Source organism: Stegodyphus dumicola, chromosome 12, assembly GCF_044657685.1.
Source record: "Stegodyphus dumicola isolate Sdum_Otavi_A_Nest chromosome 12, ASM4465768v1".
Classification (NCBI taxonomy): domain Eukaryota; kingdom Metazoa; phylum Arthropoda; class Arachnida; order Araneae; family Eresidae; genus Stegodyphus; species Stegodyphus dumicola.
This window is the reverse complement of record NC_140779.1, coordinates 102,910,966-102,971,913: the sequence shown is the minus strand read 5'-3', so window position 1 is coordinate 102,971,913 and position 60,948 is coordinate 102,910,966. Positions and strand designations below refer to the sequence as shown.

Below are 60,948 nucleotides of genomic sequence, written 5' to 3'. Positions count from 1 at the left end.
AACATAAGATTCTACAAAATAAGAACAAGAATAAAATAAAATGCACTTACCATGAATTAATGCTTTTTTGAACAGCAGAAATACCAATTTCATACCGCCAATTAATCATTATCGTATTTATAAGAGAGCCAGACACACTATCCAGAAAATTCATACTACGGTTCACAAATAAATAAAATCACAAATCCCTACTTCTATCATGCACTAAAAGTAATCTCCCAGACTCACTGCCCCTCAACAGTATGGCCACGATGATATTTCCTTTTGCGGAACTTCAATTTAACAATTTCCACCATTTTATCTTTCACCCCCCCCTATCTTCTCAGACACAGAGCATGGCGCAAACCAGCGAGCTCCAACGAAAGATTTTTCAACGTCAACAGGGTTGCCAAACAACAGGCAATCGCGCCAAAAACCAGCTCAGAACACATATCGCCACATTTGGTGAAATTAGGGCGTATATCAGAGTTGTATCATAATTGTTTACGGTGTTGAGAGTTATATAATCTTAAAGTCAAAGATAATTTTTTTCTACTATTTTAATCAGACTGTAGATACATTTGGATTTTGGAAGCAAGAGACATGAAAAATGAACAATGCCCTCGCCGGGACTTGAACCTTACCTCTCGAATATGCGCCGAGTGTGCTACCGTAACACCACGAAGGCATGCAGAAAGGAGATGAAAAATACCTTATACACTCCCCCTTTAAAAGAGCGAATGGGGGTTAGGAAACCCAATCGCCAAATCCTGGTAGTGAAGAATCATCATTGACCACCTTTTAGTTCGGTCGCCACTGTAGAATCCTTAGGATTTTTTTATGCTGGAGAAGTGGAAAATGAGCAAGCAGTGCCCTCACTGAACTCGAACCTGGACCTCTCGAATACGCGTTCAGTATGCTACCGTTACACCACGAAGGCATGCAAAAAGGAGGGAGAAAATACTTTATAAGATAATTTTAAAGTTTCAAAGTTATATGTTAAACAGTTAAGAATTACGATATTTTTATCGTTGCAAAACAATGAACAGAATACACTTTATGAAAAAAATTGAAGCAAATAAAATTATTTGTTTATTATGTTCAGACTCATAAGCTTTATCAGCTGCAAGCAATAATAGTACTGAGAATACGTTATAAGTTATAATTTGTCATGTTATAAATTGCAGTTGCTTTGCATCTTCTTTGCAATTTATTGTAAAGAAACTAATCTCTGCGGTGGAGAAAATTTTATCCGCAGCTATCTTTATTCATGCTTTCATATTAAAATTGTTCACGGACCCACGATCATTTTCGTGACTTTTCCCATGTGTAACGTGTATACGAGCCAGTTCCCTGTGAAAATCATCCACGAAGACACTTATCCGCTTAGATAGCCCCCGAATGCTTTGCCACATCAAATAAACAAAATCTAAATTATTCACATCAAGATATAAAACTTTATGACTAAACAGTTAACTAAACAGACTTTTAACACATTCGTAAAAACTTAAAGGAAATTTCTGTTATAAGTTATCTTACATTTTGTGCCCTTGAATTGGTGAAACAAGTAAAGTTTTTTTCCCTGCAAAATATCCTTTCCTTATAAAGTTTTTCCTGATATTTGCGGTACGTTATCTAAAGGAAATTTCCTCAAATTTATATCACTGATCTGCATACAATAGTTTACCTTACGTTTGAAGCTTACTGAAACCACATTTGTATATTTCATGGGCATAAGAATAGGATTAAACTAGTTTACGATATTGTCATTCTGCGCAATGAAAATTAAAATAAAAATACTAAAACAGTTATTTCCATTATCAACATTTACGATGTATCGTGCTTTCTCGAAAAAATATCGAAGTCATTAGACTTATCAATTTGAAAGAAAATAATCTCTTTGACGTATTAAATAATTTTTAATGCAGGAATATGCTTTCTAAGGTCGCTATACAAATGTACTTATTCTCATTGTTTGAAAAGCGAAAATGCAGCACAAGCTGCTTAATACGATCACATTTGTCAAGGGCTATTTTGATAACATTAAGAGATGAAAAAATGTATTCTTCATAACAGGAATGGAATTCAAGTAATTTAATATAAATTAAACAAGAAACTTAATAAACTTAATAATAAACAAATCTGAAAACTTTCAGATTTTACATTACACCCAAACAAGAACAACAACAATAATTGGCATTCCCTGCTCCGCGAAATTAATCGCACTACAGGTTCCCCCACTCCTTAGAACCAGACTCGGAGGTTCAACCTCCTTTCTGGCCCCTCAGAGAGGGAGGCGCACCGCTTAGGCAGTCACCCGGTACGGCACTGGTCGTTATTTGCTACCCACCAGTCGCTCGGGCTGCCCGTCGCAGCGGGTCATTACCCAGCGTACCCAAGGGAAAACCCCCGAGCTACTAGTTCCACGCCGCGCTAAGTCCTGCCAGACCCCGAGGCCGGCCAATAAGTGACCTTCCCGGAGGCTTCAGAACCACCAAGTTCATAAATTTGATACCCCTGTGGCCGAAACTGCCTAGGTACAGATCCTAGCCAGTAGCTTCGCAGAGTTCTCTACGTCGACATTACGCCGAAAGGGATTTTTTTTAAAGCTTTGTGGGTTACCTTTATTTATTCAATATCATGTTCTTCGCACTTAAACAATAAAATTCAGCTCAACAGTAATATCGCAAAATAATTTTTAAATGAGCATATCTTTAGAATTTCCGATACACAGTCTCGCGCGCTGGAGATAAAAAGGATTTTTTTCTGTACATTGTTGCCATTGCTCGCTTTGAAATCGTTGAGTTTGTTAAACAAAAATTCGTTAAAGTTTTACCAAATATGAAACGGATAATAAAACAAATTCCAAATTTGGGCTTCCAGGTGCCCATGTTCGAGTGGAGGATTACGTTATTCAAAATTTAGTGGCTCCAGGTACTGTTGCTTTTTCACAATGCGAGAAACATACATACATTTATGCAGATTCTTCATTATTTAATTTCTTTAAATATCATACAGGGTGACAATATTTGATGGCGAGAATTTGAAAAGTGAAACGGACATTCAGAGTGATTCGACGCAGGAACGCAAAGCGAAAAGTGAAACAACAAAGTGAAAAATTTGAAAAGTGAAATAACCCGCCTTGTAGTAAATCAACGCAAAATGCAAAAACGAAATTAATAGTCCTTCTGGGCAAGGCTGCTATCACACGGCGGTTTGTTTCGGAAGAACAACTGTTTGGAACAATTTTTCTGCTTTGTCACAACAGCCAATCACAATAGATCGCTTTGGGGTTAACACAGGAAAAACTGGTTCGCCATTACAAACAAGCTGATAGCATTCGAAGCTGATAGCTGATTGGTTGAAAAGAAACAACTTGCAATTTTTTTGGAAAGGAAGGAAAAGGTCGCACGTCTTTCTTTCAGTAGTAAACCAGTGAAAAATATTGTCCGAAACAGTTGTTTGAGTGAAACAAACGCCGTGTGATATGGGCCTTACACTTACTCCTACTATACTTTTTTTTTTTTTAGTCCAAAGGTCTATTAATTTTATTTTGGCATTTTGCGTTGAATCACTATAAACGAATTATCACTTTTCAAATTGTTGCCACCAAATGTTAGAGTCCTACATTATATTTAAAGAAATTAAATAATGAAGAATCTGTATGAATGTATGTAAGTTTCTCGCATGGTGATAAAACAATCGAATTTTAATAAAAAATTCGTTAAAGTTTTACAAAGTATCAAATAGAAAAAATAGAAAACAAATTCGAAATTCAGATTGCCAGGTGGCCATATTCGGGTGGAGAAGTATGACGACACAATCGAAAAATGTGTTGCCAACGCAGGGCAACGAAAGAGTGCGAAGTAATTCGAGAGGAGTGAAAGTAAATAGTTACGCTACGAGGTAACTCGTGGTTAGCAGCGACCGTGTTAATAATAAGTAGATATTAATTATATTATAATAATATTATATATAAAATTCGGTTTAAAAAAAAAACATTTCCACCGAGATTTGAACTCAGATCGCTGGATTTGTTTGTGAATGTCTTTGTTTCGTTCCATACAATCATTTGTTATCCTAAAGCCCAATGAAAACTTTGGATTTCTTTATGCACTCTTAACTTTATTTATTTATTTTTTTTTAATATTCTAAAAGTGTGTTCACATGTATACTGCTTTGATATTAATTATTCAGTTATTAATTTTAAAAGTTCACAAATATTTTTATGCACCCTAGCATTCAAGAGAGTCTAAATTTTAATAAGTAGATTAAATTCGTCCGGTAAAGTAAAAAGTAGGTTCCACCGAGACTTGAACTCGGATCGCTGGATTCAAAGTCCAGAGTGCTAACCATTACACCATGGAACCCACTTCCCATGCCGGGAATCGAACCCGGGCCGCCTGGGTGAAAGCCAGGAATCCTAACCACTAGACCACATGGGAACTCACTAACCTTTTTCATTAAATTCATCTTATCTGTGTCACTGCTGAATAAACATCAAGGTAGTGTGGGTTTTGATTGCGGAATAGGATAAAATTTCCAGCTGTCTTTGAGTACATAATTTTTGGTATTTTTATGTTTGTATATGCGAGATTAGTTACACATAAAAAAAAAAAGTAGAGAGGAAGATAGTCTGGAAGGTTTTAGATTTTAACGACTGCCCAAAAGATCACTTAAGGTTTTTTTATGCTTTCGTCTCGCAGTGTGATGTTACACTCCCTGCTACTAAAGTTTTTTTTTTTTCTTTTGTCTTTTTAGCTTTATTATTAAGCATTTTTTTTTTTTCTTCGCACTTGCGCCATATACTATTCAGTGAAATTATAAAAATTTTAAAAGGAACAGTTTACATTTAGAATTCACGATGCAACGTTAAGTTTTGTTAGCATCCATTTTTCTGTTTTTTTAGTCTTTTCCTAGTTCATGTTATTAGGTTTAGAAAACTTTCTTTTTTATCTTTTTATTATCAACGCTTTGTGTGTTTACTTTCTTTATTAAATATCACGTTCTTGGAGTCTCTCGCGCTGGAGATGAAAATGTTGCCACTGCTGGCTTTAAAATCGTTGAATTGTTAATCATGTACCGGAAATATGCATAATGGCTTCAGACATAAATGACCCATTTATTACTTTCGTATATAGTGCTAGAAAAACGTGATGTTCATTTTGCAAATTTTTGAGGGAAACTATTTTAATTTCGACGAATTTTTAAAAGATTTTACATATTTCAAGCATGATGTTTGTAGCTGTGGTCAAAAGTTTGACATCTATTTTTTAAACTACTTTCTAATAAGGTTGTGCCTAATTTCGCTGCTCCACTAGCATCAGAGTGGAAAAGTCGTTAGATACTGATAGTGTGATCCGGAGGTCGAATCCCGCTGAATGGGCTGACTGCATGGGCGATTTCGTGGTTCTCACCATCTATAATATTAGACAGTTTCCTTTAGAAAGCCCTCCACGAAGGCATCCCTTACCTTAGGCAGATAACCCTCGACTGCTAATTATGCACATGCACTTGTTTGTCGATGAAAATGCGGTATGCTAAAGTGATTTTCTTAATTCGATTTAGATTTTTTTTTAAATTTAATATTTAAACGATTTTTTACACATGTCTTCGTTTAATGAACAAACTAAGCATATCAAAATTTTACTATCTGTACCATCGCGTAGAGTGGGGAAATAGCACATTTTAAGTGACAGCTGCATGAAAATTGTAACTTAATTTCTGAATTTTTAGGGGAATTTTTTAATGTCGTTCGAGTTTTAAGATTATTTGATGTTTATGATTTTAAAATTTCAACGTCTAAAAATGTATCGAATATAAGGCACCTGTTCTTTTATTTATTAATTTTTTGACATATACAGAAAAATATACATAATTATGTGTAAATAACTGAAACTTTGAAGGTAGCTTTGAAAGTGATAAACGAATTATCACTTTTCAAATTGTCGCCACCAAATGTTAGAGTCCTGCATTATATTTAAAGAAATTAAATAATGAAGAATCTGTATGAATGTATGTAGGTTTCTCGCATTTTTATGAAACAATCGAATGTTAATCAAAAATTCGTTAAAGTTTTACTATTCTATTTTCTATTTTAAGTATCAAATAGAAAATAGAATAAAACAATGACATTTCCACTTTCATAAAATTTGTAAGTTTGGTGAAAAATTACTAAATTTAATAGAAACTAACTCCATCCTGAATTATAGATTCTCAATGGTAAATCTCATTCTTTTTTTTTAAGCTTTTTTATTTTTAATGTGTTCAAACAAAGCAATTATTATTGCAAAAATTTGTAACTGAGGCAATTTATCTTTTAACAAGAATAAAAAAGCGCAAGGAAATAATTATAAGCAAATTTTTAAAATAAGATTTATATAATAATGGGAATTAACTAGCTCCATTTACAAATTTTCTGGGGGGCATAACTCCCATTCAATAAAAAATTGGGAGGCCCACCAGGCAGATAGCCCTCGAGGCTTTGCCATAATCACACACAATAAAAAATTGGACTCAAAATCATTAAAAATCTTAAACTTTTATTAAATTATTGCTGTAATAATTAATGTCATAGCAATCCTAATTAATTTATAGAAAACATATTTGCGGGTCACGTATAATTGCTTCAGGGTTGCCAATTTAAGAGAACTGTTTTGAGCAGTTTCAAAGTTAGAAGCCTGAGGGTAATTACGGTTCAATTTATATACATATATATAACCCCCAAAGGTGTGTGTGTGTTTTCATTTACACATACATACATACACGTTTCGAAAGCTTTTTGATTAACAACCCTTTTGGACTAAAAATATTTAAAAACAGCATATCTTTAGAATTTGCGATAGACAGTCTCACGCGCTGGAGATAAAAACATGTTATTCTGTGCAGTGTGTTGCCACTGCTCTCTTAGAAATTGTTGAGTTTCTTAATGAAAAATTCATTAAAGTTTAAAAAATATGAAATAGGTAATAAAATAAATTCGAAAATCAAGATTCGGGCTTTCAGTCACCCATATTCGGAGGGAGAAGTACGTTATTCAAAATTTTATGGCTCTAGATATCATTTTTTCACAACTAATAGCCCTTCGGGGCTAACGTCTTTTTGGACTAATAAATTAGAAATTTTTATTGGGAAGAAATGTTTGTCATGTGCCATGTATTAAGAACCACGAACTCGCAGCGTAATGTTGGCGAAAAGTTAATCCGTTTGGCCACTTTCTAATTTCTACAACCCTATCCTCAGATGGCCTTGATATATACTCCTCTGAGTCAAAATAATGGCGCAACTCGTTTGACCTGTAAAAGAACTGCCAGAAAGGTAAAGCAAAACACCTCGCGCTTTCTGTATTTTTTATTTTTACGCGATGAGGGAAGGTTGAAGGACATCTTTGTTCATTCACAGCTAGTAATTATAGAGCGGATTGCAGCTTCGTTTTGAAGCGGTGTTGTTCCACTTGAAGTTGTGAAAGACTCTTAGATCTTTCATTTACTCGTATATTCCATATTCACAGGGAGAATAATGAGGATTTATAATCACAACACACGTAAACAAATACGTTTCAAAGTTGCAAAACTAAAACTGTCTTTGGTATACGGAAGTGGAGTAGTATTTTGGAAGGACAATTTCAACCTGTGTAAGCTGTGCGAGTTGTTTATTATTGATCGACATATTGAGAACATTGTTCCTTTTTTTTATTCCATTAAAAAAACTCCGGGTGTTCTGTTCCCGTAAATTAACCTTGGAAAGAGTGTTTTCACAACCACACTTATTTCCGTATTGATTTAATTCGTAACTCATATTTACCATTTGTGTTGCTATTTAATCTCTTGATCGGAATTAAAACAGTCCACGAAATTCATCGTGTTCAAGAAGACAGACTTGCACCTGTCATTGGCCAAGCTTTACCAGTGCAGGATTTACGTATAAGCTACACAAGCTATAGCTTAGGGCTCCCGCTTTCTTGCCCCACAAAAAACCCCCCCTCTAAATATCAAAAATGATATTTGGCTCTGACATATAACATCTGTACTTCTAAAGGGCCCCATATCTCAAATACCTTAGGGCCTTATCAACTCTAAATACGGCCCTGAGCTTGGCCATCTTATACTAGAGACAGTTTGATTCCTCCCCTCTTCCTGCACAGTTTTGATCACCCTAAGGCAGTAGTCTCTAACTAGCGGCTCTCGAAGCACTTTTACGCTATCCGAAAATAGATTTGAATTAAATACTTGTTGCAAAGATTTCAAGATGTCATTCAGACGGTATAGTGGTTAGGGAAGCCGACGCGATACCAAAAGAGCCCGGGTTCGAATCCCGGAGAAGGCGTGGTTGTAATAGTCCGGAGGCAAAGGTGGCCCACTTATTAGGTGTCTACATAATAAGGTGACCACCACCTTTGGCCTTAGTTGTGGCAAGCTGAAGTCGGCTAAGTGCTCGCCATTGGGAAAAAAAGAATTTCAAGTTTTTTTAGTCATTTTAAGTCCGAATTTCCATTATTTTCACCGTCGTTAAAAACGAGCGTGAATAACTTGTAGATAAAGCTAATTAATTTACAGTGTGATATAAATCTTATTAAAAGTTTGAAAATACGGATTTGATTAACTTTTATTCGTTCTTGTCAAAAAATAAATACGCTCAGTTACGAATTTTTGCACAAAGATTAATCGTTTTATTCGGACGTACATTTCTAATATATGTGAACAGTATTTTTGTTATAGTTGAATACTAATAAGAATGTAACCCGATTGACCAGTGAGCATCTACGTTCCGTGATTAGGTGCCTTATTTAAGATGATATCTAGTAAATTTTTTCCAAGACTACAAACTTTATAAGAATCGAATTTTTGAATCTAATACACAATCAAATGTTAACTTGTGGTAAGAAATAAAGAATTTTATAATTATTTACACACAAATATATGCATTTTTACCTACGTGGCGAAAGGAATTTAATAAATAAGAGAAAAAGACTAGATTCTCGTTATTACATTTTTTAAGTTTCGTCCCGCATTGAAAGTTTTCATAATTTATTTATTTTTAGTTTCATTTAAAGAAAGTTATTTAATGATCAATTAAATATATTAGAATTAATTGAAATAAATTTAAGTCTGAAATTTTATATTTAGCTGAATAATGCCTGAATTACAAAGTGTAATCAATATAAAAGTCTTGCAGGTACCAAGCGTCAGACTTCAGGAAGAAAATAAATATAAATCTGAATATTTTTCTCCTCTGTGCTATTATTATTGTTGTTTATGAATGTTTTGATAAATATTACTAAGTAAAAAAAAATTAAATGTAGTTAAAATATTCTTTGTTTTGTTATAAAAAAACTTTATTTTGTTAAAAAAATAAAAATCCGGCTCTTCAGCGGCTATTTTTAGATTGTGCATTGTTTTTCCTCTGCCCGGGTTCAAAGCGTTATTATTGGTTTTTAATCTCCAAATTACTAATTATTAGCTAAATATATCGATTTATGTAACATAAATCGATAATCATATCGATTACGTTTTGGGTAGTAATATAATTGAAAAATAGGAACTGATTGCATGCAGACGCTCCAGGCCTAAGAACTAAATAGTCTGTCAAGGGATATACGTTCGGTCTGCATATAATTTGAGTTTGAGATTACATGCATAAAAATCATCCAAAGGTGTTATACTTCCTGTCCCCTCAGAACAGTATCTTGAAAGGACTTTCGATTGGACATATTTTAAATGACCTTCATGCCGCAAAGACAAAGAAGTTCTGTTATAATTTCCTCGGCAAAGACATTATACATGTCATCTCTAAGTCCAAAAGTCGATGTCTTTTCTAAGATTCGAATCCAGGCACAGCTATATGGCAGCCGACTTTATTATCCACCATATCGAATACAGCAGCACCAGTGAGGTATTGAAAGAGGAAAGTGAATAGCAGTGCTATTTGTCACCCTTAAAAGGAAGACGTAAGGGAAGTTTTCTGGAAAGAATATTATTTTAATCCCTATTTGAGTCAGTTCGCTTCATTAAGCATTTGAAAAACTCATTAGTGTATTCGTCTCAAAGCATTATTATTGTTTTTTTATCTCCAAATTACTAATTATTAGCTAAATATATCGATTTATATATACATAAATATTATCAATTTATGTATATATAAATCGATAATCATACTGATGCAATTATGGGTGGTAAGATGATCGAAAAATAGAAACTGACTACATAGTCATTTACGAGTCACGACAGTGCGACAGACCGGTACGTTTCCCTTAACTGGCCGATGCCACCCTGCTTGTCCAACAAATACACAGGTTGAAGAACTATCGATAATATAAGAATCAATGTATACGGATCCAAAAAGGTACTTAACGTATTAACTAAACACCTTGGCTCAATAGGGCGATTTTTTATTACAGGTGAAAAAGTAAAAGTTACTTATCGGGAGAGAGTTGGTGGTTTTAGAAGCTTTTTATAAAAATAAAGCACTTACATTCTTCTCCTAATCTTTCTGCACCTTTTTTGGGCTGTTTTCTTCCGAAGTACACAGGATCTGTTTCTGCTTAAAAACACATAAATGAACTGCACAGACACGGCATCGTGAAAATCCTGGTAACATCGACTAAGCTCCACCTTTGGTGATTTGCATCAAAATTGTGTCTTCCTGCTGAAATTTTGCGAAGTTTCTTCTATTGTTGGCAAATTCTACAATCGCATATTTTAAAATTAAGTTTTAAGGGAAAAAATATAAAGGTTTGTTCATAAAAGCCGTTGGAATATAACAAAAAGAATGCATACCAAAATGACTGTGTTACTTGATGGAAAAAAATTATTTCAGAGTTGTTTTCATTGTCCATCAATAGAAGGCACTAGTAGGCATTGACTTCCGTCCTGCTATTGTTATCTCCCAAGCACAGGCTTTCCTTTCGTTATTTGAACTTCTGAAATAGCAGTTAAAGAAGAAGGTTCTATGTTTAAATCTTCGAAACTACCCCTGCAAATTTCGGGATATTAAGCTGATTATTGTGGCCTTAACACTACCAATAATTTCCCCTGAAAAAACAAAGAAATTTAATGAATCCTTATAAACTATATTAAAAAATTGTATAACATCAGTGAAAAGTCGAAATCCAACAAATTACTCATTTAAAACGTTACATAATTTATACCAGTGAAACTTATTGAACAAAATATTTAAATTTTGTTAAAAATCTGGATTAACTATTTATAAACCATTATATTGAGCCCATTTTTGAAAACGATCATTATTTTCATAAACATCTGTTTCATGGTTATTTCAATTATGAGCTAGTTCAAAGAGAGTTTGTTGAAATATTTTAGATATGAATTCAAAAATTTCAAAAACTCTTATAGTAATATAAAATTCTTTGACTAAAATAAACTCTGAACAATAAACAGACAGAAAAAAAGAAGCAAAAAATGTTTACGTACAAAATTTTCTCTTTTAATGGTGCGCATTGCTTGCTTTAATATTTTGTTGCCACTAAAGATTTTCATATTTATTCGTAATCGCAGCCGTTTATAAACTTGAAGCAAAATCTTTTACCGTACTTCCCCCCCCCTTTTTTTTAACAAATTTTATCCTCCGAGACGCGATTAAAGTAAGAATATTACAAGTGAGAAGTTAGGGATAAACTATTGGTAACTATCACAACATTATTTATTTATAATGTATCTACATTTCAATAAGAATATACAGCAATATTAACTTAACAATATCTGATGGATACAGAGGTGGTATCTACCGATAACTGAGCCCAACATGTCACGCTGCGGAAGATATATCTGGCTCATTACCTTGTAAAGCCCCAGGGGCACCTCACATGAATGAGTCTTGACCGCAATTCCTAAAATGAAAATAGGAGGAATAAAAAAGGAGAAGGTCGGAAAAAAAAGACTTGGTTTTTCAAAAGATCGAACTTGTCAAGAGTAGATAAGGTTACAGTGAGCTGGAATGTAAACAATAGAAGTAAGGGAAAATCACACGTTTAGAAAGTTTCTTAAGCATGAGAACACCTATCACGTCCGGGTAGCTTAAACACAAAATATGTTTCAAATGATAAATGAAAGGGAAAATAAAATGGAAGAAATGCTAATGTAAAAATGCAAATACAAATTGAAAACCCTGAATAAAATTAAAAGTAATCAAGGGAATACAGTTTACCAATTAACTACCCCACAGAGATGAAAATCATGTATAATAGAAGAAGGTGAAATTTATGCGCATATTTTTAAAAATTTCAGAAAGTAGCGCTAAAAATGTTTGGAAAGGGGAAATACGGTTTGCAAACAAAATATACAGAAACAAATATCTACAATATTTGCAAAGATAAGTTATTTAATTAAAATTATTTCTGAAGTTCAGTTAATAAAAAATGCTATTTATTATGCTGTACGAAATTTCTCTTTAAATTAACAACTTTACTTCTTAGCCAAATCAGAAGTATGATTTAATGACAGAAATAAAATTCTGTAACGTCCTTCAGATTATAATCATATGCATATTTCGTTTCTTTTCCTTACGTATTTAATTCTTTAGCTTCTTAAACTTTATGCACAAAGTAAAGAGTTGTATTTACAAAATGGCAATAGTGGATGCTACATTTATTTGCAAAGGGAAATGATACATTTATATGATATTCTCTGAGTTTGCTTTTAAACTATGTTTGGTAAATGGAATTCGATAGGGTTAATATTACTGTTTAATTTACACATTTTTATGCAAGCATAAGGGAATATTTCTCATTATTCAAAAGAATTTCTCATTATTAAATAGAATTCGATTTTTATTTTATTAGTTTACTTATATAAATTTGTAAAAGCAAAAGTTTATTCTGGAATTCTTTAGTTTTATTTTTGTAAAAGTAAATTTTATGAGACATGAAATGAAGAAATAAAACAACATATTATTTAAAGAAGAAATTTTTAGTCTTTTCGGAACATAATACTCGAGGTTTACGAAATTACAGATAAAAAATTCGTAACGTAAATTGTACGTGTTATCATCATTCATTTTATCGCAACAAGGTAAATCAATACACCTCAACCCTTTCCTTCCTTATGTAGATGAGTATTAAGAAATATTCCCTCCGTAAAAATGCATTATGAGAATTAAGAAATATTCCATGGCTCACGTGCTCGAACAAATCATGAGACTCAGCGACAGCTGAGAGTTTTGTGGAAACGTTATTTCTTACCCAACCCGGCAACACCTGAAGATATTGACTTCAGTAGTTGATGATAATGACCTCTTTCGTAATGATTTAAAGACCTATCTACATGAAATAGGGTTCGAGAGAAAAAAATTGCGTTAGATGTTCGAACGGAGAAAGTGTCTCCAGAACTTACTGCCTTGTCAGAATTTTGCAATACCTTGTTAAATTCCATTTTGCGCAAGTCAGTACCGTGATGTATCACATGGAATTCTGTGGAAAGCAGTGGTGTCAAATCCATGGTGCGCAGCTCGCATGTGGTCTGACAGCCCGTCGGTGTTGCCAAAACCAAGGTTCAAAGCTGGAGGTTTGTAAATTTTGTTCAAGTAGATGCTTTATCCAAGAGCTTACATAATTTTAAATCGTTCAAAATAAAAACAGGCCTTTGTTTAAAAAATTATCCACAAAATGAGGCTTGAAATCTTCAAGCTACAGTCTACCACTTTAAGAATTAAAGTTTCAAAAATTTAAAAACAATTTAAAAAATAAAAGAAAAGAAAATACACAAAGTAAAATTAATATAAAATCTGAATGCTTTCAGATTTTACATTACGGCCAAAAAGGCGTTTTTATCATGTTAATATCATGTTCTTCACCCTTAAGCCATAAAATTCAGTTCATCAGCATCGCGAAATAATTAAAAAAAAAGAATTTATCTTTAGAGTTTCCGATACACAGTCTAACGCACTGGAGATAAGAATGTTTTTTTTCTGTACAACGTTGCCATGGCTCGCTTTTAAATCCTTGAGTTTGTTAATAAAAAATTCGTTAAAGTTTTACAAACTATGAAATGCATAATAAAACAAATTCCAGATTCCAAATTTGGGCTTATGCCCATATTCGGGTGGAAACGTACGTTATACAAAATTCGATGTCTCTAGGTACCATTGTTTTATCACAGTGCGAGAAACATACAAGATCCATCATTATTTAATTTCTTTAAATATAATGCAGGGCTCTAATATTTGGTGGCAACAATTTGAAAAGTGAATCGACATTTATCGTGAACGAACGCAAAATGCCAAAACGAAATTAATAGTCTTTCTGGGCAAATTGCCCCTTTGGACTAAAATTCGTAAGGTCAAAAAGAAATCGCAATAAGATGTTTGTAGTTTCCAGTTTATCTCCGCCCACCAGCGGCCGAGCGGTTAAGTCGCTGAACACTGGTAGTTCGGTCCGAGGTTCGAATCCCGCGAACGGGCTGGCTGCACGGGTGTTTTCGTGGTTTTCCCCATGTGTAACGTGTACACGAGGCAGTTTCCCTTAGAAAGTCCTCCACGAAGGCATCCCTCCCCTTAGGCAGATAGCCCTAGTGTGCTTTGCCATAATTAAATACACCACACCAGTTTATCTCCTGAAATAATTTTAAGAAAAGCAATTGAAATATGTCTAATCTTTCAAGAATAGTCTCCAAAATTTCATAATGTAGTTCAAAAAATCATATTAAAAATGAGCAAATGGTAGGAGGAAAATACACGAAGTTCTTTTGCCGTAATTTAATAAGATTTAGAGATATGTTCGCTTGAATACTGATAATTTTTCTTCAAATTATACTTCTGGAGAATTCGTTCTTTTCATTGTACCTTATATGTATGAAAACTGTTTGATATTTTACTATAATTGATGATTTATTAACCGCTAAGTGACATTAATTTTTTTTTTTTTTTCATTTAGTTCCTTACGAAACGAAATAACTTTTTTTAGACTTTTTGCTGTTTCAACATTTCACATAATGGAAATCGATTACCCTTAGACTATGCATTGCAGTTGTTTGGAAAGGTCGAAATAGCATAGGAAGGAAAATAAAAGCTGAAAGAAAAGATAATGTATGATAGATAAAGATTGAATGAAACACCTTGAGGCCACGGAATTTCATCACGGAACTTTTTAACTAATACCTTATTCCATGATAGCATACTCAGTTATTGAAATAATAACTAACTTCAGAGTAAATTCTAAAAGAATTGTTTCGAAATGCATTACGAGCACTATTTAAAATGATCATAAAAACTTTAGTTGATGAATTTTTCAGAAATTTTATTCGTTTTTAAAATGACAAATTGTTTTCTTAAAAAACTCACAACTACAAATTATCATTGCTTTTAGAAAAATTAATCGTAGTATCAACAGTTGCGACATATTTTTATTATTCACTCTTCCAGACAATGAGAATTCTGATCAGGTGATACTTTTGTAACAGTTCCTATCGAAACACTGTACTCCCCCCCCCGAAAAACTAGTACCCGAGACATCTGAAAACGGAAATTTTGAGGGCCTTCTACAAATGTAGATAAAGTTGCGAAGATACATTTTACATCCTTGTACGAAGTAAAGGAAGTAATTGTAATTCCAAAAAATTTCGGACATTATACTTCAAAGAAAATATCCATTTTGACCGCTCTCGAATCCATTTGAACGATGTTTTTGCGTGACATCTGTCCGTACGGACAGAATAAAGGAATGTTTTTTTTCAAAACGGTTTGTAAAATAGATTTAAAAGGGATTCGGAAGAGAATTGTTTCGTGACGTACGTATGTATCTCTCATAACTAAAAAACAAGTAGCGGACGTTGAAATTTTGTGTATGGGATTGCTATAACATGTAGCTGTTATTATCATTAATACATTAATCTAATAAAAGTAATTGTAATAATAAAATACCAAAACGAAATTAATTAACGACTTCTGGACTAACGTCCTTTGGGCTAAAAATTTCTAATCAAAGGAATTATTTTATTTAATTATTTTTTATTACGACACTAAATTAGCAAAACAGCATGTAAACGTTATTAACGTAATTTTAGCATTTAAAATTAATAAATTATTTTTAAAAATGCTTTTAGCAAATTAAAAATGGACACACTTCAAGTTCTTACACACTTGAAAATCACCTAAGATTAACATTCAATGATATTTAATTGGGGGGGGGGAAGATTCCACCTCGAATTATCCTAATTCACTTTTTAACTGACTCCTTACTCCGACTTTTTGAACTCTTGTTGCTGTAAATCTCTAAAAATTTCAAATTTTAAGATGAAATATCACGAACAATATTTGTCATAGTTGTCAAATATTTTGTGTTTGATTTTTTAAATTGAACATAAATTTTTATAAAGTGCAATTACAGGTACCGGGGAAACGTACTTGCAATTAAAATTTTGTAATTTTTATAAAACTGATTTTTTTATTTAAAATGAATGGAATGTAAATATATATTTGAATCATTTAAAACAATTTTTCAATTGGAAGTGTACATCTACGACCAACTATTGCAAGAGTAAAGACAACATAAGGACTTTTATGGAAACGGTGTATATTAAGAGATTATGAGCAAATCATGTCTAAGAACAAAAGCAACTGTTGCAATATTTAGATATATTTTATGTTATCGGAACTTTTAAAATGAAGAAACTGAACAATAGAAAAGAAATATTTTATGTCTACTTAGCCTGCTAACTTTGACTCAAACGTGATCTGCTTTAGTTGAAGGTTAATAATGTCATCCATTGCGTTGTTCATTTGTTTCCTTTTCCTTTAAAACTCCAGCAAGGGGGAAAAAACTGCAATTTGCCGCGTTTATTCAGTTATTCAACTAAGATGGCCTATAGCTGATGTTGTATTTTGTTGATATGGAACTCCTTCCCTAAAAATGTGTTAAACACATTTTTAGGGAAGGAGTTGGTCTGAGCTCAGTGTCTTGCATTCTTAATCAGATTGGCTTTATTACACCCGTTATATTCTATAAGGTGTCTTATGTTAATTAAACAATTATTATAATTCAATACTTTTAATATAATTTCTCCTTTGCCTAGTCCTCACCAGAATGCTAATTATTTTGTTGCGTATTTAAGTCGAAGTTTTGGAATGCTTTAAGGTAGAGCTTTTGACCTTCACCTGTAGATTTTGGTTTATCGTCCAACTCGGTCAGCGATTATTCATGTTTTAGCCATTTTCGCTAGCCGACTTTAACAGGTGCCGTTAAAATTTATTTGAGCCAGTTTAAGTAGACCACTTTGTGAAGTCTCCTACTACGTTACTTGCAATCTGAATTTCAACTTTTTATTTTAAATACCCGCAAGTGGTGCAAGCTATTTATAAACACAATTGGTGCCTTCTGTTTTATTATTTTAAAGGTTTTATAAAAAGGTTATAAAAAAAACTTTTATAAGACTTTTATAAAACTTTTATAAGACTTGCACGAAAGCCAAACTGCTCAGGGGGTGGAGAAGGCTAAGATAGGGTTTTAATCTATTCAGAAGGATTCGTTCATACACGTTTCCTAAACCAGGTAGCAAACCATCAGGTTGAGTATGATTTTTTCCAGGTTTAGGTATGAGGATGATCTTGGCCGTTTTCCAATTAGTCGGGAAATAATAATTAGATAAGCAGGCGTTGATATTGCTGGTGAATTTACAAATGATATTTTTTGGTAATGTACAAATGGCTCGGTTTGAAATACCGTCAATACCTCGTGCTTTTTTCTTTAGTTTTTTGATGATATTCATAACTTCAGTGGAAGTAGTTAAAGGGATGAGATTTCTGGCTGATGGAGCATTTAACCAGTCTCTCCTTTTCATTAAAGTAGTCAATTCGAATTCAGGGTCCGCTGGCCAGTCGTTTGGTTGGAACTGCTTGAAGAAGTAGGTAGCAAACATATTAGCTTTGTCGCTATTGGCTACCGCGATTTGATTGCGATACTGAAGTGGGCGGTTACTAGTGAAATCGGACTTAAAATTCTTTATGAGTTTCCAAAATGAGCCATCAGTAATATTCAAATTTAGTATTTTCTTATGCCACAATTCCTCTCTGAACTCTTTGATAAGACGTTTAATGTCTTTATTAAGCGATTTATAGGTTTTTTAAGTGCAGGATCCCATGATCGTTTGTATGGGATCGTTTGCGGAGATGTAATATGGATGAATCGTTTGCGGAGATGGTTTCTTTGCTTCATGAGCTGCCGGATATTAGTAGGCAGTCGAGAGATTTTTATCGCTACTATCAATAATTTCACTAGCATCCGTGACTGAATTTTGGATGAAATTCGTAAGCTCTTGCACAGCAGCATCAATACCGATAGCAGTTCTGAGATTGTTAACGTTCAGACTACTAATTTTTGAAACGTTTTCAAACATAATCCAGTCCGTATTTAATTTCTGGGGTGGTTGGTTGGTGTTAAAGATGCCTAGTGTCACAATCACAGGGAGGTGATCGGAGGAAAGTTCGTGAATTACATCCAAAGCCATGGGCACAGTCATGTTAGTAAGAACAATGTCCAGTATATCGGAGAGTTCAACTCTGCTGGGCTTTATAAGTATAATCCGAAGGCGGATGATGCACTGTGGGTCGACTACTAATAAAGGGATGCAAGGTATCTCCATTGGGATTTCCTATCTTGCAGCTCCAGGCCAAGTTCTTGGCATTAAAGTCACCTGCCGCAATGGTAGGTGAATCAATAGGAAAAAGTAAGTCTAGAAAATTTTCATTCAGTTTATTTTGTGGTGAGTTGTATAAAACACTAAAATACACAGTTTTAAATGACGGGAGAGTAACAGCAATTGTGACTATTTTACAGCTCTGAGTCCTATTTACATTTATGAGGCATAAAGGAATTTTTTTTTTTACGTAGATCATTACACCGCCTCCACGGTGGCTGAGTCGATCACATCTATATGATCGATAGTTTGGAATATGTAGATCATAAGATGTTTGTGCGTGAGTTTCCGTGATAAGACCAAGATCTAAATCATGTTCGATAAGGCTGCAGTACCTGCAGCTTGAAGGAAAGTCCGCAGGCATTCCAGATTTCGAAACGGGAGTACTTTGCAGGACGTATTTATCCAAAGAGGGCCGTATTTACAGAGTTCTCAGGTTGTGATGGTTTGTCATTAGTTGATTGATTAAAAAGAAGGACTAGGTCCGATTCTTTCATAACAGCAACAAGCATTCTTAAGTCTGTCAGTACTTGTTTAGCTTCATTTACAGCTTCGTGGGCTAGGCCGCTGTTAAAGTCTGGGAGTAAGTTTTGTTAGTGACGACTCTGTCACTATACATTTTTGCCTGCTGAGGGGCTTTGTGCTTCGGGTACTTCTCACATCCGCGAAAATTGGCTGTGTGACCTTCCTAAGAAAAGTTAGCATACTTAAGGGGTGTAGACTTATCATTTTTGCACTGAAAGGACTCATGAGATTCACCGCAGCGAACGCATTTGGGTTCATAAAAACAATTCATCTGAGAGTGATGGAACCCCTGGCAGCTGTAGCACTGCAGGGGCCCAGCACGTCCTTTGTATTGCTCGATTTGCACTTTCATTCCAAGAATGAAATTTTCGTGAGAGAATGACTCATTCTTTTCAGTTCTATCCAGAGTAACAAGGAAGAGAGAGGGTTTTGTAATATCCCCATTCTTACATCGTGTTAATTGATTTACGCGAACCAGTTTATATCCCATCGCGATGATTTCCTCGGAAATGTCCTCAGTTTGTATGTAAGCAGGAAGGTGTCAGATAACACGCTTCAGATGTTTGGACTCAGGTAATTCGTAGCACTGGTAGAATACACCCTTCTCTTAAGTACTTTCACAATTTGTCGATAAATGGTGGGGATTTGGGCCTGTATTTTCACTCCGTCTTGAATAGTTTGACCGCAGTTGTCGTGCAGAGAGAAGTTATTTCGGATATCCATCCAGTTGTATTTACTATCTTTAATAATTATTGGTGGAAGCTTTCTTCCACTCAAACTGTGATTGGCTGCCGGTTGTGGAGGTACAGCATCCCCATCGTTAGTAGGGACCGTAACCATATTTTCCGAGCGTTCGCTAGCCGAATACGTTGGCAGCTGTAATGCTGGCAAATCAGCGTCGTCAGATGGATTTGGTTTTCGGATAGGCTTCTTTATTCTTATGGTAACTTCTCCTTTTGGTCCAGTATCCGAATCACTGGAATCTTCATCCAGAGCCTCGTACTTCTTTTTGTTTTCATCATCGGAGCACGCAGGACTGCTTGCCTTACGAGCGTTGATCTTCGGCTGTCCAATTTCCGGGAAGTTGTTATCGTAAGTTGAAGAAGCACTTGCCGGGATATTCGGTCTAGAAATTTTGGAGGATCTTTCCTGGACGATCTCGTTTTCAATAAACAGTTTTAGTTTCCTAAAAAACTGCAGATTCTTTGAATCCTTATCATTGAGTGGACCACCAGCTTCTTCAATACACTGAAGATTGGTGATCTCCGTGCTGATAAAATTGAGCATACGCTCCATGATAAAACACAGAGTAAAGAAAATAGTCTAAATCAGAATTACTACACTGGCCGCCTAGTTTTACTGAGCCAGGCTTATCTGATTAGTCATAGTAAAAGTCGACAACTCAAAATCAATACGCATATAGTAGAAAAGAAAGTAGCAAGAGATATAGTGTCGGTGCAGCACGGCGGCACTCTAAATATGCGGCGAGCCGGAAGTCCTCTCGTGTGGATTGGTGGAAGGGAAGAGGGGTGGGGAAACATCCGACCCGCCCCCCGGGGGTACTCTCCATCAAAATTGGGGGCAGATCTGAGCTAAAATCGCACTGTCACCTGAAAGGTGCTCAAGGCTGTTGCCAACGGTAGGAGTAATCTAGCCCTCCATGCCACAAGGTATTTCGTAGGCTTGGGCTGACTACGTCAGACAAGTGAGCATAAGCAGCAACAACAAAGACTATGAAAACAGATTTCAAGATTTGAGATGTATTAAGAAATAGCTATTGCTTGTAGAAATTCCTTAGTTTGTAGCAAGAGCAATTATTACGAAATTAAACGAAATTATTACGAAGATAGGATACTACAACTGTAGGATTTTATATTAATTAACCAGTTATTATTATTATTTAAAACTTTACACTGACTTCTTTCCGTAGTCCTCACGAGAATGCAAATTAGATGTTGTATATTTAAGCTGAAGGTTTGAATGTTTTAGAGTCAGAGCTTCTGGTGGCCTCGCATTGTAGTCATGTACTATCGCTAGTTGCCAAAATTATTTCAGCTTTAGCGCTTTAGCATCTTCCTAGCCAACATTTAAATACGCCTGGTTAATTAGCCTAAACCCTCCTAAGTAGTCTATTTTGAGTGTTTCAAACACACAAAATAGACTACTAGTCTTAGACAACGTTTCCTACACTTTGAATTTAGCTTATGTTATTTTAAACTCTCACAAGTAGCGGAGGTTCATCTTCAGCACGAATAGTGCTTCTATTCATATAAAGAGTTAAATAAAAAGGTTATTTTAACCTTCATACGACTTGGTCCTTTGCTCCAAGCTAAAGCGACCACTCACGTCCTAATGGAGTAGGATCTGCAGGACACTGAGACATGCTTCTAGACATAGTGTCAGCTTGAAGTACACAACGCTACTTGAAGAACTCGTCAAGTTTAAAAAGATACGAATCCAAATAACATATGTAAAGGAAAGAAAAGAAGAAGAAAGGTAGATGTTGAATTTTGAAAATACAAGACCGTACATATGTATGCTCAGGTTTTGCAAATTATTCTATTCTAAAAGGAAACAGAAGAATTTGGATTAAAATTGGCTAACTGATCCTCACCTTGATGATGTGTGAGTAGGAGAGTAGTACGATGCAATTAAAGATTTGATCTGTCAGAAAAAATTAAACATTTGTTTCAGTTTCAGAAATCACATTAATTTTCAAATCGACACTTAGATTCATTAAGGTTTTATTGTTATTTTTCTTTCTATATTATTATTTTATGACGTATACCACACCAAATTTACGAAGAGGTACATATATTGATTTAAAAAATTTAAATCAGCTGTTTCAAACAAGCGGCCTGTGGACCCCATGTGGCCTCCGAAGCAATTTTATGCAGCCCGCGAATGCATTACGTGTTACGTATTTGCTGCAAATTACAGTACTGCGAAGTTTTAAAGATTTTCACTATTAAGCCTGAGTTTAAATTATTTTCATTAATATTAAAAACAAACCTGAATAGCTCAGTAAAAACCTATAAATTCAGATAATTAATTTACAGTGCAATATAAATCCCATTCAAAGATCGGAAGATGCAGATTTGATTAATTCGTATTCGTATGTGTCAAAAAATAAATGCGAATACGGCTCAGTTGCGAATTTTTGAAGTTAGAATAATCGCTTTGCTTGGGAATACTTTATATGCGAATATCTTTTTCTCACAGTTGAAAACTAATAACAAAAGAGCCCCATTGTTGAGCATCTACAATCCGTGATGAAGATAAATTAAAAAAAAAGTAAAATCTGAAAGCTTTCATATTTTATACTATGCCCATAGGTCCGTTTTTTGATTTACAGACACAAACACATTTCGAGAGCATTTGGATTAATGCCACTTAGGGATAAAAATATTCAGAAATAACCTATCTGTAGAATATCCGACAGACAGTTTCACGTGCCCGAGATAAAAATGTTTTATTCCTTACAGTAGTGCCATTTCTAGCTTTGAAATTGTTGAGTTTTTTAATCAAAAATTCGTTAAAGTTTTACAAAATATGAAATAGACAATAAAATAAATTCCAGATTCCGAACTCGGGCTTCCAGGTGCCCATGTTCGAGTGCAGGACTACGTTGTTCAAAATTTGATGACTGTAGGAACCGTTGTTCTTTCATAGTGCGAGAAATATACATACATTCATGGAAAAATCTTCATTGTTTATTTTCATTAAATATAATTCAGGACAATATAGGGCGATAATATTTGGTGGCAACAATATGAAAAGTGATACATCATATTTAAGTGATTCAGCGCAAAATGTCAGTTCGAGACTAACAGACGTTCGGTTCTAACCCCCCTCCTTTGAGCTAACAACAATTTTTTTTCAGTATATGGGCATTATGAAAGAAATTTTGTATTTATATACAAAATTTATAATTATTAGCTGAAAGGGGCTGTACCACAGAAGAGCTATTAGTCTCAAAATGGCATTTTGTGACGTTTCACTATAAATGGTGAATCACTTTTTAAATTGTTGCCACCAAATATTCCAATTAAATAATGAAGATTCTGCATGAATGTTTATTTGTGAAAGTTTCTCGCACTGTGAAAAAACAACGGTACTTAGAGCCATCAAATTTTGAATAACGTAATCCTCCACCCGAACACGCGCACTTGGAAGCCCGAATTTCGAATTTGTTTTATGATCTATTAATGCGCGAGATAGTTTATTGGAAATTCTAAAGATAAACTGATTTTAAATATTTTGTGATATTGCTTCTGAATTGAATTTTATGTGGCTTAAGTGCGAAAAACGTGATTTCATACATAAAGGTAACACACAAAACGTTAAAAAATCCCTTTGTTCGTAATACAAAATCTGAAAGCTTTCGGATTCTTTTAATATAGACATATATATATATATATATATATATAATTTAAACTTAAGTAGTAAGAACAAACGGAAAGACCTATGTGATCATAAATTTTGCGCATTGTGCTGCAAAATTAAGGAAATTAGAAGATAAATTTAGTACGCAAGCTAAAAAGTTACCAAAAACTGTGGCTCCATGAAAACTTCAACATAAGCATATTTAGTTGCTATGAAATGTGTGAAAAAAGAGAAACATACAATATTTGAATATTTACAAGTAAAATTAATAAAAATAGCAAGCTATATGCTAAACGAATTAAGTAGATTTAAAACACAGTAATAAACTAATTAGTTGATCGAGGTAAAAATAAAAATAGTAAGCCATATGCTAAACGTATTAAGCAGGTTTAAAACATAGTAAAATACTAATTGATCGAGGTAAAAATAAAAATAAAAATTAAAAATTAAAATTAAGAAGCGGTAAATCGTTAATTAGCTCAATTCGAAGTTCATTTTGGCTCGTCAAGGAAAATTTATTTAAAATGAATTTCGAACTAAGCCAACTCCCTTACGCATTTCGCCGAAACAGACAATTGAAATTGTGCGCGATATATATATATATATATATATGTGTGTGTGTGTGTGTAAAATATAAAAAAATAGGACGGCTTTGCTCTTTACGAACCAGCAACCTTTAATTAACTTTCTGCAATTCAAGATCTTCCCCCTACCAGTACTTTCCAGAATATTCGCGCCTATTACGTAACTGCTACTATTAATAACGAATCCGCGCCATTTTGCGGACAGAAGCTCCTCTTTCCCTTTGCTGGTAAGATCTATGCTGCGCTTCTCATCTTTCTTCCCTTTGTTAGAATAGTTATGACATCAAAAGCCTAGATTTCATCGCATTTAGTTTGAAACACTATTTGATATGTAATTAGGAGAATTTCATCTAAAAGAAAGATTATCTGTCATTGGAATTGAATAAAGATGTGCCATTAAAAGAAAAATCTTTCTGCGTCATCATTCTGCTGCCTTAACACTCAGCCACAGCAATGCCGGATTTTGATGCCAAACTTCGTCAATTCATGTCCACAACTGCTAAAATATCTCATATATATATAAACTTATGTATTTCAAGTTGTGAAGACAAATTTAATAAATAAGAGAAAGAGACTAGGTTGTCAATATTTATTCTAAAGTTTTATTTCACTTGGGAAGTTTTCATAATGTGATTATTTCTACTTTAATTTAAAGTTATTTAGGGATTAATTAAACACATTGGAATTATTTGAAATATGTGTCAATCTGAAGATTTAATAGTTACTGTAATTAGTTGATATATTAATATTATTGTTTTTATATGTTTTGATAAATATTTAGTAAGCCAGATTTAAAACTGACTGGAAATATTTTTATTTTCTTGATAAAACTTTACATTTTGTAAATCAAAAAGAAAAAAAATTCGGTCTCGTCAGCTGTTTTCAGATTGTGCATTTGGCCCGCAGGCAATTTGGGTTTGAAACCAATGAGTTAAATTATTCTTAAGCAAAATATTGTTATAATTTGGAAGATCGTATTCTCGAAAACGTCAGTATCTGTCAGATTGGGCAGTTTTTGAGACCGAAGAGCTTATTGATATTTTGGTAAAATAAACAAACATGACTCAAAAGGGAAAAAAATAAATAAAAACAGGAATGATAAAAGGAAGATATAAACGTTTCTAAGTTCAATATATTTCTAACATGATTTAGTTATTTTCATGATAAAACTTATTTTCCCTGTTAATTCTCTATCCTTTCATTACACGTTTAAAAAACTCAGAAAACTTGATTCGAAATAAGAATTTGAATGGTGGCTTTAACAACGAAATAATAGTTGGTTAATTGTCTATTTGATGGTTATGTAATTATTTTTATTTTCCTTAGCTTTTAAATGAAACAAACTGGTTTCTGAAGATGCAGCTACATATTTCATCTTGCGAGTGTTTTTCTTTTCACTGTTTCCTTTCTTAGCACGCTGTTGTTCCCGAGTTTAAGTTTTAATGGGTCACTTACGGTCAGCATGTTACTGGGGATTTGTGTGAATGTCATGCCTTTATTTCTAAGGCGAAGAACTCAACCTTGGCTTACAATGACCAGATGCTTTAAGTATTATGTAATGGCAGTTTGGCAATAGTGACCGTGATCTTATATGATAAACGTTTAGTACGCTCTTGTTGCACCATTTGGAACATACTTAATTGCTGTCATTATTTCAATAGAAAATCAAAAGAAAAGTGTTTAGAGTACACAAAAGAAAAAAGAAAAGTGTTTAGAGTACACAAAAGGAAAAAAAAATGTGCTTTTAAGATAATTTTCATGTGTTTGATTTCTTTGTCTCAGTTTGATGTAAAATATATGAGGGGGAAAAAATGAAACTTTGTGCGTTTTCTTTCTTTTCTTTTTTTCTTTTTTTCTTTTTTTTTTAACCACTGGTTAAGTTGTTCAAAACTAAGATTCGAACTTCTTGCCTTTTATTATTACCAGATTATGCAACAAATGTTTTACTTAAAGCAATGTTATAAGAATTTTAAAGTTCTGAAATTAATTTATCTTTGGGTCAGAATTCTAACATCGGGTTAACAAAAAATTCCTATTCCAGATAATTTTAGGCAAGTTATATGACAATTACTCAAACAGATTATGAATTAAAATACCGTCTTTCCTCGTGTAATTTTTTCTCATAGCTTTCTACCACTAGGTTCTGAATATTTTAAAACTATTCGGATAACTTTTCCCTTCATCTGCTGTATATAGTTTTTTCCTCAGAGCCCACAGTTTCCCATAGAAAGTTCTTCACGAAGTCTTCCCTCCCCTTAGCCAGATAGCCCTTAGGGCTTTGCCGTAATCACATAAAACAAACCCTATGAGAGCTAGTTTATTGATAATTTGTATTCCCCTGATTAGTTTTTATTGTCTTTTCAGTTTGTATTTGCATTTTCATATTAGCATTCACCCGTTTTATTTTCCTTTGCCTTTATTATTAGACACATATTTTGTATAGATACTTCGTTAAGTTACTCAAACGTGGTAGATGTTCTTACACTTGAGGAACGTTCGAAACATGTGATTTAATCTTACTTCTGTTATTTACGTTCCAGCTCATTGTAGCCTTATCTACTGTCGATAAGTTCGATCTTTCGAAATTCGGGCCTTTTGTTAGCTGCACTTCTTTTTATTCCTGCGATGCTCCTCTTGGGAACAGCAATCAAGACTCATTCATGTGAGGTGCCCCTGGGACTATATAAGATAACTGACTCGCCAGCTCAATATTCTTCAGATATTGCAATGTTTATATTATGTTGTATTTTTATTAGAATGTAGATTTCATTTTAGAAATAACATTGTGATGGTTACCAGTATCTCTGACTACCGTTCGTTTGCTATGTTCTTAATAATATCCGGATTGTTCTGAAATTAATGAATCGTATAACTTTCATCGCCCAGTTTTCGGACGACAAAATTAGTTAAAAATATCTGACGTAGACATCCCATGACCTCCTTCTACGGCCTATTAGATAATACACGTTTTTATTGCACTTAATTTAAACTTATTTCTTCGAATTTCATTCGAGATATTGTATTGTTACGAAATGTATAGGAGCGGTAAGATGGCTTCCCCGCAAAGCAGTTTTATGGTTGCCATAAAATGGCAAATGAAGGCAGGTTGCCATATTTGGCGAGAAATCGCCCATTCGGAGATAATTGACGACAAAATTTGCGATATACCATGGACGGTTGGAGAACCTTTTGGAACGAATTCTTACCTGTTTAGCCCAGAATGTTCTCGAAAACCAGTCAAAAGCTATATAAGCTCTGCTGGTACGCGGAGAGTTAGTTAGTATCGAATTGGTGTCTCGCCTAGCGAGTCAATCCCTGCGGAGTCGATCGAGTTGACAGCCGGGCAGCGAGTGTCCAGTGGGTCGTCGAGTGCCCCGAAAGAGTCTCGCAGTGTATCGAGGTTAGTGCATCGTCGAGAGAGCTTGTTGAGCTCCGGGAACAACTGAACCGAAGAGTCGGGAGCCGTGCTCTGTGTGTCGTCGAGTGCATCGCGAGTTGTAGCGTGGAGAGTCTCGAGATACGTGGAGTTCCGAGAACGACCAAACAGAGCTAGTGCTTTGCCGTACTCTAGTGCTTTGCCGTGAAGCCGTCTCCACCGTGATAGCCTGATAACCTGGAGGCTGTGTCGCTGATCGTGTCAGCGTGTTTGTAGTAGTTCATCGACGAGTGTAAAAATGTGTTTTGGAGCTGTCCTGACAATACTGGCCAATAAAGTGTGTTTCGATACTTCATCAAGTGTCGCCGTTATTCATTCCAAATCCACGCGAACCCCGTACGAACGTGAAGGAAGAGAAAAAACGTAACAACTGTTGTCAGAAGAGAAAAACGCAACAATATATTTCTCATTCGATCAATTCAATTGTCATTTCGCGGCAAGGCAAAGATACGTAAAAACTTAAAACATCTTCGATAAAAACTGTAAGACTCAGAAAACCCTATAACACCCAGTACAGTTAAAAAAATTTCTTTTACAATAAAAATTACAATTTCTAGTCAAAAACAAGCAATGCAGCCAGTGGGTAGAGAGACAAAACTTTCAATGCACAAAATCGAATGCTTACTTTTGGTCACACTCGGCAAAAAAACGCTGAAGTTGGTGCAGAAATTGACTTAATTCACTATTCTACTGAGAGTTTCAATGTAAACAAAAGACGGCTTCGTTAGGCTTAGCACCATTTAAACTATTAAATTGTTGATAATTCAGCAACTATTGCTTGCAGATTAACTAAAGGCATATAAACCTTAACCAGAACGTAACAACAATATAATTAGATCACATTTAAAGCAAAAAAAGGCACAAATTACTAACATAGAAGAATAAAAAAACAGATCTCATCGAGCCGGAGGAGAGAGGGGTTTTGTATATATATGCACTTGTTTAGTGCGGCCCTTGCAGTCAGAAAGGAGAGATGTACAACTACACGTTATAGCAGTTCTATATACGTGAACTATCAGAAGTACGTAACATGTTACCAATTTGCAAAGCCCTTAGCATCTACAGCTACAATTTTTTTATAAATTAAATTGTATAACTGCCAGTACGTATTACAACTATGGGCAGATTGTACTAGACAATGACAGTACCTCCTTGCGAGCAACAGCAACTTTGCAGTGCTCAAGATAAGTGGTCAACAACATTTTTTCTTAGTCTCAACAATTTCCACCATACACTTTGTTCCCATGTTCTAGTCCTTCTTTCAGTATTCCTCAGTTTACGTAGTTAATTAGAGGAAGTGCAGGCTTGGTTGGATGTAGCCAATTCTATTCCCGTCGTATTCTGTCAAAGTACAAAGAAATAACTGGATATAAACTGGGAAAAGAGGAAGGTGATAAGAAAGAGGCAAGATGAAGATGAAGGCGACACACGGATTATGAAAGTTAGGGGGCAGGAAGCTGGCGATGAATTAAAGACTTTCGTAAGATTTTCCCAAAAAATGTGAGTATGTGTCTGTACATGATATTATGATGCGTTATTGTATACACAGAGAAATTTTAAAACTACGGACACAATTTTATAAGTTTGCAGACATTCGAAGTTATGGCATCATGCTAAGAAATTTGTAATTTTCATGTAAAAATAAACATAGTAACTTTGAAATATAAAAACGTGTTATGTGTTTTAATTTTAAATCATCTGTACGATTTTCGATATTATATATTTAATTTTGGCCGACAGATCAAAATTATTACCGAATGACTTCGAACTCTGCAATTTCTACAGATGTCACAACAAAACATGAAAGGGTAATTTCTAGAAATATATATTAAATTATCCGGAAAGAACTCTTATCCGGATTTGAGGTTCTCCCTTTACTGCCGGATAAAAGGGATTGTATTATAAATTTATAGCAAAAATAGAGAACAAAAATGAACTAGTAGACTTAGTACTAAAAAGATAATATTCATATTCATTGTGAGTAATTGTTTTGCTACATAAAAATTGTTCCAAATAGTGCCGATGTCCTCTGTAATTTGGTTTTACATAGATAAAATAAATAATGATTATTTCGCTTTAAAAAAATTTTTTTTTTATTATGCGTAGATATGTACCGATATCAACCAGACTTTCGACTGATTCCGAACGATTAAAAAGAAGCATGCGTTAACTAGGACACATGCATATTTTTTAATGAGAAGATAATGAACTAATCGCAGTTGATAAAACAAATAGATTTATAATTTAAAAATGTCTTAAAAATTTAGTTATGATTATTATTTAATAGGTTGTGAAATATTTAGAACGTTTATAATGTGAACTCAGAAGATAATTAACCGACTAAGGTATTTTGATTCTTTATGTGTATCACAAGAATGTAACAAATTCCAGAGTTTTATGTAATGTCTTCCGCATTAGCACGAGTACTAAAATTATTATTTTTGCTTAACCTGAATGGCAATATTCAAAACAAAAACTTTCCGAATATAATACCACTATTGCAAGAAAATAAATAAAAAGAATGTTAACAAAATGCAAATAAAATATCAAATGGGATGTTATAAAACTCAGGATAATTTGAATCACCTTCATTCATTAATTCATTTCAGGAAACACAATTTTGTTTGTGCGCTGAGTTTTGAAGACTCAAAAACATTTGCAACATTTTCTATTTTTTTCCCTTTTTTTTTTAAAATCAAAATTTCAAATATTCTATTTCTTAAGGTGTTGTTAGTCAAAAATAAATATTTAGAATAGACACATAATCTTCACTGTGTTGAGTAGTCTTTTTGACTTCAGGCTTAAAATATTAATTTCAGTACTAACTACAATTAATGTACAAGTACATGATTTATTTTTTTATCAAAACGTTAAAAGTTTTTATATCTCATATCAGCATTAAAATTTTAAATACAGTAATTTAGTTCTAATGATTATCACAGTAGGGGTAAAATAATAAACTATTACCTTTTTTTTAAAATTAATTAATTTTGAAATTATAAGCAGTATATTATATGTACACTAACACATTATTACATTGTATCAGAAAAGTTAAATTAGCACTAATAATTAGCGTATTAAGGGAAAAAATAAAAAGTCAAGAAAGGATAATTCTACCTCTTTAAAATTCTTTAATTCTAAAGTTATTAGTAGTATATTATATACACACTAATACATTAATACACTACATATTTTAGATTAAATATCAGAAAAGTAAATTAAAAAAGTATCAGAAAAATTAAACTCATTTAGTTCTAATAATTAGCAGACTAGATAAAAATAAAAATAAAATGATAAATTCTATATCTTTTAAAATTCTTTAATCCTGGAATTATTAACAGTATATTATAAATACACTAACCTTTTATTATACTACATATTTTGAAATTAAAATATCAGAAAAAGATGATAGATAAAGTTCTTAGTTTCCTTTTCCCTATCTAAAGAGTTTTCAAATTTCTCTTTAGATGGAGCCATAATTACATTGATATTATCGGTTAGTGAAGAAGTAATTACAGTATTTCATTGATAAGAAATAAGTTTTTGCATGAGTTTTTAGGATTGCATTTTTAAACAGTGTATCGTCAGTATATCAAATCGCGTTGGTGATTCTAATTAAAATAATAATAATCACGCGTTGTCTCCTATAGTAAAAGAGGAAACCCCCGCAAGTAAGAAACAGTAAAAGTGCGTTAAACATTGAATTATCAATTATTAATTACAAGTTTATATATAAAATAACAATATTAGTGCAGTTTATAACCATTTCATTCTTTCGCTATTAATTGGCCGTCAATACCTCGGTATGAAAAGTTAACCGATTCAAAAGGCAATTTCTTCTATTAATTACTTTATATATAACTTTAAAATGAAATTATGGATAGGAAGTTTTAGGCAAAGCTTCTTATTATAGACATTTATTATATAGACATTATCATCATAGACACTGGTTGCCAAAAGCCTTGCTAAATGTCTTGCTCTCAAACTGTCAGTATTTAGCCTAGAAGTTTTAATTTGATTCGCTAAGTAGCCGGAAGTGTCATATTTGGGAAAGGTCCTAGTTAAAACCCAATACCTGATGTAATATACGATTTACTCAGTTCTACCCAAGTAACACATTTGCTCACTCTTGAGAGAGACCTGCTGTGTAAATTTTCGTTTCACTCTAATGGTTCTGAATTGAAGTTGATTAGTGCAGAAGAGACTTCCGCACTCTAATAACAATTATCATTGGGTTTATGGCATTAGAAAACCATTTGATCTACTTAAGCCCAGATACAAAATTATGTATGTTGACTTCTACAATCTAAGTGTCAAACTTCATACCTTATTGATTTATGAGGTGTCATTTAGTGCGTCAGAACAACATAAACCCCAGAAGGAAGTTATTATATCCCAGGAGCTTAAAATGTTTATTTCAACGCTATTAAATTCTGATATACAAACTAGAGCAGCGTTTCTCAAACCTTTGCCAAGTGGAAATTATTTTTATAAATTACAGTGAGGGCTGTTTAATGTTATCTACGTTTACCACGACTATTTTGATAACATTAAATGAATTATAATATTTAGCAATGAAAAAACTACCTTTCAAAATATAAATGGAATTTAATTAATTAAATATAAATATGACTAGAAACATATAAATATTTATTTTCGCAGCATTTTTAATCAGGGGGGAAAAGTGCTTGCCTGTAAATAGGATTGAGCACAGCTGTTATTAAGTCGACTTCACCCCTTCAAATCATTATACATTTTGCTAAATTCCATTATCAAAATCACTGGTACTTACGCATTATCCCGTGGACAGGCCAAGTAGCGCGATTTAGCGCCGACTATGGATGTCCTTGTCCTTTACAATTCTGAACCAACGAATGGTGATTGGCGACTGTTTCCGAAATTTCTGCCAACGGTCGACGGGATAATAGGCAAGTACCGAATCACTAAACAGACTAAAATAATGAGCGTTTTAGAAACGGAATGTTCTTATACGTGCACCGATTAAAACAAACGAAGAAATAGGTTGGCCCAAAAGAGCAAGGCCACCTCAATTAAACAATTTTACAGAATTCCACTGCATTAAACAGTTTTGCCGTCGTCGTTTTTAGCTGCTTTGCATATGGTTGCCTTAAATTAAAAGCAGCTGTTTGTCAACTTAGACTCTTCTTGGATATATTTCTAGTCGTTCGGCGATTTCTGTGCCTTATTTCGACCTTATTTGACGATGTTATCATATATTTTGCAACTTTATTTCATATAAAAATATGTATTCTATTATATTTTGACAACATTAACCGACTTGTTGATCACAATAAGCGACATATTTTTCCATGTTTTCGTATTCAAATCTATAGGATTTCAGCGATTTGATAACAATGTCCCAATGATAACATTAACCCCGGTAACATTAAGCCGCGCCTAATGTAGAATATTCTGCGGACCAAGTTACTGCTCGCCCCCCCCAAAAAACTAATTTTGTTAGCATATGTTACTACCAGTATACTTGTATTTAAAAAACACAATTGATTAAAATTCATTTAATGTTATACTGGTATTAAGTTATTAAATTAATAGAAGAAAAATTGCATTTGTTTTTAATAATTCAAGTTAGAGAGTTAGAGATGCTATTAGAGTTCGGATAATCTTTATCTTAGTAGCTAAATGTTAAATATGCATTGATGCTCACATTAATGGTATGGATGAGTCTGCCAGTTTTATATAGCGGTTCTGATAAGCTTAAACCTAAGATATACATGCAATCGATATCGTTCCTTAGTTTTTATTTGAGTGTGTGATGAAAACCCTTTCTTAAGCAGATACGTAGAAGTAAACTGAATTATAATTTCTAAAGCAACATTATATTACTCCGCTATTTCGGCTTTCCTTGGTAATGAGGTCCAGAAATAGACCATACCTCCTGATGGTACTTTCATTCAATGTCCGGTATCATTAGAGAGTTAAATTAACCGTTCCCTTTCATTGAATAATAGTTTGTTACTTTCAAAATCTCAATAGAAAGGATCCAAAATCCATGAAAATTCATTATATTTATCACTTGGAAAATTAGTTTCAAATTGTAACATCAGAGTTTCGAAATGTGAACATATGGCCTTTGCATAATTATTATTATTATGTTTTTAAATTTTCTCCCTTTAGAGTGGTATTGTAGTACATTTCTTTATTTATTTTGTTAGTGCTTTAACTTACTTGTGTAAGCCTCGCAGTATACTTTGTTGAACACGAGGTGGTGAAATTAAAGTAAACGAAACACACACATACACCCCCTTCCCCCCCAAAAAAGAAGTCTGAAAGCTTCAAATTTTATATTACGCCCAAACGGGCGTTTCTTTCATTTACGGACACATACACTTTTCAATTTGCATTTGGGCTAATGCCTGGGCTAAAAATATTTTAAAATAGCTTATCCTTAGATCCGACAGACAGTCTCGCGGCCTGGAGATAAAAATGTTTTATTTCCTACAGTATTGCCACTGCTCGATTTGAAAATGTTGAGTTCCTTAATCAAAATTCGTTAAAGTTTTACGAAATATGAAATAGACAATAAGACAAATTCCAAATTCGTGCTTCCAGGTGCCCATGTTCGGGTGGAGGACTACGTTTTTCAAAATTTAATGCTTAAATGTACCGTTGTTTTTTCACATTGCAAGAAACATACATACATTCATTTAGATTCTTCACTAGTTGGTTTCTTTACATATAACACAGGGCGATAGTATTTGGTGGCAACAATTTGAAAAGTGATTCAGGTATTTAAAGTGATTCGACGCAAAATACCTTTTCGAGACTAACAGCCCTTCTAGGCTAATGCCCATTTGGGCTGAAAAAAAGAGATGCCATTTTTACAAAAAAGATTCTAAGGTTGGAAATGACGAAAAATTTCTCCGTTTTATAAAACCAACCCAAGGACTAAGCTTCTTCCGAAACACCATAAATTTCTTTCTCATGGGCATTGAGAAAAGTCAACGAATTACCTTGAAAAGAGATATTTAGTTTATTTAGTTTTGAGAGCACATCTCAAAGATATGTCAGTGAACTTAGCCACGTGCCATCAGCAAGAAATGTTGAAAAAACTTGCTGATTTCGTTTACAAATAATAAGACAATTTTGCAAATATAGGAGGACCACAAGGACAGGCTTTAAGGACCGCAGTTTGAGAAAAGCTGATTTAGACTGTAGAGTTATACAGTGTTGTATATCTATACGGTGTATGTTGTAATATACAACGCTGTACGTATAAACTATATTTTATTCGAGTTGTACAGTATCAGTGTCAAACTTATAATGTACAATTTTTGAAGTGAATTTGGTAAATCAGAACAACGTAAAAATATGGAAGGAAGTTATTATATCTCAGGTGTTTAAAGTTCTTATTTTAACGTTATTAAATCCGGTTATAAAACACAAACAGGCAACTTGTAAAATGACAGTATGATATAATTTCTTATGGCTAGGGAATAGTTTGGAAGTAAGAGATACTTATTACGTGTTACAAAGACCATAAATAGAGTCATTAAGTTGTGCTTTTGTAACCATGTAATAAAAATACAATAATCATTTTAGTTGGTTGATATTAATATTTTAGTTGGTTAATTTTGGTATATTTTTTAAGTTCTATTAATTTATTCACTTCACTAAATTAATTTCAGTATTTATTATTAATATGCCTTAAATTTTTGCAGTTTTTGACTAATTAATCTAAATTTATAAAGCTATACAAAATACTTCTTTTATTATTAAAAAATTCTCGTGTAGATAAACAATGGGACGCTGTTCAACGTTCGTTTGAAAATAGTCATAAATCAGTATTCAGGTATATTTTTTTATAATCAGAATTACAAATATTATGAGATTAAAAGCCTCTTATTGTGGTTTTAGTCCAAAGGGGGCTTTGCCTCTGAGGGAATATTGTTTTCGTTTTGGGATTTTGCGTCTGAATGCCCGTTTCACTTTTCATGCTGTTGCCACCAAATATTATCAACCTGTATTATATTTGAAGAAATTAAATAATAAAGAATCTGCATAAATAAGTATGTTTCTCGCATTGTGATAAAACAACGGTACCTAGCACCATCCAGTTTTGAATGATGTAATACTACTACGAATATTGGCATCAGGAACCCCAAATTTAAAATTTGGAATTAATTTTATTATAGATTTCATATTTTGTAAAACTTTAACGAATTTTTTATTAACAATTTCAAGGATTTCAAAGCGAGCCATGGCAACGTTTTACAGAAAAACATTTTTATCTCCAGTGCGAGAGAATGTGTATCGGAAAGTCTAAAGATATGCTCAATTTAAAATTATTTTGCGATATTTTTCTTGAACTGAATTTTGTGGTTTAAGTGCAAAGAACATGATGTTTGATAAATAAAGGTAACACACAAAATGTAAAAAAAAAAAAAAAAAAAAAAAAAAAAAAAAAATCCCGCCGTTTTGGCCGTAATTATAAATTTTAAATCTTTCAGCTTTTTTATTTTATTATTATTATTTTTTATTTTCAGCCCAAAGGGGCTGTTGTCTAGAAACACGATTTTGCATTGTTTCACTTTTCATTTGAGGCTGTCGCTTTTCGGAAAAACTTAAGATATTATTCTTTCATACTAAAACTGAGTGCATTTAAAAGAATAGCTAGAATTCTTAACAATATTATTTTTTTACTTTTTAATCTGATTGATTTTAATAAAATTGCATTTATTTCATCATATATCTAATTAAAAGCATTCAATACTTTTATAGAATTACTTCGCATACTTTTTCATTTTGTAAATATGCAAAATATATATAACATTCCCATGTTAGTCTAAATGCGTATTCATCTAACATTCTATAAAATGTGTCTGTATTCCACCTGTGCTATGTTGATAGCTACTGATAAAATACATTAAACTTTTAAAAGAGCCCTTTTGGGTGAAATCTGAAAGTTCTAGAAACTTTCAGATTTTAATTTCTTTCTTTCTTTTCCTTTTCCTCTTTTGACCTGCGACTTTCAAATCTGCCTTAAGTATTCTTTTTTCCATTTTGCTTATATGCCGTTATTTTTGATGATAATGATTCTATTTTGTATGCATCTTGATTGCTAAGTTTTTGAATAATTCTGATGTAAAGATGCCTTATATTTGGAAATGAGACATTTTTGTCACTTTACAATTTTTTTTTTCCTACGAAAAGAAGTAATATTATACTTGAATTATCTAGATATCTAAATTCCATGAAGTTTATAAATCTTTATTTTTCTGCGATTAGTTAAAGTTTCGATTGCTCCTTTTCAATATTTCTTGACTATGATTCAGCAGCAACTGAAAGAATATTTAATTATAGCCTTCGAGCATGACTAGACAGATAACACTTGATTAATATTCGAAGGTTATTCCGGAAAATGAACCATTTTTTTTTTTTTGCCTGAAAAAATCTGAGCAATGCAGAAACAATTTAAATAATGCGGGGATAAAAAGCAAAGCTTTCCTGTATTTTCATAGAAAAATGCATTATATCTTTTTTATCTATATGGATATTTCCTTTTTTGTTTATTATCATATGCTACAGTTTTAGTAAGAATGATTTGATTTTAGATAAGATATTTAATTTAAATTTGAAACTTTACTGTTTATATTTTCACACATGGCTTCCTCAGTGGAATGAGCTTTGCACACTGTTTTCGAAATCCAAATAATTTCTTTTAATATTTTTAGTTGCTTTCTTATTGAATACTTCTTTTATTCGTGTTTCCGTCGAAAATGATGGTCGTTATGTTTTCATTATTTTGGAAGGTGATGGTGTTTCTTTCTTCTTTGTGCTTAATGGTCTCAACGCTAATGTCTTTTGGATGACGGTGATCAGAACATTTTTAAGGATGCGCCAACTCAAAGGAACTTTTCTTTATATTCCGATTACGCTAATTTAATCATTCCCTTTAATAATAAAAACACAGTACTTTGTGGGTCGTCAGTTTAAAATGCTTGGATTTAAGCTTGAAATTTTCTTTATCATTAAACTGAAACTAAATTCAGGTATATGGTTATTTTTAAATATATTCACACTTGTGACATCAGCTTGATAACTGAAAAGAACGCCCGGCTAGTGACTTTGACATCATTCATTGTGATTTCAATCAGTGGTCTTAAACTCAAATTACGTATGAGCAGTGAGCAAGAGCACAAACTGAAAGCAACTGACGAACCACAATAATTCAATTTGATGAAATAAAAAAAAATTATTAAAAAAATTAATAAATTTTAATTTTCACTTGTTATATATTTATGAATGACAATAATAATAAGCAATAATAATATAAACATAATATATCAATAACAATAATAATAATATCGCAAAAGAAAGACATTTAAACTTGTATTTGTTTTCTAAATCTAAAGTTTACCTACAAGACAATTTTGCTGGTTGCATTTTGTTATTCAAGTATACTTACAGCTAAATATTAAATTTTGAGATTCTACGTTTGTTTAATATACTTCTAACGTGTTTATTAATTATTCTGTAAGGAGTTATATTTATTTTAAATAACCAATTCTATTTAATCTTAAATTCTATCTTATAAGCCTTCATTTCCCTAATAGTAAATGCCAGAATATTCAAATTTGGTAGCGCGCGTGAAGAAATGCGAATTCTACCTTGAGGAGAAAAAGTTTAAATACCGAGTTTTAGAAGGAAATTTAGAGAGTTAGGTTACTACCGTTGTCTGAGCTTATATTTCCGCAGCTATTGTTGGTTTGCTTGGTGGTATAACAGCAATTACGTAGCTGCCATTGGTTTCGACGCGATTTTAAGTAACAGGAGTTTCCTGAACCCTGTAGCTTAATTTCTACTACTTGTGAATATCTTCGAATTTTTAGTTTAGTTCTGTTATTTCAGTTACCGACCGGGAGAATCTTAGTGTGTTATACGTCAAGTTGACTCATTTTGAATTTTTCGGAGTTTAATAACGGGTACTTTTAACCCTTCTCCTGTGTAGTTCCTACACGCACAGTTGTCACTTCCAAAATAAGTAGCTGGTTCTCACAATTAAATAACTAAATAATGATTTTTCAAAATGTTATGTCTGACATTTTATGAATTAAATTATTTCTAAGTTATGACACATGTATTTCACTTTTTTTTTTTTTTTTAAATTTACGATCTCCTTACTTTACAGCACGTCTGATGCGTAATCATCAGGTCCGGCGTTCGAATACCGCCGTGATTCGACCCACCAGCGGCCGAGCGGTAAAGTCGCTGAACACTGGTAGTTCGGTCCGAGGTTCGAATCCCGCGAACGGGCTGGCTGCATGGGTGTTTTTGTGGTTTTCCGCCCATGTAACGTGTATACGAGCCAGTTTCCCTTAGAAAGTCCTCCACGAAGGCATCCCTCCCCTTAGGCAGATAGCCCTAGTGTGCTTTGCCATAATTAAATACACCACACCGCAGTGATTCATTGCACATTTTTTCTGTTTCCTAACTTAATAGCCTAATGACTCTGAAGATTTAACTAACCTAATCGTGTCAACTCTGTACGGCAGGGCTGTCAAACTCATAGGCACACTTCGGCCAAACAAACAAAGTTTAACTTTAGGCAGGCCAAAAAAAAAAAAAAAAAAAAAAAAAAAATCAATATTCACAGAAACGTAGATTTATTTCGAATAATACAATAATAAACATATATATATATATTTATATAGAAAAGAACAAGAAAAATTTAATGTTTACGTCCTGATACTTGACATCTCTTCTCTGCTATTATCTTTCCTATTTCGGGAGAAATTTTGTTTGCAGTGATAACTTTCAACGCTGACCCTAGGTGAGCGTCATTAATACGGTTTCTAATAGGAGACTTATTACATTTCATGACTGAAAATAACTGCTCGCACCGATAAGTGCTACCAAACATAGAAATAATCTCATATGCGAATTTTCGAGTATTTTCAAACCTGGCTGGTAAATATTTGTAAAATTCAGGCACGCCCACTTCAATGAATTTTGCTTTCAAATTTGAGTTGCATTGAATCTCGATCACCTCCATTTGCATATGGCTGGGTACTGAGTCAATACTTATTGAGAAAATCGAAGAAAACAAAAAAAAAAAAAATTGTCTTCGAGGGAACTAAAATCATTAAACCTCGTTTCAAATTCAGTTGTTAAATTTGCAATTTTTTCTGCGTATTTTTGATACGAACAAGTATCATCTAAACTTGATTTGTTCATGCTGCACGTCGGGAAGTGCGTCAAATCTTCATTTTTAAGTTGTTTTTCCCAAAGAACTAGTTGATATTTGAATGCTTTAATTATGTCAAACATGTTCGTAATGATATGATCTTTTCCTTGTAACGATAAATTTAAATCGGTTAAGTGTTTGGTTATATCAACCAAGAAAGATAAATCTTGTATCCAGATATCCAACCAACGTCTATGGAATCCTGCATAAACTAGCTACAAATAAAGTTTACAAGCCTGACCAGCTTTATGCCCAAGCAGCCAATAACTCAGACACCACCAATCTTGCAGAAACCACAGCATCTGCTATCCTTAATGCAGTCTTTACAGCAGATAACCCGGATGATGACTCAACAGAACAACAGAAGATACGGGACAACCATTCCATTCCTAACACACCAGACGACATTCCCTTCGACTCAGCTGAAATACAGCAAATCTTCCGTTTTCTTCCCATAAAAAAGGCTCCGGGACCAGACGGTCTAGACTATGCTATAATAAAGGTGGCTTACACATCCCGCCCTACCTTCTTCGAGAAATATTTCAGCAAGCTCTTAAAATACCAGATCTTCCCAACTGCTTTCAAAAAAGGAGAAGTGGTTTTGTTCCTGAAGAAGCAGAGATCCCCAGATGACCCAAGCTCGTTTCGGCCAATTTGCCTACTTTCGTCTCTGGGAAAAATTTATGAAAAATTACTGGTAAACAGACTTAAATTCCATCTCCAGCAGACCAACTTCCTCAGCCCACGGCAATACGAGTTCCGAACTGGCTTGTCAACCACGCATGCCCTGAGTCATCTTAAAGATAGCATAGAACAAAATAGAGGCAGAAATCTTCACACGGCATTCATATCCCTGGACCTGCAAAGCGCCTTTGACACCCTCTGGTGGCCTGCTATAAAGCAAGCACTTAGGCACAATGTCCCAAAAACATCTTTAACATCATCACGGACTATCTACATGCACGTAGCCTCATAGTAGCCAACAACAATGGCCTCACTATCAAGCGGCAGGAAAGAGGGTGTCCACAAGGCTCTTGCGCCGGTCCGTTGCTCTGGATAAACACCTTTAACTCCATACTACAACATGAATGGCCTTTGCACACAGATATCATAGCATACGCCGACGATGTAGCCCTTCTGGTGTCTGGCCGCACAAGAGATGAACTGGAACGGAATGCCACAGAAACCTGCTCGATATTCACGGACCTATGCAATAAACTTAAGTTAACCATCTCTCGGCAAAAGTCCGCAGCCATCGTAATTCCACGTCCTGGCACAAATCCCACAAGACGTCCATGTATAAAGCTACTGGGCAAGAACTTAAAAATAACGAAGACGATTAAATATCTAGGAGTCACTTGGGATCAAAGACTCACCTGGTTACCGCACCTCCAAGAAATACGTACAAAAACATCGACCATCGCAAGGAAAGCCAGGCAATTTCAAGGGAGAAATTGGGGACAAAACCCCCATATCAAGAAACTATTATATCTGACAGTGGCAGAGAGAATAATTCTCTACGCAGCAGTCATATGGGCACAACCAATGAGCAGCCGAAAGACCAAGCTACTGACCACAATTCAACGGCCGTTTGCCTTAAACATCTGCGGAGGTTATCGCACAACAGCGTCCAGCGCCGCCACGATACTTGCAGGCCTGCTGCCATTACACATAAAGGCAGAGGCAGAGGCTTCCTATGTACGAATCACTCATCACAGACAAGAAGCCACATATGCAGGAATTACGTTCAGAACAACAGACTATGAACTCCCTGGCAGTGTGCAACACATCCACCCTGCCATCAAAAGTAGACGGATCCATGTCAAAATCCAACATCAGCCATCGCACTCCAGACAACGCACTTCCTGTGCGATTACACAACTGTTCACTGATGGATCAAAACATGATCAGGGAGTGGGCTGCGCGTTTGCTCACTACGAACATGGCACACTAGTAAAGGAATGGAAAGGACATCTCACTAACAGCAATAGTATTTTCCAAGCAGAGGCACTAGCAATATTGAATGCGCTACGACATGCCCTCAACCTTTCCCTTACCAATGCGACTTTTTACACAGATAGCATGTCAGTGCTACACGCACTCAGGGATCATCACCACACTTCACCCATCATCATAGATATACAGCAACTTTTACGCAATAATCATCAAGCCCGCTTTAACATGGTATGGGTGAAAGGACACTCCGACAACGAAGGGAATGACGTCGCAGACCGACTGGCTAATGAGGCTGCCAACAACATCCACGCTCAAACTATAAGAGCCCCTACCCCCGTCTCACACCTCAAGAAAACTCTGCGTAATATCTGTAAAGAAAAGTGGCAAGAAGAATGGAATAGTGGCGACACAGGGAGAAGGACGTATAACTTCCTACCAAAGGTAGACACGGAACGTCTTATAACAATAGCCCCACTGACACAGTACATAACGGGTCATGGCCCATTTCCATCTTATTTTATGCGTCATGGCATCTCAGCATCTGACAATTGTGTCTGTGGCATGCTAGGTTCTCCAGAGCACTACCTATTTGACTGCGGTCTAACAACAAACCACCACTTACCACATCCAACGAATGATAGAACACTTTACTATCGTTTCATAATCAAACACCCGCCAGCTATAAGGAGTATCTGCGCAGTTGTACAGCAAATCAACGCCCTAGGGCAAGACATTTGCGAGCCACAGCATGGTACTGCAGACAATGTACTCAACTATTAGATATTCGCAGTATGTACACATTCTGTAATACACATTCCACATTCAATTTTGAGCCTCGTGTTAACATCTGCTTTCAATAGCCACCAATCTGCAGAAATAATGTTACTGACATGTTTATCAGTGTAAAGCACTGGGCACCCAATGGAATGATGTGTTATCGTAAATCGAAATATATAATATCCGTACAATGCACGAATGTAGTGTATGCAACGAAATATGTAATTCATGCAACAGAAGCCCCTAATAAAAGTATGTACATTATGTATTATGGGAACTGAGCATATTTCCGCACAGCGCTATTGCTTTACGCACACCTTACTATGTCTCATATGTTTCTTCTGAGTGTAATATTTGCATTTATGTGCTCTACGTGTTTCCATATGTATTCTATGTGTCATGATATGTATTCTCGTGTGTGTTTTTATGTCTTTATGTTACGTAATTACGAGTGTGTTTTTATGCTTTTAAGTTTAATTTCGTATATCTATGTGTTTCAGCTTATATGAGTGTTTTAGTGTTTTAATGCTATCCTTTATATTCTTTTTAAGTTACTTTGTGTTATTAACAACGTCCTATGTAAAAACTACCCGACATCTAGCCCCTGTATGGCCATGTAAACTCCTGGTGCAGCCTCACGGGCTCCAGCGAGTTGCTTCTTCGAGATAGTGGAGGACGTGGGACATATGCCTGTTTACCTATGTTATATGTCAGGCGTCCCCGTCCTCCGTCACCTGTCACCTGTGGTAGTACCAGGCATCGGTATTAGTTCCAGTAAGTCCTCAAAAATGTTAAAATTCTTGTCACAAGAACGAAGAAACACTGCTAATTGAGCTTTACCACTAATGTCCGTGCTCTCGTCACAGGCAATGGAGAAACTTTAGAAACTAGATGATTTTTCTTTGATCTGATCACTTAAATTAGCGGCTAAATCAGCAACTCTTTCCGCAACTATATTTCGAGACAATGAAATTGATTGAAAAGCTTTCACATTTCCAGGACAAACAATTTCTCCAGCTTTCATTAGGCATTCCTTGATGAAATCACCGTCAGTAAAAGGCTTCGAATGTTTAGCTATCAACTCGGACAAGACGTAGCTTGCATGTACCGCCGCTTCACTTTCTTGCAATACTTTAATAAACATGGACTGTTGCTTTTTCACTCCTAACTTGAGCTCTTTCAACTCTTCTTCTCTCATTAATCCTTCGTAATTGTTATATTTCGATTTGTGTTGTTCGTAATGACGTTTAATATTATATAACTCATTGTTAAGCAGGAGTATATTCTGATTTTGAGTTCCAGGGAAAAATTCTGATGCAGGAAGGCTGCCACGAATCGAAGATATTTGCGAACCACTATTTTGAAATATAATGATTTTAACTTCAAATTACTTAAGACACAATAACACGCCGAATAAATACTAATTCAGAAGTCAAACAACAAAAATCAGCGTTATACCTACAAAATTTTTCACCCAACATTATTAATCAAGCAGTTAAAAAATTCTCATCTGAACACACTAAAAGCCACACTCTTATTTTAGGAGATTATAAAAATTCTGTTGTCATTCCCTTCTTTCCATCAATCAGCTATAAAGTTGCACATATTTTGCAGAAATTTAACTTTCGGGTTGTTTATTCTCCCATCAATAAAATTCCAACTTCTATACTCAAGGACCCCATTCCGGATATGAATTCCTGGGGTATTTATAGGATTCCTTGCCAGTGTGGTTTAATTTACATTGGCCAAACTAAGAGAGCCTTAAAATTTCGCGTCAAAGAACATGAGGCATATGTTAGAAAAAAGGAAACACAGAAGTCTTCTGTTGCTCAACATTGTTGGTCCGAAAATCACACTTTCAATTTTTCTGCTGCCAAAATTATTCAAAAAACATCTTCCATTGGAGAACTGGATTTTCTAGAGGCATTTCACATTCATAAAAATCTTTCTGTTCTAGTTAACGATCCTAATTCCAATCCAAATTTGCCTTCGGCTTTTAGAGAAATTATGTTTTAGTTCTGGTTTCGCCAACAGATGGCGCCACTTGCTTATTCTTGTCCAGGCTTTCTTATCTTATCTAATCATTATTTCCTATCTTGTTCATTTGCGGTTTTGCAGCTGAAGATGGTGGTTCGGTAAAACCATCGAAACTAGTCCTGTGAAAATTTTGTAGGTATAACGCTGATTTTTGTTGTTTGACTTCTGAATTCAAATTACTTATTAGTCCAAAGGGGCTTTGTCCCTTAGGGACTATTGTTTTCGTTTTGCGATTTTGCGTCGAATCATTCTGAATGTCCATTTCGCTTTTCAAACTGTTGCCACCAAATATTATCGCCCTCTATTATATTTGAAGAAATTAAATAATGAAGAATCTGCATTAATGTATGTATGTATGTTTCTCGCATTGTGATAAAACAACGAACGGTACCTAGAGCCATCCAATTTTGAATGGCGTAATGCGAATATGGGCATCTGGGAAGCCCAAATTTGAAATTTGGAATTTATTTTATTATCGATTTCATATTTTGTAAAACTTTAACGAGTTTTTGGTTAACAAACTCAACGACTTCAAAGCGAGCAATGGCAAAGTTGTACAGAACAAACTTTTTTTATCTCCAGCTCGCGAGACTGTGTATCGGAAATTCTAAAGATATGCTCATTTAAAAATTATTTTGCGATATTGCTCTTGAACTGAATTTTATAGTTTAAGTGCGAAGAGCATGATATTTAATAAATAAAGGTAACAGAGAAAATTTTCTTTATTTTTTTAAAAAAAAGGTCCCCTTTGGACATAATTTAAAATCTGAAACCTTTCAGATTTTTTTTTTTTATAAGTAATAATTTTTCTAAATAATAATAATTTGTAATTATATTATTTGGGCAATTAAAATCTGTCCCTACAACGTAAATATTTCCAATAAGGTAATTTTGATTCCATGAAAATTATCAATTTCGTAATTTCCTTATAATAAAAGCTACTGCTCTATAAATATTTTTATAAATAAGTGCTCTATAAATGCAAAAGCAAAAATGCTTTTAAAAAGTATGATTGTTAAAATGTTGCAGCCTAAGATGTCCAGGAGCGTAGTTCGGCGGGGGGACATCTGTCCCAAGGCGTAGTGTTAAGGGTGCGCCAAATGGATGCTCCCTATTAAATTTTGACAAACGGGAAGGGAGGGGGCAAAATATTCGGTTATCTCCTGGTGCTGAAAACTTTAGCTACGCTTCTGAAAAAAAAAAAAAAAAAAAAAAAAAAATCATATTAAGTATTGGATAAATTTAACAGTTCAAAGTGACATTAAGTATTTCGGCTTGAATACGTTAGTTTAGTTTTTTAAATAACACATACATGCTTAAATAAAAATTCGGTGATAAAAATCTGCAAGTTGGCCATATTTCAAGAATTACCTGAATGGATAAACTTTACTAACATAGAAAAAAATTCCGTTTATATTAGCCCAAAGGGGCGGTAGCCCAGAAGGGCTATTAGTCTCAAAACGGCATTTTGTGGCATTTCACTATAAACAGCGAAACACTTTTTAAATTCTTGCCATCAAATATTATCGACCTATATTATATTTAAAGAAATTAAATAATGAAGAATCTGCATGAATGTATGAATGTTTCTGGCACTGTGAAAAAATGATGGTATCTAGAGTCATAAATAAAATTTTCAATAATGTGGGGATTTTAAACGATGAACAAATTAATTAACGAAAGACATTTTAATTAGACAAACGATTATTACATAAATTTAACATTTAAGAGAATTAAACAAGTAATGATTCGTCAAAGTTCTTTTTGAACAGAAGCAGCGTCTCTGCTTTCACGTCAATCGTCTATCATCTCAAAACGGTAATTTCCCTAATTTTTGCTTGGCGCCTTCGCAGCTCGTAGAGAGAATGACGTCACGGCATCTGGTTTTCATCACAGCTCCAAGCGATCGGCACTACATTTCGGCCATCCGAGGGTGGACTGGCCCTCCAGGACACTGCAAAAAACAAACAAAAAAAAAAAAAACAAAGCAACAAGCAAGAATATACAATAACAGAAATAAGTGTTCGTGAAAAATTTTAAAGCGCCGTCCATTTCTTGAGGAATTCGGCACATGTGGTTGTGCATATGGGCCCCTCATGGCATCCTTCCTTTATTACGTCATAGGTGTTGCCACCCTTAACTTTCGTGATCTTATAAGGTCCAAAATACTTCGCTCTTAATTTTAAGTGTGGTCCGAATTGAGTCCTTTTGATTGCCACTAAGTCACCAACTTTGTACGGCTGTGCTTGTCTTCTTTTGGCATTATATGTCTTTTTATTTTCCTGTTGGACTTGGAAAATTTGCCTCTTGGCTTGCTTTCGTAATTCTTCTCTTTGAGACTCGAATTGAGATTGAAACTCACTTTCTATCAGTTCTTTGAGCTGATCGGTGCCCTTACTGTTCATTTTAGTACCGAAGAGTAATTCGAACGAAGTGGTGTTAATGCTTCTTTGATATGTTAAGCGTTCTCTGAACTTCGTGTGTATGTTTATACCATTCGGTTGGTTTCTTTAAGGACAGTTTCGCTAATACTGATATAATGACTTGGTTGATTCGTTCGACTTGTCCATTTGCTCTCGGCAGGCCTGTGGTGATTAGATGATGTTTAATATCTTCTTTAGCACAGTAGTCAGAAAACTCACTGGATGTGAAAGCCGTTCCTCTATCAGAAATGATCTGACAAGGGCTTCCAAAAATGGCCTTCTGATTCTCTAACTTCGCTATCACCTCGGCTGAGGTCGTAGATTTTGTTGGATAAATCCAAGTAAATTTAGTAAAGGCGTCGACCACTACTAATAGGTGCTTGTAGTTTTTATGGGTACTTTCCAGAGGACCCAAGTGATCTATATGATAAGTATGCAACGGAATGTCATCTTTGAATCGCGGATGTAAAAATCCTTCCTTTTTCCCTGCTTTGCGATTTATTAAGATGCAATGAACGCAATTCGCGATAACGTTTTCTATCTTCTGCCGAAGTTTGGGAATGAAATAGTATTCATCCAGGTGTTTCTCTGTATATTTGATACCGGTGTGCCCTTTCTCGTGAGCATCTTTTATGATTTCAGTCTGCATACTTTCCGGTACGACTATCAATTCTTTACCGTCAATAAACTTGTATAGTACGCCATTTCTATTACAATAATTTTCATAACTTGAGGTTTTCAATAATTCCTTAATGGTTTTTATTTCAGTGTCATTTTCTTGAGCAAGTTTTAATTTAGGTAAGATATTTTCAATAGAAATGCATAAGACGTTTACAGGAGCTCTACTTAGAGCATCTACATGTGGCATTCTAACACCTTTACGATGCTCTATAACATAATCGAATTCCTGTAACAACAGAGCCCAACGAGCAACACGCGTCGCTAAATCTTTTTTTTCCATCGTCCGTTGAAATGCTGAACAGTCCGTCACTATCTTAAATGAAATTCCCAAAAGGTAAACACGGAACCTTTTCAGTGCTTCTACGATCGCGAGGACCTCCAACTCGTAACTTGAGTACTTTTTCTCTGCATCAGAGGTTTTCCTACTCATAAAATAAGTGGGGTGAAAACTGCTATCACCTGGGGGTTTCTGCATTAGAATCGCCCCATATCCTTCTATACTGGCGTCTGTGTGTAGTTCGGTTTCATAATTAGGGTTATAAATTGCAAGTACAGGCTTCTCAGATAGCGCTGATTTCAAACGATTGAATGCGATCTTTTGTTCTTCACCGAATTCGAACTTATTACCCTTTTTTAGCAGGTCGCTAAGTGGCTTGGCAATTATAGAGTATTTATTAATAAATTTTCTGAAATACCCTGTCAGCCCAAGAAAACTTTGGATCTGTTTTAAATTAGATGGTTCAGGGAAATTTATAACAGCTTGCGTCTTCAAAGTGGATGGGAAAATTTTACCCTCTTCTATGACATGACCTAAAAAGTCAATTCGTTTCTTTAAGAATTGCGATTTTTTAAAATTTATTTCCAATCCGTATTCACTCGCTAGATTTAAAACTTGACTCAGCCTCTCGATTCCCTCTTCGTATGAGGCGGACAAAATGATGATATCGTCCATGTACGGCAAAACGATGCCATCGTTAACTAACGGTCGGAAAATGGTATTTATGAATCTCTGGAATACAGCTGGTGAGTTACAGAGTCCAAACGGCACTTTCAAAAACTGGTACTGTCCTTCATGCGTAACAAATGATGTGTACTTCCGACTTTCCTTTTCGACGTCCATGTGAAAAAAGCCATTTTTGAGATCAATAGTGCTGAAAATACGTGTTTCTTGAAGGCGGTCTAGGATATCCTCAATCAGGGGAAGGGGAAATCTATCCTTTACGACAACTTTGTTTAAACGACGATAATCAACGCAAACTCTTGGTGTCCCGTCTTTCTTTTTAACGATGACCAATGGGCTGGAATATTCCGAAGAACTCTGTTCTATAATTCCTGACTTTAGCCACTCGGATATTTGGGTTTCAACAATTTTCTTTTCCGCAAACGGTAATCTACGCGGTTGATGCGATACTGGTTCGTTATTTTTAACGCAAATTTTTAACTGTATGTCCGTAGATTTGGTCTTACGTGGCATATAGTTCAAAACTAACTGTTGAACAGTCTCTTTAAAGTAGTTTGGCTTCCTGTGTCTATTAACGCGGTTACATATACATCATTAATTTTTACTTCTTTGGTCAACTTCGAGACTACATCAATATTCACGGTTGATACTTCTGGTTTCGAATTCGTATTTGAGCATTCGAAACTTCGGTGCCCAAATTCTTCACATTTAAAACACTTGACTCCCTTATCTTTATAAACACATTGTTTGGAAATATGACCGCTTTCACCGCAGTTGAAACAGGTTGTATTGCGTTTAATTTCAGGAATTGTTCCTCGACTATCGGTTACGTCACGCTTTGTTTGGTTAACAGAATTTTTTGAGTCATATTTATGTCTAGATTCAATTTTTTGTTTACTTTCAAATTTTGTTTTAGACGTTCGCGACTTTTCTTCATCATCACATATCTGTTGATAAAGCTTCAATTTGTTCTTAAAATCAGTTAATGTTTGTGACCCATACAAGCAAGATTTTTTAAACGCGGAGCCTGGTATACCATCTATACCATATCGTATTAAAGCAACATCTTCAATTTGACCATTTTTAGCAATTCTTTTCATATTTAAAAAATACTCATCAAATGTTTCATTGCTCTTCATTTTTTGTTTTGATAATAACTCATGCAGTTCGGCCGAATTGCAGCTGGACCGGAATTCATCAAGAATGGCATTCTTAAAAATTTGCCATGAGTTCAACTTTGGTTCACTAAGAACAAATAGTTTTGCTTTGCCTGTCATCAGGCATTTAGCAAAAATCAGTTTTTGTAAATCATTTAACTGAAGAATGGTAGCTGCATCTTCAAAACTTTCGACCCAACTACTGACATTTTCGTGGCTTTGGCCATCAAATTGAGCAACAAAAGATTTGATGTCTTCAATAGTAACATTTATACTACAGTTATGAAATACATTCGACTTGTTTTCAATTGTACTAAGAATATTATCATTAGCACATTGGGAAGGAAGTTGTCTCACTGTGGCACCAGAATTGTTTCTTAGTTTCGTTTCATCTCGAACATTATCATCTACTTCATTTTTATCCCCACCATCCACACCCTCTAAATCACTTTCGTTTTCACTTTCTTCTAAAATTACATTATTTTTAAGCAATTCTAAATTATTCAGATAAGAAACAATTCGGGTTGCTAAGTCATCTTGTGCGCCAGAGCTATCAATGCATAAAACATTGGCAATGGAAATTAATTCATAAGCCTGAAAATCTTGTTTGATTTTTTCGAGTTTTTCATTAAGTTCTTTACTATTCTCTGCTAAAGAGAAACCACTAAATTGTCTTAACCTTTTTCGATTATTTCTGTCGCCCACATCGTTAAATATTATTTTGTGTAATAATTTTATATTATGCGCTTTTTCACTTTTCAGGACATCTTCCATTCCCGGCACATCAATTAGAAACATAGTTAATAAAATTGAGAAAATCACTCACTTCATATAATGGTAATCCACGATGTTCCTGGCTCTATAATCCGGAAACAGAAACGAAACAAATTACTTCCATACCATCCAATGGATCACAAATGGTGTCAACAAGAGGCGAGTACAAACAGATTATGTCCGATGGATTTTTGGTAACAATTCACGTCTTGACACTTGACATCCAGTATTATTAAAATTAATTCCAGTCCTTAATAGAGCCGCACACTATTTACTCACTATTACGCAGTTTCAGTTCAGGTAAATCAGCATACATTCCTAGGAGCATGATGAGGTTTTTGTTCGAAACATAGTTGATTATACATCGTAAAACAGTCCAGCACAGCAACAGTTATTCTTCAAAACCGGTAGTAATCCAGGAAAGCAGGTAAAACTACAGTTCATTCGAGTGCTTAATTGCTATCCCACTTCTGAGAAAATTTTTGTGGGGATTTTAAACGATGAACAAATTAATTAACGAAAGACATTTTAATTAGACAAACGATTATTACATAAATTTAACATTTAAGAGAATTAAACAAGTAATGATTCGTCAAAGTTCTTTTTGAACAGAAGCAGCGTCTCTGCTTTCACGTCAATCGTCTATCATCTCAAAACGGTAATTTCCCTAATTTTTGCTTGGCGCCTTCGCAGCTCGTAGAGAGAATGACGTCACGGCATCTGGTTTTCATCACAGCTCCGAGCGATCGGCACTACAATAATGTAATCTCGACTCGAACATGGACACCTGAAACCCCGAATTTGGAATTTGTTTTATTATCTGTTCCACACTCTGTAACACTTTTTAATGCGATCTCCGATTATTGTACTTATATTTGAGAACGTTTTATACTCCTCATGAAAAAATTAAAGAGCAGGAAATTTGACTCCCGTAAAACAAAAATTGACCGGGATGTTTAATTTCAAAATTTGCAATTTTTGTTGTCATTTTCAATTTTCCTTGAGAGATCGATTAATTAAGTTAGAATTATTAGAGGAAATAAGTTTAAATGAAGTGCCGAAAAAAAAAATGTGTACAAATTAATAGGCCCTACAAATAAGTCATGTGGTCCAGGCTGTCTAGGCTTTCTTATCTTTTCTTATCTAATCATTATATCTTATCTCGTTCATTTGGGCTTTTGCAGCTGAGGATGATGGTTCGGTTAAAAACCATCGAAACTAGTTTTGTGAAAATTTGAAAATATAAAGCTGATTTTTGTTGTTTGACTTCTAAAGTTATATGGTGCTCTCATCATTTTTTTTTCTTAATGTATATAACTGATGTAATATAAAAATATTTCGGTCATAAAATATTTTAGTCATAATTTTTGAAAATACTTATCACATATTATTGTAATCAAAGAATGATTTTTTAATGCTATATTTTACGTACCTGTATAATAAATGTGACTGTTTTTTCAGCATTTCGCTAACCTTAATGAGCTATAAAAGAAACAAGTTCATAATTTTCAAAACTAATTCTTACTGACTCTCTTTTTCAGGAATTTTATTGTCAAAAACATTTTATTATTCGAGAATTAAAATTAATAATATGTATGAACCATTTTCAAATCATGAGTCATTATTTGCAATTTCAAATAGTTAATCTCTGTTTTGCTTCACATAACTCGTTTTAATCGTTATTTGATGATAAATGCAATTTAGCAATTTAAATTTCATGAGTTAAAGAGAAGACGTGTAGAGAATATGTATAGCACGCACCGTTCCACATGGCTGTATGTTTATGCGTATATTTAGGAAATAGTTTTCACAAAAATGCACATATTGTGCAATAAATATATGCTGCTCTGAGTATGTCACATATATCTTTATTCATGTAGTTTATTCAATATTTCTTTACTTGGATTTTATCTGAGATTTACACTGTTATTTATTCTCTCCCTTTTTAAATTCTTGTGCGAAGTAAAGGAAGCATTGCAATCGCGAAAAATTTCGGGCATCATATTTCAAAGAGAATATCCATTTTGCCCACACTTGAATCCATTCCAACGAATTTATTGCCTGACACCTGTACGTACGGATAGAATAAGGGACCCTCTTTTTTTCAAAACGGATTGTAAATGGAATCAGATGGGATTTTTTCGTGATGTCTGTAAATGCATACGTATGTGCGTATCTCGTATAACTCAAAAAAGATTAACCGTTGAAATTTGATATACGGGACTGCTATAACACCTAGTTGTGCATCTCCCTTTTTCATTGTAATTGGCCTCAACGAACATATCTAGAACATATGTAAATATCCACCATCTGATCTGAGTACGCACCCCGTGAGCCCTGTTTTCTATTCCTAAATGTTGGTAAATTGTGCAATTTTTTTTGCTTACAAAGTTATTGAATTATGTTGTTCTTATGTTCCGTTTCAAGTTTTTATGCCTTTAATTAATCTGCATGGAATAGTTGTAGAATTATCAACAATTTTAAAGTTGTTTAAGTTCTACTAAGCATAAGGCAGCTGTCACTTGTTTACATTAAAAACTCTTCAGTAGAATAGTGAATTAAGTAAGTTTTTGCTCCAACTTCAGTGTCTTTTTGCTAAGTTGGTCCAAAAGAACTTTCAGTTGTTTGCACTGAAAATTTTGTCTTCCTACCTGCTGACGGATTTGCTTGTTTCTCTATAGAAACTCTAATTTTAATTGCAAAAATTGTTTCTTAACTGTTTTCAACTGTATTTGGTGTTTATGTTTTTCTGTATTTTATAATTTCTAATGAAGATGTTTTGAGTTTTTATGTGTCTGCCTTGCGGCGAAAAGAGAAACGAATTTATTCAATGACAAATATATCTCTGATGAAATTCGAGGAAATAAGTTTATATGAAGTGCAGCATAAAATGTATATAATTTAATAGAACGTACGATGAAGTCATGTTGTGTCCACATCAGACTTTTGCATATGGTGTTTATACACTTATAGAGGTACGGAAATTAATGGCTGGTAAGGGCACGACTTCCTTTGACAGCATCTTGAAGCACCTTATTCAATTCCATTACTAAGTTTTTGCTGTAGGAAGTTCTCGATGGATCAAACAGTATGTAAAAAATACTTGATCATTATCAGCAGCAAAGGATTTAAAATCAATTTTTTTGCCCCTCATTGTTTTTGCACCATTTATGCAAATTCCAATGCAATTTTCTCTTTCTAATCCTTCAGTTTTAAAAAATTCATCAACTTTACTACACAGAAGCTATTTGCACTTAGTTACAATTTTGCTTTGCTTTAAAAAAATCGTCTGCTTGGAAATGGTTTTTAACAGCTATTATATTTTTGAAAGTATAAACTGCAATCTGTTACTTCACAGTTTCGTTCTTTTCAAAATGGTGTTTTTAAAGAAGCGATGGATGAAAGGCTATATTTGTGCTTTTTCCGAAGAAAGCTATTCGTTCCTAATTATTAAAAAACATTGTGAAAGACATAGTTTTCCGATATCTAAAGCTACGATAGGTAACATTGCCAAGAAGAAAGGGAAAAAAAAAAAAAAAAAAAAAAAAAAAACGTCAAAGTTTGGCTTCAAGCGCGAAAATTGTTCCAAGCACATAACCAAGGATAAAACAGAATGTTTCAAATATTGCGAAAGTACGATCTTTAATGTTAATAGAAAATCCGCCAACTAAATGACTTGAAAAATCGTTAAAATGCTCAGTTTCAATTGTAAACAAAGTGATTCATGCTCATTTGAACCTTATAAAGGCGAAAGAACATAATGTGCATCATCGTTCTCCATGACATATCGCTGAACGCTGGAGAATTTTTTATGAGAAACATTTATCCTGACAAAAATGGAAAAAGTTGTCACAATAGATGAATCATGGATGAATTTAAATGATTACAACAAAAATAAATCCATTTATTATCATCAAAGAAGAGAAAAAAAGTCTTAAAACATGGTTAAAAAAATGTAAAGGAAGTTCTTCAAAAGGATTTATGATTCTTGCTGGTTTTTCATATAATGGCAAATTAAAAACAGATGTTATGATTAATCCATATACTATCAGAAACATATTTTATACTCGATTTTCAAATGTGAAATACCTTCTGTTTATATCCACAGTACCATAAGTCAGTACACAAGACAAAGCAAGCAACAACACGTTGAAGTCCACTGTTAATTTCCTGGAAAAAAGTGGTACAAGAACCGGGTATTAACTCATATCCCCTACTTAAATCTCCTTTGTATCACCCATGGATTTTTTTTTTTTTTTCGGTCTTTTAGAAAGCGGATTGTCCAAACGCCGATCTACAAACCTCCTTGGACTTTGAAAAGCTGTTCAAGAGGACTGGTATAAAATACCTCTTCCAGTACTACAAAAGGCTTTGTTTTCTTGGAAATTACGGTGTAGAAAGATAGTGAAGAATAAGGTTATCAAAGAGAACATTTATACACAAAAATTTTTGAGTAAACTATTTCTGCAAATTCAATGAAAATCGTCTAAAAAATATGCGAAGAGCCTTTGTATATGTCTTACACTGTTTTATGTTGTTCCAAAAGATGATAAAATGATAAAATACCAATTATTCATCAGTGTTTTATTTATAAATGTATGATCTTTATTTAATTTGTTTAACCGGTTATTTTAGGTTTGGAATCTTTACTGTCACTTCACTCTTTCTGTTTTCCCGCCATAATGCAAATTAATTCTCCTGTATATACCTGAGGGTTTGAGACTGTTTAAGCTAGTGGAGTGAGTTTTGCCTCTTAAAGGCCACATTACGAAGTTTGCTATTCTAAGATAAGATTTCCCGTTTTCGGCCTTACATTATACTTGGCCATATAAGAATTTACGCCGGTGAAGTTTCTGAGCTAACTTAGAATTAATTTGCTCTTTGTAGCCTTTCACTATTAGGTATTTACTACTTTGCGTTTTCTAAACTGGTTTAACTAAACTGCTGCCGAAAATTAGTTGGGATTTTTTTTTTTTTTTAAATCCCAATTTTCTTCGTAATTTTTTTCGGTTTATATTTCAAAAATGCCTACTATTGACGGAGGGGATAAATTTTTTAGGATTGTCAGTTACTTAGCAACTTTCCTAGCTGTCCTTGAAATGTAAAATTAGATAAGAGGCTAATTCGATAATCTTGGTTATATAATTATCCCGGAAGAACTTGGATGGGCAATGAATCCAATCAAAAGTCCTTTCTTCAATGGTTATTTGTTTGTTACGGATGTAAATGCAAATAAATTAAAAAGAAATACAAAGCAAAATCTGAAAGGATTCAGATTTTAACGGGCGTTAAAAAAGGGGTATGTAAATTTTAGTCCAAAGGGATTTGGATCCCGAAGGACTATTAGTTTCGTTTTGGCATTTTGCGTCGGACTCATAAATGTCGGTTCACTTTTCAAACTGTTGCCACAAAATGTTAGAGTCCTGCATTATATTTGAAGAAATTAAATAATGAAAAATCTACATAAATGTATGTATATTTCTCGTATTGTGATAAAACAACGGTACATAGAGTCATCGAATTTTGAATAACGTAATCGTCCAACGAATATGAGCATGTGGAAGACCAAATTTGAAATTTGAAATTTGTTTTATGATCGATTTTCTATTTTTTAAAACTTTGACGAATTTTTGATTAACAAACTCAAGGATTTCAAAGCGAGCAATGGCAACGTTGTGCAGAAAAAACATTTTTATCTCCAGCGCGTGAGTCTCTGTATCGGAAATTCTAAAGATATGCTCGTTTTAAAACTATTTTGCGATATTGCTGTTGCACTGGATCTTATGGTTTAAGTGCGAGGAACATGATATTTAATAAAGAAAGGTAACACACAAAATGTTAAAAAACGCCCCATTGGACGTAATTTAAAATCTGAAACATTTCAGATTTTTTTAAATTTATTTTTATTTTTTTTTTACACTCTCGCTCCGCTCGTAGTCTACCAGTCTGATGTTGCACTTGTTCCTGCTAACCCATTTCTTTCTGTCTTTTTATTAACCATAATTTTTTTTGGCACTTATGTAAAATTCAACAACAAAATTTCAAAAAATATTAGGAGCAGCCTGTATTTGCAGTATTAAATGTTGGCATACATTTTTACATGTTATGTTTTTTCAGTGTTTTCTCAGTTCATAATATCAATATTCAGTTTTCTTAGAGATGGCTTGTAAAACTCTTTTTTTTTATCTTTAATTATTAACATTTTGCGTGTTAAATTTACTAATCAAATATTTATTAATCAATATTAATAAATATCAAATATTCTTCGCACATCCCCCACATACAATTCAATTCAACAGAAAAATGACAAAATATTTATAAACAACATATCTTTAGAATTTCCGATAGACAGTATCGGTACGCTGGAAATAAAAGTGTTTTTTTTTTTTTCGTACAGTGTTGCTACCGGTCGCTTTCAAATCGTTGATTTTGTTAATCAAAAAATCATTAAAGGTTTAGAAAATAAGAAATAATAAATTCGAAATTCAAAATTCGTGCTTCCAGGTGCACATTCGTGTGAAGGACTCCGTTATACAAAATTAGATGATCCCAGGTACCGTAATTTTTTCACAGTGCGAGAAGCATACATTAATGCATACTGCATTATTTAATTTTCTTGTAAATAATACAAGGCGATAATATGTGATCGCAAGAATTTAAAAAGTAATTCTCCATTTATTGTCGACGACGTAGAATCCCGTTTCGTGACCAGTACCCCATTTGGGTTAATGCCCTTCTGGGCCAAAAATTAGGTTTTCCTATTGGCTGCATTTGCTGACCATGTCTTACTAGCATTTAGCAGTGAAGATTTCTGAACATGACTTTTAGAAGCCTTAAATTTGGCTCCGAGCTCCGGCTGGAATTACGATTTCGATCAAATGCTGGGAAGTTCTGGCGCATCGCTCGTGTGGACTGCGGGTAAATTTAAATCTTCCAACTGTTAACTGTAAAAAATGCCGTTTGATTTTGGATATTATCAAAATATAAACTAAGAAATCTAGAGAGAATAGGTATCAGATAAACACTTAAGAGATAAACTTTTCATTTAAAATATTAGTAACAAGTTTTATTCTGATTAAAACATTAATTATAAAACAGAAACTTCCTTTAAAACATTTGCAGATAAGCTCTGTAAATACAATACTTATGATTCAAGTTAGGAAACCTGATTTAGAAAATATATAAATATATAATTAGTTGTAAACTGTGCCTTTTTAAGCCCGAATGGGATATTAATCTCTAAACGGCATTTTGCTTCGAAGCACTTAAATGCCATGCGTCACTTTTCAAATTGTTGCCACCAAATATTATCGCTCTGCATTATATTAAAAAAATTAAATAATGAAGAATCTTCATAATGTATGGACGTTTCTCGTATTGTGGAAAAACAATGGTACCTAAAGCCATAAAATTTTAAATAAAGTTGTCCTGCATTTAGAAATCAGATTTTTGAATTTCGAATTAGTTTTTTTAGGTACTACAACTGATGACAAACGGAATATCTTCGCTGGTTACATTTTACACTTCATTTTCAAAACAAGTAGCAGCCAATTCTTATCAAATTGATTGTCTTTCAATACTGGTATACAATTACATAGAATTTTTACAAGCCAGTTAAATTTTATGCCCTAAGACCATTCGCGGTAGTCAATTAGGATGCAATCAAATTACTCACCCGAAGGCGAAAATATGTAGAAAAGTCAAAATCAAGGGTTAAATTCGTCAATTCTAATAAGAATATACTGGCGAAGTAAAGCACTGTACATAATTTGATTAAGCTAATTCGTACGAAATGAAATAATTCTTGTACTTAAACTTGTATTCCAAATTAAGATTTAACTTCAAATTAATGTAGATAATTACTGAGAGAATTTTTGTAGCTTAGATGATTTTTGTAGCGTAGATGACGTGGATGAGAAGATTTTTGTAGCGTAGATGACGTGGATGAGATCACTTGGGGTCACGTGATACGAACCGACTAATCAGGATGTTGAACCATGAGAACATAGTAGATTCTTAAATTAATGTCTTTTTACAAATCTGTTGTCTTTATTTATTGGCTTTTTACAAAATTTTAAACCGTATTAAAATGTTTATGCCTTCAAAATAAAAAATTCATAGAACTAACATTTGCTAATATTTTTTATGTGTATACTGTATGTTGTCACCAACAAAGTCTGCTTGGCGAGATTTGCGCCGGCGAAACGAAAAAGTACCTTTTTTTTACTTATTTCATATTTTAAAAACTTTAACACATTTTTAATTAACAAACTCAATGATTTCAAAGCCAGCAGCGGCAGCACTGTACGGAATAAAATTTTATTATCTCCACTCCGCGAGACTGTCTATCGGAAATTCTAAATATAGGCTGTTTTCAAATATTTTGTGATTTTTGCTGCTGTATCGAATTTTATGTGGTGTAAGCTCCAAGAACGTTGCATTTAATAAAGTTAACAACAACAACAACAAAAAAAAAAAGTCAGTTAATAAAAAGACAAAAGAAAATGTTTTGTGAAGCCATTTCATTAAGAAAACTGAATATTGATACTATAAACTGGGAAAAGACTGGGAAAAAAAATGTATGCCAACATTCACCTTCTTTACGTGTGCTGCGCGCCACTGGGCGGCGTGCCAAGCACAGAAATATTCGGTACTATTCGGTTTCGAGGGCCGTAAAAAATCGCCAAACTATTGTTAATGCCAATGCTGCCAAAAATAATTGCGGCAACCCTAATAATTGCGTCAAGAAAGGAAGTATAATAGTAAAATAACTATTTAAGATTGATGTTTTAATTTAGATGAAAGGTTAATTTCATATAATACTTTTTTATTATTATAATTTATATGAAAAAGGCTAAACAGGACTGAATGAAAGCATAAGAGTAAATAACTATTTCAGATCATTATTATAATTTATATAAAAATTACTAAACATAACTGAATGGATGCCTGCATCGCTATTTCACTTCCGACTTATCGCTAAAGCATAATTTCATCTCGTTGGTTGTTCAAACGTAATTTTCTATAATGAATGATGCCTTTTCTTTGAAAATATTCTCGGTAAAGTGTAGAATCGCTCACTTACTTGTTTGCCGCTTATTACAAGGGTAAAAAGCAATTGGATTTTTGTCAATTTTCGTTTACTTTTTAAGTGAACATAGGTCGATGTGTACATAGATAAAGTTAAGGGTGTGCGCAGTGCCATTTTTGTGCAATTCTGGGAATTTTTTTTAAAGTGAAAATAGGTCGATGTGCACATGGATACCGAGTATGTGAAATTCTTAAACACCCGTCAAGCAGTGGGCGATTCTGCACTTTACCCAAAATTCTATTGCCGACTTTTCGTCATGGCAATTCCCATATTGTTAAATCCATAGGATATCAAAAAAGGATTTAAAATCAAAAAATGATTTAAAAATTAAACTAGTATTTCAATGGCGTCTTAACAAATACAGAACTATATAAACTTACTCAATCTGAAATCAGCGCGTACGCTAGATTTGGCGCGCTGTTAAATGGGCGCGTTTGCTAGATTTGGCGCTTTTGCGCATACATTTTCGCTGCAATTTTTTTACGGCCCTCGAAACCGAATAGTACCAAATATTTGAATTTTATAAAACACTTAACGCTGCATCGGGAATTCAAAACGTATACTGCTACACTTCTTTTAATTTTTTTGTAATTTTGCTGTTGAACTGTATATGGCGCAAGTGCGGAGAAATTAATGTTTAATTATAAAGCTAAAAAGACAAAATAAATAAATAAATAAATAAATAAATGTAATTTTAGTAGGATTGAGTGTAAAAGCAGACAGCGTTTGTAGCGAAAGCATACAAATTCCTTTGCACAACCGTTAAAATCTGAAACTTTCCAGAATTTCTCCCCCCTCCTCTTTTTTTCTTTAATGTATAACTAATCTCGCATATATAGACATAAAAATACCAAACATTATGTACTCAAAGATAGCTGGAAATTTTATCCAGTCACGCAGTCAAAACCCACACAACCTTAAAGTTTATCCAGCAGCGACACAGATAAGACTAGTTTAATGAATCAGGTTTCTGTGTTCCCATGTGGTCTAGAGGTTAGGATTTCTGGCTCTCACCCAGGCGGCTCGGGTTCGATTCCCGGCATGGGAAGTGGGTTCCATGGTGTAATGGTTAGCACTCTGGACTTTGAATCCAGCGATCCGAGTTCAAATCTCGGTGGAAGCTACCTTTTTCTTTACCGGACGAATTTTATCTACTTATTAAAATTTAGACTTAAGTATTAAAATATTTGCGAACTTTTAAAATTAATAACTGAATAATTAATATTAGCATTAAAGCAGCATGCATGTGAACACACTTTTAGAATATTATAAAAATAAAGTTAAGAGTGAATAAAGAAATCCAAATTTTTCATT

At 33.9% G+C, this 60,948-nt stretch overlaps 1 long non-coding RNA gene and 4 other non-coding genes across 5 annotated transcripts; 2 read left to right on the top strand and 3 right to left on the bottom strand.

Annotated features, from left to right (window-relative positions):
• Nucleotides 1-4,277: 4,277 nt before the first annotated feature.
• Nucleotides 4,278-4,349, bottom strand: TRNAQ-UUG (transfer RNA glutamine (anticodon UUG)). Its single transcript has one exon. It is a non-coding gene; the product is annotated as a tRNA-Gln (tRNA).
• Nucleotides 4,350-4,352: 3 nt separating this feature from the next.
• On the bottom strand, nucleotides 4,353-4,424 carry TRNAE-UUC (transfer RNA glutamic acid (anticodon UUC)). The gene has a single exon. It is a non-coding gene; the product is annotated as a tRNA-Glu (tRNA).
• Nucleotides 4,425-46,220: 41,796 nt separating this feature from the next.
• LOC146993720 (uncharacterized) lies at nucleotides 46,221-51,267 on the bottom strand. Its single transcript, XR_015038250.1, has 2 exons — nucleotides 50,596-51,267; nucleotides 46,221-46,501 (listed from the first exon to the last, which is right to left on the bottom strand). It is a non-coding gene; the product is annotated as an uncharacterized LOC146993720 (long non-coding RNA).
• A 9,343-nt stretch (nucleotides 51,268-60,610) lies between these two features.
• Nucleotides 60,611-60,682, top strand: TRNAE-CUC (transfer RNA glutamic acid (anticodon CUC)). Its single transcript has one exon. It is a non-coding gene; the product is annotated as a tRNA-Glu (tRNA).
• A 3-nt stretch (nucleotides 60,683-60,685) lies between these two features.
• Nucleotides 60,686-60,757, top strand: TRNAQ-UUG (transfer RNA glutamine (anticodon UUG)). Its single transcript has one exon. It is a non-coding gene; the product is annotated as a tRNA-Gln (tRNA).
• The last annotated feature ends 191 nt before the right edge of the window (nucleotides 60,758-60,948 follow it).